Raw genomic sequence first — 72,089 nt, 5'->3', positions numbered from 1 at the left:
ATACCCCTTTACCGAAAAACTGAAAACTGACCCTGAACCCTAAAAATACCCCTTTACCCAAAAACCCAAAACTTAAATTTAATTTCCAAAACTAATTACTTTTATTTACAAAGTAAATTTTATTTAATGGTCAATTATTAATCAATTAACAAATTTAATTAATTAACATATTTAATTAGTTATTATTAAATTACTCCCCACCCTATCCCCCTATAAACTTGCCCTGCCTTGCCTTGTGCAGTATCCCTAGCTTGCTCTTGTTCAGGAAAAACCTGAAAACCTGGCTTTTTAATTTGTAGGCTGCTTCTTCTCTTACTTCTTTTCTGCTTGTTGATTGTTATGTTTTTTATCTGCTGAGTTGTCTTTGAAAGCGCCGGGACACTCTTGTTGAGTAGCCGTGCGCTATATAAATACAATTTTAACATAACATAACATAACATAAACTCACAACCCACTACAGAAATTAATTTACTAATTATTATTTATTTATTCTTTAAATATTTATAATTACCAATTATATTTTAATTATTTACCAAATAATAATTAATTAACAATTATTATTAATTTACATATTTAATTAATTAAATTTAAATTACTTCCCACCCTATTCCCCTATAAACCCACAACCCGCTACAGAAAATATTTTACGAAAATGTAATTATTGATCAATTAATCAATTATTATTAATTACCAATTATATTTTAATTAATTAACAATTAATTAATTAACAATTACTATTATATTACAGATTTAATTAATTATATTTAAATTACTTCCCACCCTATTCCCCTATAAACCCACAACCCGCTACAGAAAATATTTTACGAAAATGTAATTATTGAGCAATTAATCAATTATTATTAATTACCAATTATATTGTTATTAATTAACAATTAATAATTAATTAACAATTACTATTATATTACAGATTTAATTAATTATATTTAAATCACTTCCCACCCTATTCCCCTATAAACCCACAACCCGCTACAGAAAATATTTTACGAAAATGTAATTATTGATCAATTAATCAATTATTATTAATTACCAATTATATTTTAATTAATTAACAATTAATAATTAACAATTACTATTATATTACAGATTTAATTAATTATATTTAAATTACTTCCCACCCTATTCCCCTATAAACCCACAACCCGCTACAGATTTATATTACACAATTATTACAAATTATAAAACACTTACCTTATTTTCGATATTTTTGTTGTCTATATTCTATCTAGTCGATATTATGTCTAGTCTATATTTTTGATTCGATATTTTGGCTATTAATATCGATAGTAATCGATATTTTTGTAGTCTATATTATGTCTGGTCGATATTTTGTCTAGTCTATATTTTTACCTCGATATTATGTCCAGTCGATATTTTTGAGGTCGATATTATGTCTGTTCACCAATCCGGCGTTGCAGCACACCCGGGAGGCACTCAGCCCCTCGGGTGGGAACCCTATGATGAAGCATGTCACCGACTAGGTTGGTGAGTGAGGGGTCTTTTAAAACACATATGTGACTCCTTTTGTCTTCTTTACACCAATCATTTGGAATAACTCTTTCATTGTTTATTTATCGTTGACTAAGGGGACCAAGAGTGGCTCCACTATAACTCTCTTTCTCTCTCTGTGTTCTTATTACAATATCAGAGTTCACCAAAATGCCTGCCTTCTCAGTGAAGTTCCTCTCCCTCTTGAATGGGATGGTCTTCCTCTTCTGTGGCGTAGAAGCAGCCTGGGTACAAAATCCAGGGCGGCAGAAGAAGAACAGGGCATGACCCAGTGTGTAGCTTATTTTTTTGTGCTTTAGGTTCTTATTGCTACCTGCTGTTTGTGAGTGCAGTCAGGTGTGCGCATCTTTCTATATCCCCATTCAGAATAGGACGAGGCATATGTGTATATGGGGTATCATTCTGTTATTGTGACATACGTTGTGGTAGACACAATGTTTCAATGTAATGTGATGTATACTATTCTTACATGTGTAGTTTGGTCCTTATGATTTACATAGTTGTTAGAGGGGGTAATCTCAATGTACATCTTAATTTAACACGTACATCAACATATATGCACAAACACACAGTAGTTGATGTACTTCTAGGTATGTTTACATTTACAAGTGGAGATTTCCTTATGCATCAGGCTCTGTATATTTCCTGGACCATCACATAGAGGTTCAACAATATGCAAACTAATGTTGCACAGCCTCAAAGGAGCAATGGTCAAATTGAACTGCTAGGCTTTATTTAAGGTCAAAGTCCTTCTTTCTTATTCTGGTCACCTGTGATATTTGTCATAATATAGTTCTTCACTGGGTCAAACCAAACACTCCAAGGCTGTGCAAACCATTGCTATATCAGGGGCCATATTATTCATACGGTGCACTTTACCTGTTTGCGCCATGATGCACGTTTCAAAAGGTGTGCTGGGCGCAAACAGGGACAGTGAGCTGTATAACAAAGAATGTGCTGCACCAAGAGCAGCCATGAACTTGCATTTGAGTGAAATGTGGAGCGACTGCTTTACAGCCGCTTCGTATTTCACAGCGCTGATGGCAACCTGCGTGCATTACAGAGATGCTGTGCGCCTGGAGGGAGAGTATCCATAGGGCCCCCTCCCTTCTCTCCAGGGGGCTGCCTTTAGGAGGTGCATTGAAAGTGCACCACCATTTTGTGGCACACTTTCTGTGCTCCTCCTTAGGACATGTTTACCTGTGTGCCTGCCTCCATAAAATGATGCAAGCACAAAGGCAAACTAATTCCCTCATTTACATGGTACCACGCCCCCATGCACATGAGGGAACTCCCCCTCATGACAGCACTGGTGCTTCATGTGCACCAGCATTATCAGTATTTCAGAATTGGACGCACAAGAGTCTGCAGCCTCTTTTGTAATACCATTGTGCCCCGGGCGCTCATGAAGCAGACGCCCACGCTCATTGTACACAATGTAGGATACGGCCGCTGGTTGTTAATAAAACATATTTGTAAAGATCACCAACAATTATCAAGTTAATCATGCCAATTCTGAGTAGTTTGCAGTAAATGTTTTATACTACAAAACGCTCAATTGCTGCTATTAGGGCAGAAGTCAACTTTCTCCAGGAGGTACAAGAACTATGAGAGGGCATTCTGGTTGTTGGGTTAACCATTCAAGAGGTATGTCTGGGATTTTTATTGGACTCACACCTAACCACTAAAAAATCCACCGTCTGCAAAGCGAAGATCTATATTTTTTTAAACTCACCCTACTAAAGTTTATAAAACATACCTTCCCAAAAAACAACTTTCAGAAAATTATAGTAGCCTTTCTTCCATTCTGCATAGATTATGGCAAAGCTGCTGGGCAAAGTAAAAAAAAACACTGTTGCCTTCTTAGAAGGATCCAAATGCAGCATCAGTGTTAATCACTTCCCCAAACTATTGATATGTATCTGATTTAACAGCTGAATGTTCAAATCAGATATGGGGTACCAGGGTGTTAGAGCATTGTTGTCAGATAAACAAACTAAAAAGCCACAGGTTTTAAATATACTTTTAATGGGGAACTAATTAACTACTTCCATACTTTATGGTCTCTGGAGGGAGTGATTTCGCAGAGTCTGTTTACAATTGGGGTTGCCTGTCGTCTTTTTCCTTTTCTTTTCAAAAGATCTTTAGTTTTATTTGAAAGATTTTAGCTCAGGGGTCATCCAACCAGCTTTCTGACATTGATGGGTGGTTGTGGTGGTGTTCATTGGAATGATGGTGTCAAGGAGCACTAGCAACCAATGCTGAAACTGTAATACTTAAATCAATGGGTTGTTAGATAAGGAAAAGATAGTATAGTGTAGAAAGTGTGAAGGTTCAGGTTTTCCTTGGTCTAGCTGTGGTTTTATGGATTGTGCCAGTATGCTCGGTTCAAGAAGGTGAGATGGGCAAATTGAACTGAATTATAACGTATTCAGCCCAGGTAACATGATCGTTTTTGGTCAATTTGATGAGATTATAAGAGGTAAATATTGAGTTACGTCTATGCTTAGCTGCGTGATTGGGATCAGAGACTAATTGAGCGAGATTCAGTGATTCCAGGTTGGTTAGTAGGCATTTGGCTATGGAAAAATTAGGTTTGGCAAACCAGGTATTGAATAAGCACATTTATAAAGCACCTGGTTACACTAGGCCAGTGTCCCCCCGCGCTGTTCCACAAGCAAGCAGAGGTTGAGATGCTGTAGAGTCATATCGGGGTCTAGGTCTTGGAACAGTGCAAGATAAAAAAAATTAAAAAAAAGAAAGTGCAAGATTGTAGAGTCTGAGTCCATAAATAACAAGAGATGAGGCTATGAAGGATGGGGAAAAGAACACAGCACAATCAAAACTTCACTTTCCAAAGCAGTATAATCTGCGATGTAGTTTATTGATAATTTTATGTATCATGGCAACGCCTCCCTCACTTTTCTTGAATTTGCTTTTTCTCATGAGAATTTTGTAGCCTGAAGGTATGGCTTGTGCTTAGCAGTATGCAGGGAAGAACATGAGTAGGTTTTGATGAGAATAGGGGGTTTACAAGTATGAGTTGGTTGGGGGGAATATAAAGTAGGAATGTGGTCATTCACTGAGTCAAGTAGGCTGAATAGTGACATTTTAGGATTGGGAGGAAGGGAAGAAGCAGAAGGAGGTTGAGAGAGGGAAAATTGCTATGGTTGGTACTTGAGAGATTTCGGGCGCCGCGGATGGATGAATAGGTCCTAGGAGGAACCAGACCGAACTACTCGGTCTCTTTCTCTGCCAGGCGACCCATGAGGCTTTTTACATTGAAATAACAGAAAAAGCTTGAGGGAATCCCCCTCTAACAGCTACAGCGCCTTAGCGTGCGCGACACATAGAGAAAATAACAACACTCACTTAATATAGTTTATTATTATTTGCACTTTTCACCCCTTTTTGGTCCTGAGGAAAGCCAGCTTACAACAAAGGCACTGGCAGAAACATGTAGACCACACTGGACGCTGGAGGTCATTGTAACTCTCCCTTAAAACGTCCTATTGCCTTTTTAACCTGCTAACAGAGGCCCAGTTCATTAAATATTGCTAATACCCTCGGGTGCTGGGACCTCCTGGATAGCATTTTAATTTCTCACCTTCACACCCCTTCACTGCACACTCAGCAACATACCAGCTCCGCAGTCACCTGGCGTTGAAGCACACCCGGGGCACATTCGGTGCCACTGTGGTGGGCCCGATGATGAAGCATGCCACCGACTAGGTCGGTGGGTGAGGGCTTTCAAAGGAAAACAGTGTTTTTCCCACATATTGTCACTGCTGACGTACCAGAGTCTCCCTAATATTTCCCTTAAACTAGCTAGCCTTTATTGATTCATATATGGTACTTGAGAGAGACAGACACGGTATGTCGTGTCAGGAGTTGAAGGGTGAGAGGCTTCTTGAGCAAGTAGAGTTGAGATGAAGAACATAATGGGTAGATGAAGGAAAAGGGGACAGAGGTGAAAACAAAGAGGAGGATTAGATTAGATTCTACAAGAAGCTCCAGATTTATGCCTGGTAGGCGCATGAGGTATTGCTTATGGCGCCATCATGTGGCACTAGCACACTGCCACCTCTTGCCGAACCCATAAGTGCTGCTTTTTGTGGCTTTTGAAAAAGCATTCAATATTGTAGATTTGGGGTATCTGAACATGGTGCTTTAAAGGAAGGGCTTTGGACCCCGGTTCTGGAGCCTGGTTCGGGTTATCTATTCCAACCCAACTGCCATAGTGCAGATCAACGGAGTGTACTTTGATGAATCCCCATACGACGAGGAGCCTGTCACGGTTGTCCCTTGTCCCCCCTCCTTTTCGCTTTAGCTATTGAACCCCATGAGAGACTCATACGTTGTGATGCCCAGGTTCGGGGGTGGGAATGGGCCCAGAGACATGAAGACCGCATTGCCCTGTTTGCGGACGATGTTCTTCTATATTTGGCACACCCGGCCTCCAGTGGCCCCTGATGCCTTCAGATTTTAATACTCTTTGCGGATACCTCGGGACTAAATGTCAATCCGGCTGAATCGGTTTTGGTCCCACTGACTCCCTTGCAAGCCTGTATAGACTGGCAGGCGACCATCCCCATACGCTGCCTCAGCTTTCGTTGCTTGGGTATTCGGGTGGCACTGAATCCGCAATTGATGTGGGCCCTCAATATTGCCCCTATCGTTCGCAAGGTTAAGGAGGACCTTAGAAGGTGGCAAACACTCTCATTAAATGTTATGGGGAAAATAGCATTACATAAAATGATTATATTATCACGATTCTTTTATCTCCTACAAAATTTCCCCCATATGATTTCTTGCCTTTGGTTTCGGGAGATGGACTTGGTGGCGATTGTCTTCCTATTGTACTACTCACAGCCATGGTTGGCGTTTGGGACCTGCCAACATGCCTCTTATGACGGTGGCTTGGGTATGTGTAACCTATACTTGTACTTCCGGACATCTCATTTATTGACCATCAATGATTGGCTTAATTCTGGATGGTCTGACCTGGCTTATGAACTGGAGCTTAACAGGCTAGGTTTTCCTCGAATCCTAGCAATGTTATACGGAGACAAGGTTCCCTCCACTATCCCTGAAGTGACCTGGCTGGTGTTTGGAGGGTGGAGGGCAGCCCATTGGCATGTGGGATGGTGGTCCAAACTAAGACCACAAACTTCCCTATGGCATGGCACATGGTTGTGGGAGATGGCTTTCTCGGAAGCGTTTAGCCGCTGGGAAGCCATTGGTATTGCATTCCTGGGGGACGTCTGGAAAGGTTGCCATATGCCTTCCTTTCAAGAGCCCCAATAAGCATACTCCTTGTCTGGAACACAATGTCGTAAATACTTGCAATTACGACATGCTCTGTGGGTGCTAATCCCTCCAGGCACTTTAGCCCTGGAATTCGGCCCATTAGAAGCAGGGATCGTGATGGGAACACTAGGCAAAGGAGGAGTATACCAAATATATCGCACACTGATTAGTAATGCCCCAGACACTTTACCAACAATGAAAACATGCTGGGCAGTTTGGCTTGGCCCCCTGGCAGATACAGATTAGAGAGATGCCTTGATGGTCCCCAAGGTACTTGCCATGTTGTCACGGCTACGCTTGATATATCAACCTCTTATATGCATTGTGCGTATCTCTCCCCTGACAGGTTGCATTATTATTATTTATTATTAGACGGTCTTATATAGCGCGTAGTTATCCTGGGGCATCCCAGCGCTTGCATAAGGCAAGATTACTTCCCAGTCCCTCATGCTCTTGTTGCTCCATGCTCCCACTGATTTTTTTCATATGACAAGGTCTTGTTTTAACATACAATGGTACTGGAGAAGGGTGGTCACCGAACTCTGTGTGGTCCTGGGTCTGGAGATAGAACTCTCCCCGCTATTGATACTACTAGGGGTACTTGAGGGTGTTGGGGAGACCTGAGCAGATCGGGCACTACTGGCGACGGAACTACTGGTGACCAAACGGGATATACCGACTCATTGGACCTTTTCCATGCCTTCAAAGCTGTCACAATGGAGGAGGGGGTGGATTGGTGTGCTCAGTAAGAAAAGCTAGTGTATGAAGCACAGGGATGTCTGGCTAAACACCCTAAAATATGGAATAAATAGTTTGAAGGGGGATGGGCCCAATATGAGGCTAGTGTTAATACTGGTGTATGTGTTCACTCATAAATAAATATTGTCGTTGCTCTGATTATGATGGTTTCTACCCCTATCAGCGACCTTGCATTGGTTTCAATGTGACCTGTTGTATCAGCACGAAAAACAATAAAAACATGTTTATAAAAAAACATGTCTTAAGGGTGAGAATCAAAGAGTTTACAGATTAAATTAGTATGAATGCTAGGAGGATGGAACACAAGAGGGTGCAGGGAAGTCATAGGCGAGAAGGGAAGAGGGAAGCAGAAGAGGATGTGGCCTGACGGGATAAGGTGGTCGATCTCAAATTTGGGGAACCAGGTTCGAGTCTCGGCAATGATGCTCAACATCCTGTGATTCTGGGCAAATCACGTAATCTTCCTGTGCCTAACAAAAATAAATGTGTCCATCTGTAACGAAACTGTTGCTCATGTAAAGCGTTCTGATACCTTCGGGTCAAGTTTGCGATATATGAAACTCTGGGGGAAAAAACAGCAGCGTTGGAAGGAGTATGATTGTTTGAAAGCAAGTGACTATCAGCATGAGAGTGAAAGATTATGGAAAGGGAAGGATTAAATTATAACCGGTAATCGAAGATGAAAGTGAAGGGGCAAAAGAGGGGGTGAAGAGTGGTGGAGAAAAGGTATGAGCCAGAATAGAGAGGATCTACTATAACAGGGAGGATTTAAGAGCAAGAGGTGGATGTAAGGAGTTGAGTAAAAGTCGGTAGAAAAGCTTCTCACTGGCATGGCATAATGAATGAGAATGTTGTTAGGTGCTTCTAGCATGGTTTTGTTTGGATGATGGAGGTATAATCGGGAGCATAGTGAGCTCAGCTGTGAGAATCAGAAGAGTTGCTGATTGTAGTTGCATCCAAAGGGGGTGATGCAGATGATATACTCTATAGCACTTTAACACCTGTGGGTCAATAAAGCACTTCATAAATAATATAATGATGCTGTAGGGTGTGCAGCTGTTGTTTCAGTAAGGAATTTTGGACATGGTGCGAACGATTCACATCCTACCAGGCATGAGGATGAATCAGTAATTTGAAGCATGTAGGATATGGGTACTCACAAACATTTCCCCAGGGGCCAAAAAGAACTGAAGTGCGAGAGTTGTGGTAATGAAAGGAGGGCGTTTGGGAATGTGAAACAGATGCATGGTGTGGACAACAAACAGAACCATGTGACTTCTGTCTGCCATCAACGCTCTATTCACATACACCAAGAATTAAAGTCAAAGTATTAACTTCTAATGTAAAACGTGAGAGGAAAAGAGATACGTCTCTGTTGGCTGAATTGCAAAATGTGAAACTAGAAACCTTTATTTATTACTGTTCACAGCTTTCTGAGTGTTCCTAATCTGTCAAGTGAACAGCAGCCCAGAGCTGCTTGTCACCAGGGGGCTGCAATTATCCTTGATGTAGGAACTTTGATAGGGGTCAGTTCCTACTTTGTCTAATCCATGTGGCATTTAATTCTGGACTATGATGTGAGCTATCTAAATACTAAGTAGCCTCTGGGGTAAAAGAGGCACAGCACATCAGACATTAGAAGCAGTGATACCAAAATTTAAAATGTAAAATGTTATATTTCGAGATCTGGTGTACATCCTAGAAACCAACTGCCCGGGTCCAAAAATTCAGGAATTCCGGCGTTCCAAGTACTTGGTTACAGTTTACAGAACCATACATCTTGGAATCCTAATCTACTTGGTCCCACCCTGAAAACGTCTCAAAACCAAAAGCTCAGTCTACACAACTACACATAAAACTAATTTCGTGTCTGCGTCCCTACACGTAGAAAACTAATGCACACATCGAGGTCCACCCCTCACAACTAGGAATTACAACACTAGAACAGTTAGTAGAAAAACATTGCATCTCGAACTGTCATTTTAATATCTCCTGTCCAGTAAGAACATGGCGCAACCAAAGTAGCTGGACAGAAAAATGGGAATGTGGCAAGAAATAAAGAAAGATAAGGGTCACAATGGGGTAAAATCTGCAAATGTAAATGAAAGCAATGCAGAACTACACATCTACACAGTGCAGAAGGATGTAGCACTAGGTCTTCTCAAACTGGGGTCCTTACCTGTAGATTGCTGTACTGGGACATCATAATGCCAACTGCCTTTACAAAGAAAGACGGTGACTACTGCCTGCAGTCCTTATCTCTACTGTACATAAATACAGTGCAAGCACAATATATACTTGGGGCCCATAGCTGTTATGCTGTCAAGTTAGTTTGTGTTGTAATTTGCAGCGTTGTGATGCTTTTCCTGCTCTACTGAGCAGCTGTGTTGGGAGCTAGAGAGAGTGGGCTAGCAGAGAGGATGCTGCTCCTGGTGGGACCATCAACTGAGAAACCTGTAACTTAATTCCAACCACCAAAGGCAACATCTGCTATTATGTGATGGTTAAGCACATGGTCAGCAACAACACTAATGCAGGATCAGAAATTGCTACCAACCATCTGCAAACTGTTGCCAGAGCATGTTTAACATACAGGATAAGACTGACAAAAAGAGCTAAGCCACAAAAGTGTTTTATTTATTTGTATTACCCAGCACAGTGTCAGTTGAAGGTCTGTCCACATTATAAATCAAAACAGTATGCTATAATGAGTAGTACAAAGGAATAAAAGCAAAACATAGCTAGGCCAATGGTCACGCATATGGCCAGAATAATTAAATGAAAACATGATCTGACAACTATTCCATGCCAAGTGACGCACTAGTGCGAACTGCATGATTTGGAGGAAGAATGAACAACAGAGGCGTAATGGCAGTCTGCCTGCATGCTCAGATGCCTGATTTCATAAATTATTTTGGAAACGTCTTTGGTCCATGATGCAAGTTATTGAGGAACCAAAGAACCAGAGTTGGTTCCTCAAGAAGCTCTAACAGTGTCCTATAGTAAGTGAGTACACCATGGATCTTCTCTAAAAGAAATTATATGCCACATATTTCTTCTTGTAAACATTAGACCATGAACTCATAGAAATGACCACCACCAATCTTAAGCTGACTTGTGTCCTGAAGTGTCAGTCGAGGTAGCCTGCTTGACTGCCAGCTAAACTTAAAATTGAAGGAGATGTCAAATGAAAAAAAACCTTGCCCTCCCACCCAATCTTAGATCTTCAATAATCACCAACAATAGGGGTTCCAGAATGTTCCTTTGTTTAATGATGTCAGGTTGGGTTGGAAACCTATTACAATATCATTCACTGGATAGCCCCTATGGGCCTCTAATCATTATTACTGAACAATTCACTAGTTACATTTAAAAATCTTCAGAGTCCAGGAGCCTGACTCAGTGACTATTTCTATGTTAGTTGAAAAGCTAGATCTCGATATGAAGAGAGGTGGGAACAAGACATTAAAATGCCTTTACCAATACCGACTGGGATAAGACATTGATATACCATAAAAGAGTGTCCAGCAATGCACAGTTTAGCCTCACTCAGTTTAAAATATTACATACGCCTGTCTCACCCCAACCACACTGCAAAAGATATATCCGACTTTATCCGACTAGATTAGGGAACAACCCACGCTGTCACCAGGAAAGAGCAAATTTCCTGCACTTGGTGCGGACCTGCCCGGTGGTTGTAGACTATTGTAGACAGGTGATTTCTGCCTTAACAGAAGTGTTACCAAGAGCAGTGAAATACTTGTTAGCACACTGCATAATTGGCTTACACTGCAGACAGAAGAAGGAAAAAGCCTGATATAAATTCATGGCCTCTTTGGTGCTGTTGGCAAAGTGGTGCAAAGTGATCCATTGATCACAGCCGTAGGACCCCTCCCTAGACTTATGGAAGAGAGATGCTAAAGAGCGGCTATTAGCTGAGGAGACGAGAAACTGCCATATAATATACAAGAGTGGCGGGATTTGTTGGATAGCCTGTTGGGAATTGATAATGACTTAGATTCTGCAAAGTTAGAACCATTTTCTGCAATGATTCCCGTGAAAGACCTGTTAAAGACCATAATGATTTAATGATCTTTATGTGAAGCTGCACTTATGATGCACGCGTTGCTCTGTTTGTGTTGTGCCAGTCCTGTGGTTTTGTTATACAAAATATTAAACCAATAAAATATGTTTTTTAAAAACCCAGAGACCTTTATTTGGCAGGTTTCCACACGTCTTGCGCTTTCTTTATCAAGTGAGACAGGGCTTGTCTTTATCAGGGCAAGCATCCATGGCAAAGGTCAACCCAAATAGCTCTGTCACTCACAAGAGGGCCAACTTGAGACAGGGAATGGTTCAGGGCCATTTTTGTGTTCAGGGTACCTGGCCACATCCAAATCATCCCACTGCAATGTTGATTGACCCTTTCCGCAATGAGTTATATATGAATATATATATATTTTAAGGCATGTACTGCTGTGATAAATCTTTGTCAGTTCCTTTTCGATGCAGAATTCTAAAAATTTGTTTTATGCTATTTAGACTGTAAACCCCTTAACAACCAGGCAAGAACGTCTCAGCCTCATACACCACTCTTTACCTCCTCTAACGCAAGCCCATTCCTGGACCACACCATAAATGTAGGCGCCATGCAGTAAACCAATCACATTGTGACTACCAGAGCATCCTTCAAGCATGGTATTTAGCCTTTTCCACTTAGATCAGACTACCAATCCACAGCTGACCAGCTACAACCTACAAAGAAACTACAAACATTTTGTGAGCTTTTTAGCCAGTTTCCTGAAGATAGTAAGCATTTGCAAACATGATTGTCTGTCTTGCATCTCTTCACTTCACTCCATTTTAAGTACAGCCAAAACGTTGAAGCAGCATTTTTGAAGCATCCCTCCAGACGTCTTGCAACAGTCAAGCTCTGTCAATGTAGTCCACTCTATAAACTCACAGTATATCATCAATGGGTACCAAGGATACTAGATATATACCAATGTGTCTATCACTCCTGCAACAGAAACATTGTAGGCTCATTCATCTGAAACTGCTCAGTGCCTCACCAGGGGTATGAGGCGCTATACAAATGCCGCAATTAAACACAAAATTAGGGCTAAACAAAATTAACTAAACTTAAAAGAGCTACATCTAACTATGATGTCCTATCATTGATGAGGAGGTTATAGCTAAAATATCTTTGATTAAATCAGGTTCTCTTCTTAATCCCTTGTCCCATTAGGGCACCTTTTCTTTCTCTTCCTGGATCACCATCATTTGTATTAATTGTTTAAAAATTAGGGTCGGTTAAGGCCTTTTGTAAAACTGGGCTAGTTATGCAACTTCTGAAAAAGGAAACACTGGATCTAAAGTATCTCATCATCCTATTTCTCTTCTTCTATTTTTTGCTAAAATCTTGGAAATCTGGGTCAATGTGCAGTTAGCCTCTTATTGCGAGGAAAATGGTGTGTTCAATAAGCACCAATCAGGTTTACGATCCTGTTTTGGCATGAAACCGTGTTCACAGCTGCTACTAATCATATACGAATGATTTTAGATGCTGGCAATTCGGCAGCACTCATAATTCTTGACTTGTGTGCCGTGTTCAACATGGTCTAAAATGTTATTTTACTGAAAAGGCTTGGCACTATTGGTCTGAGAGACAAGCCACTCACATTGTTCGAATCTTTTTTGAAGAATAGAACGCAGGCAAATGGTATTGTTTCGTTCAATCTTTAAAGATAACACTTATGGTAACATGCATCTTAAAAAGCATAGGACCGAGGGCAGACCCTCGGTCCTACGCTTTTTAAGATCTATGTGACAACTCAAGCAGACCTGATTGCCTCTTCTGGATTTCAATTTCATGGTTATGCCGATGATACTCAAATTATCATCTGCATGGGTGGTGATATCTCACAGCTTCAGGAGAAATTCAGGGGCTGCATGATTAAGATGGCCAGTTGGATGAATGATAATTATCTCTTCTTTATTTCAGATTAGACTGAAGTCCTGATTTTGGGAATCCCTCCATTTCGTTCCGTATGTGGTGGCCTTCTTTGAGCAAATGCCCTGTACCGTAACCTCAGCTTGGATTCTAGGAGTTTTATTTGACAGCAGACTCTTATTTGAGTTACACATTAATAAGTTGGTGTCCATGTGCTTTCTGCTTTTGGGAAAACTCAGGAAGATTACTCAGTTTATTTCTCAACATTCCAGGCAGATGCGGGTCTAAACCTTGTGCTTAATTTGGGTCGATGGTTTCCGGTGCTTGGCACCAGCACTAAATTGTCAACACCAGCACTTATGACAGTCTGCCACTTGGTGGCACTGTTTGTGTAGTTTAGTTTTGAAAAGAACAGCAGTTGCTTATTAATTCAATATACATTACAAAAGACAAATACCTACCGTCCATACCGTCTTGTAGCTTTGGGGGCCTGGAATAGTCTGAATTATCACACTTGTAGAAGTGTGATGGTTAGTAGTTGAATAGGTACTATCATTGGCAGCACTGGCTGGGGCAATAGGTGGTGCCAGCGGCAGTGACCTCCTTAGGAGGGTCTTTAAGGGGATGGTGAGTGTGCTTCCAACATTTCGTTGTATCATCAGGCTGAATCCTTACTCATATAGATTGAGTGTGTCCCTCTTACACTAAACCACGTGAAGACTGATATAGCCTTGGAGTCTTTTTTGGACCCCCCCTCTTTTTTAGAACCTCCTTAGGAGGGCCCTGGCACTTATTTTTCTTTCTTGCAAATTAGGCACTGCTAAGTAGACTGAACTGGACTGCAATGCCCTATATATTGGGATTGCTGAGTACCTCATTAGCAGGTTACAACTCACACATAATTCAGTAGCCAGGCAGATTTTTAGGAAGAGAAGGTTTGACAGTGTCATCCCCCCTCCTTAGAGAGCTTCACTGGCTACCTTTTAAGATGCGATGCCAGTTTGAAGCCCTCGATATGGCCCACAAAGCTCACTAGCCAGCAACCTGAGCTTTATACATTTCTGATAAGTTTAAAAGATACTGTCCTTCTAGGTTGCTTCACTTGTCCTGTGCTGGTCTAAGCAAAATACCAAAGTTTCTCAGGGCACACTTAGGGTGTAAGGCTTTCTCTGTGGTCACCACTCAGGCCTGGAACAGACTGCCTGTAGATCTCCGCCTAGAGCCTGATCTATAAAAAAATTGCATGTCATTGAAATCCTATTTATTTATCTAATCTAGACTTCTACCTTATTTTCTTGTTGGCATGCAGAAGGTACTATGTGGCTCGTGCTAGGGCACGTTTAATCACAAACGTAATACATCAATAAAATAAATGAATAAATAAATATGATAAAATGGGGATGCTGCCTTCCACCTAAACTTGGGAACTACCCAGAGTTCTCTCCTTCTTTTTTTGTATAATTTATGCGTCACTCTATGCCTGCAAGGGTATTGTTTTGACTTATACTGGGTGCTCCCTTGTGTCTGGACAAAGCTAAACCTCTCTGAGGAGCTGTAATGACACCGAAACACGTGTCTGGGGTTGCTTTTACTCATTTCAGGTTGGCTTGGATGGCATTTTACCAATCCAAAGCTGTAGTATTGTGCCTGGAGTGGTAAATGGCTTTTGTCATTTTACAGCTCAGCGTGGATAGCACTGTGCTAATCCTATGTTTAAAGACTTTGCTGTACAAATGGCAAAGACTTTGTCCATTTCTATTTCGGTGTAGATAGCGCTGTGCTAATCCTATGCTTAAAAACTTTGATAGAAAAGCAGACATTTGAGGTGAGCAAATTTAGAGTGTCGCTGGTGTTGAGGGTGCTCTATACTGGAGCTGCCTTCCACCTAAACTTGGGAACTACCCAGAGTTCTCTCCTTCTTTTTTGCACACACACACACACACACACACACACACACATATATATATATGTGAAAGGATTAGGGTTATACATAGCATCTTTTTTATTTGTCATCGTCCCATTAACTATTTGATAGAGTTTAAAGAATGACTGAATAGAAGAGATATTAATCTGAGATTTACGATTAAATCTATACTAATATAATAAAGAGAGAGCCCAAACCTTTGAGGCGGGTAAGCTCAAGAACTACAGCACCAATCGGAACACCCAATACAGCATTGCAAACTACAGTATCAGCAGATGGTCATAGGCTATACAGCAGCCCAACATATACATTAGAAGGGGAAAAGAACGTTTTGTGAAAAGTAGTCCGTTGTGGGAGTGTGCGTTGTGGGATTCGGCAAAATGTTATGTTATGTTATGTTATTAAAATTTCTAGAGCGCACAGCTGCCCCAGCAAAGGGGCGTCCTGGCGCTTTGACAGATGCTATAACATAACACACTAAAAAGATTAGCCAGAAACTGGAAAGAGGAAAGTTTTAATAGCCTGCCTGAAGGCGAACATATCCTCAAGAGCTCGAATGTGAACTGGTAGCGAGTTCCATAGGCCAGCCGCTAGAACCCTAAAAGAACGGCCACCCATCCTGCTCAACCTGAAGCGTGGACAGACAGCCAGATGAAGACCCTCCGATCTTAAAGATCTCGACGGCACATAGGGCGTAAGTAGAGTAACAAGTGCCGGTGGCGAAGAAGTTTTCAAAATTTTGAAGGCCAGACACAGCGCCTTGAACATGATTCGCTGTCTGACCGGGAGCCAATGCAAGGCCGTGATGGTACCCGACACTGAACAGTGTCTGGGAAGGCCCACAATGGCTCGTGCCGCGGCGTTTTGTACTCTTTGGAGCCTAGAGGCCTCCGCTTGATTCACCCCTAACAACAGTGAGCTACCGTAGTCCAGCCTAGATAGTATTGAGGCCTGAACTACAAGCTGTCTGGTAGGGGGATCAAAGTACTTCAAGACTGGCCTAATACCACGCAGTATTCCGTAACATGTGGCAGCCACCTTCATGGTGTGGTCCCTGAAGGAGAGCGCAGAGTCCACCCAAACTCCTAGATTTCTCACTCCAGCCACTGGAATAGGTGTGACACCAAGCTCTGACGGCCACCACTGATTACCCCATAGCTCAGCGTGCTTCCCAAGAACCAATACCTCCGTTTTGGTGGCATTCAACTGGAGGCAGTTGGTGCGAAGCCAGCTGGCTACTGCCAAGAGACCCGCACGGAATCTCGGAGCTGCTACCTCGGGGTCTCCGCTAAGTGTCACCGCTAGCTGTGTGTCGTCCGCATATGAGGCCATCGTAAGACCCCACTGTTTGACGACACCAGCCAACGGTTTCACATAGAGGTTAAATATAGTCGGGCTCAATGAAGATCCCTGTGGAACCCCCGTCTTCAGGGGGTAAGTGGTGGATTGGCCAGGTGGTATAGCCACTTTAAAAGTACGATCAGCCAGAAAGGACCGAAACCATTGGAGAGCGACATCCGTCACTCCCGCCTCCTGTAAGCGCTGGATAAGTATTTGGTGGGACACAGTGTCGAAAGCAGCGCTTAAATCTAATAATATAAGCGCTGCAGTATGACCTAAGTCAAGTACCTGGCGAAGATGTTCCAAGATGTAAAGTAGTGCCGTCTCGGTACTGTGTCCTGACCGAAATCCGTTCTGGCTGGGGTCCAAGATCTGGTTGCAAGCCAGATGCTCAGACAGAACCGAGTTGACATGCGCTTCTGTTACCTTGGTAATCCACGGCAACAGGGAGATAGGTCGGTAATTTTCTGGCAGTCGGGGGTCAGAATTTGCTTTTTTTAATATGGGGGTAACCACTGCCTGCTTCCAGGCCGCGGGTACAGTTCCAGAAGACAGGGACATATTAATGAGATCCAGTATGGGGTTACGACACAGCGGGGAAAGTGTATTAATGAAGGCAGGCTTCAACGGGTCCGCCGGGGAACCTGATTTGACCTTGAGGCTGAGTCTGTCAAAGGCCTCAACCGACAATTCAGGTAAGATAGCCAGGGGCTCATGATCCAATGTATCAGAGACAGTGGCTTCTCGATCCTGGTGGAGTGTGTCGAACCCGTGATATATTTTTTCCACTTTCTCCACAAAAAAAGAGGCCAATTTATCACAGTGTGAGTCTGTGCAAATCGCCTCTGATGAGGATCTATTTTTCATTAGGTCCTTCAGTACCTTGAAAATCAGTTTTGAGCGGTTGGTACTGGTGGCAAATTCCTGGGCATAAAATGCAGCTCTAGCTCTGCATATAGCTCTGTGGTAAAGTTTCAACTCAGTGAAATACCGGATTTTCAGAGCCGGGTCATATGATCGTCTCCATTCCCTCTCTGTCTTACGGCAGGATCTTTTCAATTCTGCCAGAGACTCGTTATACCAGGGGCTAGGTGCTTTTGTCCGGCCTTTCGCCCATCGTAAAGGTATCAGAGAGTCCAAGGCGTCAGTTATCCACAGGCAAAACTGTTGGTAGCCTTGTTCCACATTGGTGAGATTGTTTAGAGGTTTCCGCTCTAATATACCGTAGAACTCTTCCAGCGTAAGTTTGTACCACGGCCTTTTAAGGGTTAGCCTTTCCCTGGATATAAACGGCTTGTCATGGACCGGGCAAAGTGCCTCTACAAGTAGATGATCAGTCCACCCTATCCTCCTTGGATCTGACACCCTTAACCCATCAAGTGTGGAAAAGAAGGGGTCAAGGATATGGCCTCCGACGTGGGTTGGACGGGTGACAAGCTGAGTAAGTTGGAGAGCTTCCAAGTCGGCCAACAGGGAGCTAACGGTAGTGGATGACCCATTATCAAAATGGATGTTAAGGTCACCCAGGATGTTAAAATTGGCACAGCCCAATGCTATAGGACTGACCATATCGGCCAATGCGGATCTAAATACCGAGTCATTGCCGGGGGGGCGGTAGACCAGCAGCCCACTGAAGGTGAACTGATGGGAGAAGGCGACTTTAAAAATAGCGCTTTCACATGCGGGTAGTCCTGATGGCTTCCATTCTGCTGGGAAGCAGGATTTGACAGCCATAGCAATGCCACCACCTCTTGTGGTCCTATTAGAGGTGAAGATGGTGTAGTTCTGGGGGAATGCCAAGTTCAATATGGCAGAGTCAGAGTCCTGAAGCCAGGTTTCTGTCATTAAGAAAAAGAGAAACGTTCTGTGTGGGACTTGCGTTCCAATACGAGTGGGCGTGTCTTTTAGCATTGTTGTGGGCGTTGGACGTTGACGCGATGTTGTGCATCTAAGTGGCGTAGGCTGGAGCGGCCAAACTCGTTCGGGGATGGAGTGAACACACACGTTCGCATATTGCAGGGGCGTAGGCTGGAGCGGCCAAACACGCTGGAGCAGCCAAACACGTTTGGGGATGGAGCGAACACCGGAAAAACATGTTCGCGGCTGGAGCGTGTTAAGGTACAGTGGCGTCGGCTACAGCATGCCCGGACAACGTCGGGACGGGCTGCTAGTATAATAATAAATGTATTGAATATGCATGTAAGTGTTAATAATGGTGGAGAAAAAAGAGAAACCACACTGCGTGTAAGAGGAAAGGAGAGAATGAGAAGACTAAAATTGTAATCAGGCCAAGCCTGTGTAGTCTCCATGTCTAAAATAATGGCCATTGTTTGGTCTATTTTTAGATTGGACAATAAAAGTATTATAGAGTGATAAAGTATTCAATTACAGGCCCCCATTGGAAAAAATTCAGAAGAACATCAGATGTAATTGGCATACAAATCAGATCCTGGGGAGAAAGTGAAAGAATGGATGACTGCAGGATCCTTAGTGGATAGAATTCATCACTTCTAGAGTCAATAATGATAAAACAATTGTGTGGCTTATTTTTAGTTTGAATTTTATACTGCATGGCCTGGACATATAAGAAAATATGAACAATAAGGTATGCGATTAAATTGTTGAATGTGACGGATTTAGGAAAGACATAGTAATACTAATAGAGAATGATAAGATATCACTGATAGAGATCTGTACATTAAGGTGCTTCATGCCACTGGATAGAATACTAGAAGGTGGCATGGATCATTTCTACATGATGAAATTGAATAACTCTTGGGACAGTTTAATGTGATATATATATATATATATATATATATATATATATATATATATATATATATATATATATATACAAGGAATGATTATGAAAAACTGATTATGTTGTGATATGGTACAGAAAATATGAGAATGTATATTGATGCCAAATTGATATATTTTTGCAGACACACCTGTCACAGTCTCAAAAATGGATATCCCAGTCATAGTCTCTATTATCTTGATGAAGGTTTTAACAATGAGATTACCGAAACTATGACATCATAGTCAATAACTACAACATGACTGCCAGAAGAGGAGTGTTAAACAAATTAATGTATAGGATTTATGGTTGTTAAAAATAGAGACTTTAAGAGCCTAACATTGGATCCCATTGCAAACAACTTAAATAAAGATATATGAATGAGAGTAAGTGTGGGTCAGTTTTTAAGTAAGAGGAGAGATCGTCAAACAACCCAATAAATCTTAAATATCCACACGGGCCAGTGGTCCTTTGCTAAATATTGCCCACTCATTTGAGGAAATGCCGTAGGTGTCAATTTGACACTGCAGACCTGATTCCTATGATCTGGGTATGCACAAAAGTTCAGTGTTTCTGAGCAGAGTAGTAGAGGTGGTATGTTAATTTTAAAACGAATCTCATAGGATACAAAGTATTGCATATTGTGCCAACACCCAAATAATAAGTGTAGGTGGATACACTATCACATTGTGGCACCTTCCTGACTATGGCAAAGAAGTGCATTGTGATTTATAGGCTGCAGGACAGGGGGCCGGTATTTGATATGTTGTCTAACCATTTACAAGAATGACTATTGGCTGAGGAGAGACGTAAGGCCACTATTTATCCTGATTTAAATTTAGAAGCTGACCTCATCAATGGGAGAGAAATGTTTGGTAAACTGTGGGATCAGTTAGATGCAGAGAATACTGCCTATTTGGTCACCACGTATGCTTTTTTAGGTGAAACAGCTAGACAAGTTGCATACGTGAGTAGTGGTGCTACATGCATAGATGCCATATCATCAGAACTCGAGATTTGACTACAACTGAAATGTATCTATGGCCTCCTTATGTGATATTTCATCAAAATACCAATGGAAATATCTTTCAAAAATACTTTTGCATGCGGGTCTACCACAGTGATGATAACCTGATAACACATATGTGTCTCCTCTATGTAGATGTGCCTCATTCAGGGGTACACTGCCATTTTTGGCCCTGGGTAGGGTATTATAGTGAGCCAGTTCATGATATAAAGTTCAGTGTCATAACCTGCTCCTTTCACATAGGGAAATAAATGAACTACACACACTAAGGGGCTCATTAGGATGGCGGACGGACGCAACCCTAGAGTAGGAGGGACCGTCAGCATGGGCTGCGTCGGTCCCTCCGTGCAAATTAGGATGTGACCGCCACCCTGGCGGTCACATCCTGGATATTTAACATTGCGGCGGGTGCAGCTTCAAGCTGCACCCGCCGCAATGTTAAAAAAGCATACATTGCATATGTATGCAGCAAGCAGCAGGCACCGCCCGGTGCCTGCCGCTTGCTGCATACATATGCAGGGGGGTACCGTAGGTACCCCCCATGTGCACCCCCCACCCCCCCTTCACCCAGGGGGCCCGCAACGGGCCCCGCAGTGAAGCACCGTATGCTTTTACACGGCGGAATATCCGCCGTGTAAAAGCATTTCTTTCTGTGCATCCTAATATGGTGGACGGTGTCTGAGAGACACCGTCACCATATTACAGCTTTTCCGCCGCGGTTGTAAGCCAACCGCGGCGGAAAAGCTGCGGACGGAAACCAGGACCCACCAGCCATCCTAATGTGGCGGTGGGTCTTTGGTGGGTCCGCTGCGGTTTTTCCGCATCCTCCGGGCCAGCGGTGGCTTCCGCCGGCCCGGAGGATGCGGAAAAACCGCAATCCTAATGAGCCCCTTAGTATGCTATATCGTCTGTTGATACATGGATAGAGCAGGAATACAGTATACCTGTTGTATAAATCATTTATGGGAGCCCTCCATGCCGAAGAAACAAAAAGAATTCTGGAATTTAAAAATTTTCAGGGAACTGGGTAACCCAGAATAGATGGCAGTATCAGAGCACACTAAAAAAGTATCATGACATTTTAGTTTTAAAATTATTCTATCTTTCCAAGGAAGGGTGATCCCCTTCACGCAACTCCAAGACCTATATGAAATGGCACCCATGGAATGATTCCTCTATCATTAGATCAAGCACGCCCTAGAGGTGACAATTTCCCCTGACACTAGTCTCCCTGAGGTCTCACCTCTAGAAGACAGATTATTGACAGAAGGCATGGACACGAAAGCCATATCCATGACATATCGTAAAATTGTTAATAATCTACCCGATCCCAAACAAAAGCTTCGAGATAAATGGCAAGAGGAGGTGGGTGACCTAGTTGATACCGATTGGCAGGAGGCCTTAGCATCCCCTAGAGAAGTAGCGATCACATCTAGATCACGCCTTGTACAGCTTAAGGTCCTCCATAGGATTTACTATACTATAACTACCCGTTACAAGATAGGGAAGACTGACAGCCAACTCTGCCTGCGACAGTGTGGGGCGCCAAGCACTTTTTTCCATACAATCTGGGATTGTCCCGAAATAGTGCCATATTGGAAATCAGTTATGTTCGCCATCACGAGAGTGAGCGGGAGCGCAGTCCCACCAGAGCCCAAACGCTGCCTTCTGAATATATGGGAGGCAATTGACCTTAACTCCACGGCACAGATTTGGGCGACACTAGGAACAACACTGGCCAAGTCTGTGTACTATAGCGATGATGTAAGACACTCGGAATGACACTAGCCAAGAGAAACATTGCTAAACACTGGGACGCACTCACCACCCCCACAGTCACGGAATGGTGCAAAGATAAGGATATGGCTATAGTGGCAGAAAAAACTGCATATACACACAGAGGTTGCCCCAAAAAATGGGAGCGCCTGTGGAGCGGATGGAACACCTATAGGGGGGTATAATCCACAAAAGCTTAAACGGACTAGGTTCTGCATACCTGAAGAATAAATATATACCCTACACCCTTGTACGTTCCCTTAGGTCAAGCAACCAATTCCTATTAGTTGTGCCCCGCGCAAAGAAGGCCAGACACGGAGGCAGAGCTCTTTCTGTGGCCGGTCCATCGCTATGGAACAAGCTCCCTCTAGCTCTCAGACAGTGCTCAGAACATCTGCTGTTCAGAAAGAAACTCAAAACCTTTCTGTTCCAAAACTAATTTTCCTTCTGGTCTCTCTCTCTGATTGTGCTTTGCTGTGTTTTCTTGGGCGCAGAGATACTCCTCCGGGAGTCGATTCAAGCGCGATACAAACCCGCAAATAAATAAATAAATAAATATGTATGATGCCAGTAATAAACCGTGAAATAGAAAACAGCAGGATCTGGGTACCAACTCATATACTTATGTGGACTCAAGAAAATGAAACATGCTGTGTACTATAGCGATGATGTAAGATGACATGATTTGTACTGTATGAATACCTCCTGAGCTATATTTAAATTGATGCTACGATCACTCAATGTTAATAAATAAAAAAGTTTTGAAAAAACAAATAATTATTCAACATTTTGGTCATGTCTCCTCCTCCAATCTACACCAAACTAATCTATTCAACCAAGCACTTTGGAAAGATGTACGAGTGCGCAGACATCTTGTGCCCCAATATAAAACTTCTGGTTTTGAAATGCCATAAAATCAAGGAAAACTGGAACAAGACAGTATCCATAATTTTAGAAATTACAGGGACAATCTTTCAAATCCAACTAGAAGCATTCTTCTTAGGCCAACTACCTGGATCAAGGAAACATATATCGATTAGCAGAGATGCCAACCAGGCATATGCCCTTGGTAACAGAAGGTTCGCCAGACTTGAAAGCGACCTATTGTACCTTATATATCAATATGGGTAAGACATAGGACCTAATTTAGAGCTTGGCAGACGGGTTACTCTGTCACAACGGTGACGGATATTCCGTCCACCGAAATATATATCCCATAGGACATAGTGGGATTTATATTTTGCGGACTGAATATTCGTCCCCGTTGTGACGGAGTAACCCGACTGCCAAGATCTAAATTAGGTCCCTAGTAAGATGAGCAGAAGCAGGAAATGCCGCCCTTATTAAGTTGCAATGAGAACATGGAGGCTCTGTGACTAGCAAATCTTGGGCTAACACTTAGCACCAGGATTCCCATTTTAGGTAACTCCATGCTGTCTAAATACCTTTCAATCACTCATTCAGAGACGGGAGGGAAAAGGGCTGTATTTCTTCTGTTTTGCCAATGGTGCCACTGAATAAAAACCCACCATGGTAGCTCTTACTAGGGAAGTGCCACCTGGAGCCTCCATCAGGCTTATTCCCCAGAAAGGTCCTTGGCTCCCGATGAGACGGGATATATTATTTTAGCTGAATCCTTACAGTGCAAGGCAGTACGTTTGGAGGTGGTTAATAAAACCGAAGCTAAACCATCTGGAACTCATATTAATGGCATTGTTGGTACGGATGTTATCCCCTGATGCTAACACACAGTCCACAGGTAAGCCTGAATTTATGTATGAACCACTGATGAACATCAATGGTCTGTAAGAAATGTCTGAGGTGCTAAAAGGACTATTAGAAAGAAAGTCACACAGGTGCTGGCTTTGCATAAAATCTGCAGACAGAATATATGGTGTAGTCAACTCAAGAAAGATTTCAAAGACATCCTTTTGGAGTGTAGAGTATATTTACTATTCTACTTAAATGACACTTGAGAGGTCTAGTTCACTTAAAGTATGCTACAGTGATAAGGTTAGATGCTCCAACAGGGTTTGTGATTCTAAGAGGCCTATTGAAGAAATTAGAAATGCTGTCCTAACTGTTTGCTTGTTCAAAACAAATGGATTCAAAGCTATATGTTTTGTTTAAGGTAGAAGTTTGCAAAATATGCTCGTTATGTAAAGAAGTTTTTTTTAATATAAAATAAAAATTAAATGGCGTTCATGACATGTATTAGACAGGATGACTTTTCACTCACAAGCATAAACCTAGCAGAATGCAGCAATTTCTATATTGCATTTCCTTTCCTACCGTGGCTCAAGGTACTGAAGTGGCCATATCCCCATGTTGTATATAGTATAACAACATCAATTGTGGAGTGAAAACAGAAAGGTACACATATGATACAAGTGTAAGGTGTTCAAGCCTCTGCACCTATGTAGGCAGTGAGTTATATATAACACGCTTCATGATTGGGGCAGAAAGGTTAGAGCTGGGTTAACAAGTTTATAATTATATGGGATGCTATGTGCACAATGTTGGAGTGGGAAATCTTTCATTTTTCAGACAGCTATGTAATTCATTGTCAAATAAATGATGGTGTCTTTGTCCGTCATTATCTATCTCAAGTGTGATTATTCATGAGGGACAGTTCAGTAGGGTATCATAAAATGATGAGATCTCCCTGAGGAATCTGATGAGGGGCCCGTGAGTCTCCCATATCTGACAGGTATCCATTGGCCTTGGGCTGAATGAGGCACCTAGATAGTTTGAGGGCCTTGTGAAGGAATGCGGGTCACCCGTGCCGGAAGGGCTGCGGGAGGCTGCATACGGCCCTGGCACTGTTGAGGCATACTAGTGTACCATTAGTAATTTATACTAGAGTTTCCATACTAAGGGCCAGATTTACTAAACTTTGATGCGACACAAAGCAGCAAGGTAAGTTCTATGCTGAGTTGCATCAAATGGAGAGAGCAGAAATGCACCATAACTACAAACTACTAGCAGCTCTCTTGCACTTCTGGTGCACTTCTGGCTGCTTAGCTCTAATGCAGGCAACCTTGCACCACGACGCAACATTGCCTGCAAAGGGATATCTTCTCGCACAAAAACTATTCTAAGAGGCTTATTTCTCTTTACATGTATGCTCCAGAATGCAGCACATATACAAAGAGGAAGTAACAAGCAGAAATAAAGATAGTGCAAGTCGTTAAGCCAGTTTCGGGTACATGCACCATTTTGACGCAAACCCATGTTTACTGACTTTAGTAAATATGGGTTTGAGTAAAAAACATGAATGTATGCATGGGAACACCCATGATCCATCCATGGCACGCCTCACTGATGCATGATATCTGAAGGCAAGGCTATGCACTGCCTTGAATTACATTTGGGATAAAATCCCACACAAATCCAAAAAAGTGGTGCAACCTATATGCACAGTCTTAGTACATTTTGGCCTAGATACATAGGCAATGGATTTACATGGAAGTTAGAAGAAGGGCTCAGGTTGACTTCTTCTTAGAATGCTGAGTGTGACTCCATTTTCGTGTATTTGTTGCAGAGCATCATATAGTGTGCATACAGAAGGATAAATGGCAAAACTCAACACAAAAAACTTGCAAACATCAACCAGATTGATGTTGGCATGCACTTGCTTTAAGTAACTAGTCATGCCTAATGGAAAAGCATTTGAAAATATTTAAGGACCTAAAGATGGCCTTGGTTTGTTCACAGTGGAATTGAGCATGTGTCTGCAGAACTGCTGCATTTGGAAGAATACTTGTTGACCTGCATCATTTGACCCTCCTTAAATTTGGGAATTCTAACCTACTGAGAAGCATTGCCATGTAATCTATATATATAACAAGACGTGAGCGAAACCGAAACCTGTCGTGGGGCGGGACTTTCATCTTCTGAAGCCCGCGCCCACGGAGTGGCTGGCCCAGAGAGGAGCAGTGGTGACGCGGGTCTCCCATGCCCAAGGTAGAGCCCCGCGGAGGCTGAAGAGACCGGAGTGGCGCCGATGCGGTGAGTGGGGTTAGTTGTACAGGGGGGGTGTCTCTGTATGTGTGCGTGTGTGCGCTCGTGTGTGTGTGGGGGCGGCAGGGGTGGGTTTCTCTGTATGTGTGCATGGGGGTGGCGGTGGCGGGGGGGTGTCTCTGTATGTGTGCGTGTGTGCGCTTGTGTGTGTGTGGGGGCGGGGGCGGCGGCGGCGGGGTGGTGTGTGTCTCTGTGTGTGTGCGCTCGTGTGTGCGCGTGCATGTAGGTGCGCTCGTGGGGGTGTGTGTCTCTGTGTGTGTGTGTGTGCGCATGCGTGAGCGAAAGCAGGGGGAGGTGTGCCTGTGTGTGTTGCAGGCTTGCAAGGGAGACAGGAGATGGTGAACACGCGCGCGACCTGATCTGATTACGGCAGGCTGCGCGTGCCCATCTCTTGTCTCCTCTTGCCTCGTTGTAAGCAAGCGGACGGCTATAGGTCTCGCTGCGACATCGCTTAGCGATGCGTCGCAGGGCGAGACCTAAAAACGAATGTTTGTCTGTCTGTCTGTCTGTCTGTCTGTTTGTCCTTTATGCATTACTACACCATTCATCCGATCGCCATGAAACTTTGGGAAGTTGTTAAGTACACTCCCGCAAAGGTTTCTGGCATATGCATTACTACACCATTCATCCGATCGCCATGAAACTTTGGGAAGTTGTTGAGTACACTCCCGCGAAGGTTTCTGGCATAAACATTTTTTAAATATCGGCCCCCCAGGGCCCTCATAATCTTTCACATACTGATGTACGCACCAGACGGAAAAACAACAAATTGTGTATCCACAAGCACTGCAATAAATAAATAGAATTAAAACACCATTCATCCGATCGCCATGAAACTTTGGGAAGTTGTTGAGTACACTCCCGCAAAGGTTTCTGCCATAAATTTCTTTTAAATATCGGCCCCCCAGGGCCCTCATAATCTTTCGAATACTGATGGGTGCACAAGACGGAAAAACAAAAAATCGTGTATCCACAAGCACTCGAATAAATAAATAGAATTAAAACGACACTTTGAAATGTTTTCCATATTAAAATGAATACGTTTCAATAAAAATGACACAATGTAAATTGAATGTTATCATGACGAGTTTCCTTGAATTTCCTTTCTTCGGAGATCGCAGCAACGCGCGACGGGTAAGCTAGTATAAAATAAATGTCTTGATTTTTCTATCTTAGCCTTGCAAAGTGGTTTTGCGTTCCTTCTGGGAGGTACTCTATTTGTTAATAGTGGTACCCGGGTGGGCTCTGCGGTAGCTGATTTTAATGTTGCTGCACAGAAAGATGAAGGAGGAGCCAATTAGTCTAGCACTTGTTTGTCAACTGGATCCCGAAGCCTTCAGTGGAAACTAGGGATTAGGTTTATGAAGCATTTTTGACTTCACAAAAGGTCCGATTCGCTCATTCGTGCCGATTTGCGACCTCAAAAAGCCTTTTTTGTATGCATGAAACACAAATTGTGATTCTGTAAAATGTTACCGAATCACACTTTGTGTTTGCGATCAAATACCAAATCAGCATTTAGAAAGGGCAAGTTTAGGGTGTCCCCTCCAAATACCAATTCGGTATGTCATGTGTTAATGACAAGTGACTGAAATCCAGTTTCAAAACAATAATATTTTACCACCTCCTCAAAGGGTGACTGGTGAGGGGGTTGATTCAGGCCAGCTATGTAAGTGAGAACAGAGCCATAAGCTACTTAAATGATGACAAGGCAAAGTGTATACCATAACATTTTCATGATTTATATTCGAGTTAGATGTTAATTGGATTCAGGAAGGTTGCCAGGCTGCTATTAATGTGTAGTCAACACCATCCATTCAAATGGAAACATAGACTAAAGGTCACGGCTGATTATATCTTGCCTAAATTAAATGATCAAATGTAATTCAAACTGAAAGCCTTGGCAGACCATGTGCTCCCAGGGGGCATACATCATGGCTGAACACAGCCTAATACCGATATGTACACTTATAATCAAGCAGAAGATGGTTTCATTCTTATATACAATATTTTTGTATCACCGACTTGTTGAAAAGCAATTTCTAAATACTGGCATGATTAAGAGAAGAAGAAAACAAGGTATTCAAATTTCTCAATGATAATTGTTGTCAACTCCAAATGCAAGTCAGCGGACATCCACAATTAGGCCACACGTTATGGAGATTACAGTTGGTATCTCACCTATTTTGTACCTTATTGGCAAATATGTTACAAAGCTGCATTTGCATTTTTGCGGCCGAAATCCATACAACAAAGAGTTTCCAGATCCTCACAATATGTCCCCAGTCTTCCTATTTAACTTACTGAAATTGCAATCTGTAAAATAAAAAGACAAATAAAGAGCAGGTGGGAGATGCTATTCACCACACAAAAGGGCCTGAGGAGATTTAAAGACCCATTGAAAAAGTCATATAACACGAAAGGCCCCTGGGTCTGATAAAACATGTTGACCATCACCACACTATGACAGGTTTAATCCACTCCTGCTATAGGTTTTCCTAACCCTGAGATGCCTCAATAACGTTTTTGGTATCCTTTGGAGTTAGTTTTAACTCACATTCACCTTCACAAATCTTTGCACTACCTCCACCACACCATGCTCATCCAATGGTTTTATTATACCACTACTCTCACACTTAAAACATCCCTGAGCTCCTCTCTCTCAGTGAGGGGATTTATGCCCATGTTGTGATCAGGTTCGCATTGCGAGGAGGTTACCCTATGATGAAGCATGCCACCTTCGGGTGGGCGAGGGTAACCGTCATATCAAAGGGACACTCCTGCACCCCTCTGTTATCTTTTATCAGACCCAGAGGCCTTTTTGTGTTATATGGGAGAGGCTATTCACCATCTTGTCTTCAATACATTTTAGAGTTATCCATCATATTATTTAGGTAGATCATAACTGCATTTCAAGAACAGAGACCTACTTTGTGGGTGTAGAATCTCAAACAGAAATGTGCCCCAAGAAACAGGACGGAAGCCTCCCGAATTTGGCAAAATTCAGCCCAATCACCCTCCTATCCCACCAAGTTACTGAAACCAAGAGCATCCATAAGAGCAGGAGGGGGTGGAAATATTCTCTGTTATGAGATTTTCAGGAAATAATGCACTGACATCAGAGTTTTTGCACCAAATCCCACATGTTATGACCCAGTGTTTTCATCTGCCGAAGCCTCCATGTGAAATACCATATCCCATGATACTTAAGGGTCCAGGAGACAGAGTCCTGTACCATGTCTGAAAAAGCAAGAGCCATGTCTAGTCCCTGGAAACCTAATTAAAACATTTATGAAGGAGTAGTTTGCATCACATATTGCCTGCACTTTGAGTGTGTGCGTTTTCTGTCCATGTCTATTTGTACCATGTAAGCAGGTGGTACACATGTGGTATGTGTGCACATCTGGCCCGATTGGCTGTAGCTTAGAAGTTAGCCTTTGCCAGATGCATATATACGTCCTGGTTTAGTGGCAATAAAGTGAACATGTTTAACACACAAAACAATGGTGTGGATCTTGCCTGGAAAAGATAAGATCCCAGGCTCAAATAGTCATCTTTTAAATCGCTTGAAGTTCATTTAAATCGCAATATTCCGAGTACAAGTGGCGAAAATAGTTCAAAAGACTTGTGAGCACTCAACTACAACTGCTAGACAATGTATATAAAAAGCCATACAAAATGCTTTCTCGACACTAATCAACAGTCTGACAATATGTTAGGAGTCTACTTAAACCTAACAGACTGCACGCAGAAGATTGAAACTCTGAGCAGAATCAAGGAGGGTTTCAATGTTTGTTTATAGGTTCCTACTATCATGGCTAACATAAATTGCCCAGTTTTATATGGAGTATAACACTTTTTGCCTAGCTTGTTTTTATGCACTCTCAATCTTGGCTAACAAATAACCAAAGAGAATGGGGATGAAGAGGTGTTCTCTGGAATACAGTATTTGGTAAAGTGGGCAAGCGAAGGCTTTAACTCTGGCCTCCAGAAGCCAAAGTTGACAACGTTGCAATTAGATTACATATTCTCAGTAAACAGAGTCCTCCAAAAAGCTACCTTTTTATAGAATCTCCTCTGCTATTCCCTCACAATGTGATAGTCAAGCTAGAGGAAGAATGCCAAAGAAGTTGGTGGTGTGAGAATTAACAAAGATTTATTTTCAAGCTATTACAAAATCACCCTTTAGGTAGTGGGTATAACACCACAACATGACTTGTTGGAGTTGGTTGTTCATTTCCTAATGATGTCTGTTCCATGTTCTGGGAATCACATGAGATATTTCTATTTCAAATCTATTAAACACTTGGGGGCAGATTTATGAGGCTCCTGCGCCTCCTTGCGCCGCAATTGCGTCACGTAATGTGACGCAACGGCGGCGCAAACAATGCGCCCTATTTACAACGTGACGCATCTAGGAGATGCGTCACGTTGGAAACCCCTGCGCCATAAGGAGGCGTTCCTGCACAGGGGGGGGGCGTTCCTGCGCAGGAACGCCTCCTAAAAGTGGCTGAGTGAAATCTATGAGATTTCACTCAGTCACTTTCTATGTCAATTCCTTACGCCTGCTTGAAGCAGGCGTAAGGGTGACGCAGCATGCATTGGATAGGTGGCTCCTGTGCATTGCAGGAGTCATGTCGCACTTGCGACATGACTCCTGCAATGCGCCGCCCGTGCGCCGAGAGATGCGTCACGCATCCTCACTGCCTTGCACCATGGTGCGCCGCATCATAAATGCGGCGCACCATGGGTGGCGGAGCAGTGGCGCACTGTGGCGCATGTTAACTGGCGCATCCCTGGGGATGCGCCAGTTAACATAAATCTGCCCCTTGACACTTTTTGGTGTCAGCAATGATCAATGGAGAGACAGGAAATAGCACTTCACTCACAACTGAGACCCTTTACATGATTGATGTACATAAATCAAATGTATGACCTTTGGCTGCATCAAGATCTGGTCCCCACCTTCTCTGCCCATTCACTGCTCATTAAAAGCAGCATTGCAGATTCACACTAGGAGGGGGTAGTGCTGGCATTGTTGCATTTGAGACTGCAGTGGGATATTTGTATAAGGTCCATGGGCCTTGAGGCCGAACTAGGACACCAGAAGCTGAGCCTGGCGTTTGATAGTGATACATGGATATAAGAGGCTGGTGAGTTAACTTTTTCTTGGCAAAATTCTAGGGTTTCAAGAATATGACAAGCTGATATTGCTTGTCAAAAGCATCTTTTTCGGAAAATTAATAGTAGTTGTTTCGAGCCAAAATAGTTGTATATACTAACATTCAAAACCGGTATCTGCAGACTTAAAGGGTTACAAAATAACAGTTTTAGGTTTGGGACCAGAAGGGTATGTCCATAAAAATGACTTGCTCGTGTTTGCTCAATACTTCTCCTTATGTTGTGAAAAACTCACTCAAACTTTGTCGTTATGTGTTCTTTTGTGGAAGAGGAGTATAATTTCGACTGGACTACAAATCGAATACCTTGTACACAACATTCATGCAAATATAAATGTATGTATTTATGTGCAATGTTGTCCTCTCAAGAATCCTTTCTATTTCTTCACAGGGAACCTTAGTAATATACACAACCCGATTATTAAGTAAGAGTACAGACAATTGTAATAATGGTCAAGAAATATTCCAAAAGTTAACTTTCATCAACACACAACTTCGGGGTACTTCTCTGTAATCCAAATGTCCATAAGCACAATCCTTTAGGAAGCAATATGTACAGACAATGGGAATTTGAGATCTGTGATGTGTGGTCCTGGTTGCAGCAACATTGTATTATGATTGCCTAGCAAAAGATAAGGACAGTTATACCTATTTTCTTAGGTGTTAGGATGACCGCCTGCACCCTGGGCAGTATTTGTGGACCTAGAGAATTGCTGAACAATTTCTCCTTCTCCTTCTGTCTGAGCAGTCAAGGAGGTCATGGCATAACCTGCCTTATTTATTGCTGGCTAGCACTTCAGCAGAGAGCTTGGCAGAAAGAGCTTATATCAGCCAGAATTAGAGAATACCCCAATTGTAAAGAAGTTTCCAAGGGACAAATCATTCAATTTCTTCTCTTTTTAATGCAAGTTATGTACTGTACACTTTATTTGGCACAGAATATGAACTTGGATGCTCCACAAGTCTTCCATCACCTCTAGACAGTAATGAGGCTAGGGTGATATGTTAGAAGGAAAACAAAATATACCCTACTCTGAGACTTAAAACTATGATACAATCATGTATGTATGTTGTATTTGTATAACGCAAACCTTGTAATGAGGCAGCGGAGCTGTGTATGGAGATAGCGCGCGGAACCACTAGCTCAATTTACCATACTCACCTGGGCCCATAAAACATTCACACTTTGAACTAGTAGTCCTTCTTTTGTACTATTAACCACCTATCAGTATTTTGAGTCCTTTTAGGACTTATATCTCCAAACCATGACTTACCAATCCTTGTCACCTTTGCTATAAGTTCTAGGGATCAAAAAGGGTGCTAGAATAAATAAACAGTATTTAAACAAGTTTACCTTTTCTGTAATAACCACAGACTCTGGAAACGTTTTAAATGCTTTATCTATGCAAGTTTAGGTGAGTCTTCATCCAAATTATAGAGACCATACATTTCATAAGTAAAAATATGATTAATAAGATAATAAATTTGCAAGAAATCACAGTAACACCTTTAGACATTGGTACCTGGGAAGGGTGAGAAAGGGAAATAGCACAAGGACATACCACATGGATTATATTTACCTAGAATGGTGCAAGGACCAATCCTGGCCACGGGCTGGGGCAAAAGACAAGGCTCCCGACTAATCAGGTGCCCACAGGACAAGACAGGTGCAGTTCAGGACAGGTGACCTTCGCTAAGTGTAACGCCAGCCTCACACCCCTCTCTAGCAAATTTGGGTACCCCCAACTGGGTAATCGATAATTTCCCCACCAACACCTCGATTCTTTTGACAGAGTGCTCCGCTAGCACCTCTGCTTGCGATCTCCTATAGCATGCGTTGGGTCAGTGACAGGTCAGCTACTCGGACAAGTCGGACAATTTCTCTATCTAAACCTACCTTTGTTATACCATTACCAGGGCAAAGTACCACCCCTAAATGTTGCAAACCTTTGTGTTCCCCTTCAGTGATTGGTTAGAAAGACGAGGAGTGGTCATCACACCATACTAAGATGAGATCATTCTTCATTGACTTGTATTGAAGTTCCCGCCCATAATTTATTTTCTCACAATTTTATTCCACCCAGCAATATTGATATACAATTTGAATACATTGTATTTGATACAGTTCGTTTGCTTCCTCTCTTGAGGTCAAATGTGCAGGTGCCCAGGAACATCGTGGGTAAGAAGAGTGTTGGAAGCCATTCAATGACAATAGCTTCATGATTTTTTGAGATTCTCTGCGTAGGCGCAGCTTTTTCAATATGGAGTTTTGTGTCACTTTCAGGCCCAAATACGAGCTGATAATAAAATCAAAGAGAAACACATTAGAATACAAAAATAAATGAATGCACTGTATACCACTTATTTCTACTTCAGCCCCGCTACGTTATTTATACTATAGCATTAATAGTTAAGCAGAACGAACAAAGTTTAGTACAAGCAGCAGCATATGCATCAGCATGAGAAAGCATGAAGCGGCCATCTTGGCACTAGTGTGCAGAAGCAAGAAGTTCCCACCAAAAGCACGGATGTATGACGTTACAACGCATGCATTTACATCGCATGCCTTTACAACGTAAGTATTACAACGCAGTCCATTACAACGCATAGTGCTTTTGGGCGCTGGATAGTGAATAGTTTAATTTACTATTCCAACTCCAGTCCCCGTGGGCACTAGGGAAGGTTATTGGATAGTAAATTAACCTATTCCCTATCCTAGAGCGCCCCCCAGAGCAATGCGTTGTAATAGTTTGCGTTGTAAAAGTTGCGTCGTAATGGTAGTGCGTTGTAAAAGTTTCGTTGTAAAGGCTGTTAACCCAAAAGCACAGATACGCCACACCACGTAGATGTGACAGAAGCATGTGCAGAAGAGTTCCCGCATTTTCGGCGGCCATTTTAAGACACTCGGGTTATGGTTAGTAAAAGCACATAGGTAAGCTTCCCCTAGATACTAAATATGTTGTGTATTTTAAATATTAATATACAAAACATGTTGATTAATTCATTAGAGGTTACTTCGAGAGGACTGAGTCCAAGCAAGTTTCTGTATATATGAAACCTTGCTCCATCAGTTCCCTCTTTAATGATATTTTATATCATCACTAATTACAGAACTAGATGCCAACTTTAGCACTCTCCCAGTTCTATTTCTTCAATTACTTTGGGAGTTCTTTTTTCACTTTTATTGTAGAAGACTTTAATTATTTTGTATATATCCCCCTTCAACTCTTCCATTTGATTTTCATCTATCTTTCGTTTCTTCTTTTTCTCATTCACTGTATATCCTTTTCTGTTTCTGCAGCATTTGCACCAAATCATTATCACCAATATTATTAGTGATATTCCCATTATTGGCATCAGTACTTTACTTACAATACTTCTACCTACATTAGAAATCCAGTTAACAACAGAGGAGAGACCATCAGTTAGTCTCTTCCATGCACTATCAACTTCCAGTGGTTTCAGTTCTTCCTCCAAATGAGTAATGTTTCTTACATACCTTACAATTTCAACAGTTTTATCAGGTATGTAAGTGCAACAATGGTGCGCTTTCAACATTCTACAGACTCCGCCCTTTTTGCTAATAATATATCGAGAACAAGTCAATTTTGTAAAACCATTGATCTGATCGCAACCAATTCAGTATTGATCAATAAGACTCCTCCAGCAGTGTCAGTTGATAAGCGATCCACCACTTTAGACAATTTACAAATTCTTTGAGTATTCAGAACTACTCCCACTGAAGGTATTAATGCACTAAATATATCACCTACAATTTCTGAAAAACTAGCTCTTTTATATCGTGTTAGTTCATTTTCGTTTTCAATGCTTTCAGTGATTCTTTTTACATGGTATACTTTCGGTATACTATTCCGAAATAGCAACTCCCATATCAATGATCAGGCAGCTTAAAGTAAGCATTGTTTCCACAAATATAATAGACTCCAGGAAATACTGGATCAGTTCCCCCTTTTAGTCCCCAACCCCCAATTATGAGGAAATTGTGTTCACATTCACTGGAACCGATGAATACATTGTTATACTCAGTTTTTTCTCTATGGAGACAGATTTTCCCCTTCTGTTCAAAGTCCAGAGTTTTGGTAGCATGAGTCTTGCCAGTTGCCATACATTCTTCCCTTTCAGCACATTTGGGTATCTAGGGTTTCGTTTCAGTGGCCTTTCTTTGGAAATCCTGTCTCCTTTTCTCTACTAAATATAGAAATATTTTCTCTTCTTCATGTAATCTACAGGTTAAATCGTCTTTATGTGCTTCAGCTATATCTATTGTTTTATTGCTAGAAAATATTCTGTGAATATGAACTGTGCATCTCTACTACTAAGGACAGGATTAATTTTTCTACGTATAGGAATTTCAGGAAAAATGACATCTAAGTTAGAATAGAAATACTGTAACCTTCCGGTTCTATAAAACAAACTAGTTAATATACTACAGGAAATACCATAGGTCAATGGTAAATGGTGGGAAGTAACTCCTTCAGCTACTGATGTCGGTAATTTCATACAGACATAACAAGCACTAATGTGCATTGTCTCTACGTAATGTACTAATAGATTAGCAAATACATTCATTTCTGTTTCATTTCTATTTTTACTTTGATGTAATTCTATCTCATCTGGTGCTTCTAAGTCTACTCTAACTTGTTTGTGGTGTGCTACCTTTCCGTGTACACTAGTGTCATTCTGTTTAGCAGCCATCAAATAAGGTATTGCTATTGTCAATCCTAACCATACTATGAGCACTATCAGTACACTACATACACATATTCTACAGTATGTCTTTATACAATGTCTTTTCGAGTTTCCAGTAACTCTAGCATCAGCCATTTTTGGCTAAGGAGACTTATCCCCTCTGTAAACCTTTACACAGAATATAACTGTGAATTTATTTCAAGTAGGTCTCACTTCTTCGAAGGACTGATCAGTAATTAATTCTTCATCACTTTCATCACTGATTTCCAGATTCTCGAAATCTTCAAGGATGATGTAAGTCCATTCAGGACCTTTAAATTTATTGTTCAGTCTTTTCAATCGTGGACTTCTTCTTCTTTGAGTGCTTGTTGACGGTTCAGTTAGACTTGTCACTTCGTCTACTTGTTCAGGTTCTTCGTGTATTGTGACTAGGCAATATTTCAGTCTCTGAAAACACCAGGCTATTTATCGCCTTTTCTGAGTCTTTTAGCTGGCACTGTGCTTTCAGTTTCTTCAGATGTTCTTTTGTTTTCTTTGAGTTGTGGCACAAATTGATTTTCGTCAACTTCAGGTATCCTCTCTATCTGACCTTGTCCAGGGCTTATTACTGTTGACGTTTCTGCCTGGATGGATTCTTCTAGACTAATCTGACCTGGTTCAGGATATTGCTTTGTTGGGCCTGGAATTTTATCTTCGTCCTGAACCCGTTTGGCTAATCCTGTCTGGTCCTGCACAGGTCTTGCAGTTTCTTGATCGTCTTCGGCCTGTGCGTTATTTCTAGTAACGATCTGCCCCTCCTCAGACAGAGGAGTTCTGGGGGGTGTTTTGTTGGTCTGAGTATATTGCTTTTTCCTTATCTGGTCCTCCTCATGATTACCATTAGCTTTTATTTCTGTAATCTGAGTACGTTCTTCTATTCCTGTCTCGTCCTCACTATCAGTCTGACTATCTAAATACTTTTTGGCTTCTTGTTCTTATTCTTATTTCAGATATGTCAACTACTGGAATCCATTCATCCTAACTGGTGCTTGGTTGGTCTTCGTCAACTACATCAGGATCAACTTCTTGAGACCCTTTAGCTGTGCAACCTTCAGCCTCAACTTCGTCAGGTTCTGTTACCCTTTTGGTATGACTGGCGTGGATCCAGTTTGGAATTCCCTTGTACTTTACAGCTGTGGTGGTAACCAGCATCACTTGATGTAGCTCTCCCCACCTTGGTGCTAGGCAAGATTCACAAGTGTGATTTTTTATCACTACCCAATCTCCAGGGTTCAAATCATGCGCTGGAGTTGAATGTCTTGCTTCAGCATCTTCCCCAACCTGGTGAAAGATAGAACGCACTAGGTCAGCCAACTCTTTGCAGTACTCCAACACTAAATCATCAGATATAGTTAACAGCTGATGTCCTGGCACACATGCCTGCCTCATTGCCCTTCCCATGAGTATTTCATGGGGACTCAAGCCTGTTTTCTTGTCTGGAATGCTTCTGAGTCCCAACTGGACAAGAGGTGCAGCATCAGGCCATTCCAATCGGGTAGATTCACACATCTTTCCCAATCTTGCTTTGATTGTGCCATTCAGTTGTTCTACCCCTCCAGAAGCCTCTGGGCGGTATGCACAGTGCAGCTTTTGATCAATTTTGAATGCTTCACAAATTAGTTCAATTATTTCATTATTAAAATGTTTCCCTCGGTCTGATTCAATCGTCACTGGAAACCTGAACCGAGGAATGAGCTCTCTTAAAAAGAGCTTGGCCACAGTCAAGCTGTCATTCCTCCGGGTAGGGTATGCTTCTACCCATTTGGAAAATAAACAAACAATGACTAAAACATATTTTAGTCCTCGACATGCAGGTAATTGAATGAAGTCAATTTGTAGTCTGATAAATGGGCCTTCAGCTTTCCCAATTTTCCCGGGACAAAGCACAGTTTTCTTACCAGGGTTCATTCGTTGACATGTGAAGCATCTCTGGCAAAGACTCTCTGCTATGTTCCTGAACTTCACATTAAACCAATCCTGTCTGAACAACCTAATCATGGCATCTCTACCTATGTGTGTAACCCCATGGTACATTCTGGCCATTGGTGCAAGTATACAGTCAGGTAACACTGGTCTCCCATCTAGGTAAACTATCACCCCATCTTCAGGTCTCGTCTGACACCCTATTTTCTGCCAGCCTTCCTTTTCTTTTGGCTCTGCTTCATTTTGTAAATCTTTCACTTCTTCCCATATGTTCACTCCTCTCAACAGCATAAGTTGGCAGCTGATTCCACATGCTTCGATTTTCTTGTTTACTGCCATTTTATATCTGGCACAATGTTGGGCTGCTTGGTCAGCATTTCGATTACCAGTTGTCACTTTGTCATTTCCAGATTGGTGAGCAGCACACTTGACCACGGCCAATTCTTTACACAATTGAATTGCTTCAAGTAATTCATTTAGAAATGATCCATTTTTAATAGGAGATCCTGAAGAAGTCATGAACTCCCTTTGCATCCATAGCTGGCCAAAGTCATGCACAACCCCATAACCATACTGGCTATCAGTGTAAATGGTTACTCTCCAATTTTTCCCAAATTTGCATGCTTTTATTAAAGCAATCAATTTGGCTACTTGTGCAGACTTGGCTCCTGGTAAGTAGGATGCTTTGACTATACCAGATAATGTGCACACAGCATAAGCAGCGCTTAGTCCTCCTTCCTCATGGCGCATACATGAGCCATCTACAAATAGCTCATGTTCTAGGTCTTTTAAATGTTCTTCATGTATGTCTGCGCAAGGTTTAGTACTAAATTCAGTAAGGTCGATACAATCATGTTTGACTTCCTCTCTTACTTCCTCAAAGTGGGAATCTGGCAATAAGGTTGCTGGATTTAGAATAGTGCCCCTCGCTATTATCACGTTCTCTGAACCAATGATAATTCTTTTATTTAGTCATCTGACTAGAAGTTAAATGCTGAGTACGTGTTCTGATTAACAGAATCACGACTGAATGTGAGACATACACTGTTACAGGGTGTCCCATAATAATGGATTCACTTTGCTCAAGACTCATACAAGTTGCCGCTACCGCTTTTAGACAACCTGGCAGTGCTGATGCCACTGGGTCCAATGTGGCAGAAAAATATGGCACAGGTCGTCACATTAACCCATGGGTCTGGGTTAGGACTGAGAGAGCACAATTGTCTCTTGTGTCACAAAATAGTGCAAACTCTTTTGAATAATCAGGCATCCTTAATGCGGGAGCTTCAGACAGACTGTTAAGTAATTTTAAGAAAGCAGTCATGCTTTCATCATCCCATTCGACTGGGTCTTTTGCTCGCGTCTTTGTCATCTGAATCAAAGGTTTTGCTAGTACTGCAAATCCCACAATCCACTGCCTGCAGTAACCTACAACTCCAAGGAACATTCTGATTTCTTTATGAGTTTGAGGTAGTTTCATGTTTTGTATTATTTTGATCCTTTCAGATGTCACTCTTCTGACCCCTCTTTCTATCTGGTGTCCCAGATACTTGACTATGGTTGTACAGTATTGCAATTTCTCTGGGGACAACTTATGTCACCTTTGCTAAATGATTCACTAATGCAATAGAATCAATCATGCAGTCATTTCAGGTTCTCGATGCCAATAATAGGTCATCGATATACTGCACCAGAACAGATTGTCCGGGCAGCACCAGTGATTCTAGGTACTTTATCAGAATTTGATCAAAAATGGATGGACTTTCTGTGTACCCTTGTGGAACATGATTCCAGACATAAACATGCTCGTCAAATTTGAACGAAAATAAAAACTTGCTATCTGGATGTAGTGGAATGGAAAAGAAGGCATGGCATAAATCAATTACAGTGAACCATCCTGCTCCTTATGGTATTTGATACAGAATTACTGCTGGATTCGGTACTACTGGGCAACATGGGACGACAATTTTATTAATTTTATGGAGGTCTTGGACCCTGTACTTTTCGTTTGGTTTCTTTATGCCAATTATAGGTGAATTGCAAGGGCTGCTCATTATTTCTTCTAAAATGCCTTGTTCAACCAAACCCTCTATTTCTTTTGCAACTCCTGCCTTTATTTCGGGACTCATTTTGTACTGTCGAATATTTGGGTAAACTGCACCTTCTTTCACTGTCACTTTTATGGGATCGACATCTGCCATCAACCCTACTTCTTTTCCATAAAAATCCCACACATCAGGATTTACAAAGGTTTTTAGTTCTCCTGGTAAGTCTTCTAGGAACATCTTTTTTAACTTCTGTTTCTTGTCTGGCTAGCATAATTTTGTACACTCCATCTTCATCTGGAGTCTGAATTTCAACACCATTTGCTGTGCAAAAGATTGTACAATTCATTATGCACAGTGGATCCCTTCCTAGCAAGTTTACAGGGCTAGAATCGCACACTACGAATTTGTGCATTTCTTTAAAATTACCAATACAGACTTCCATTGGTTCTGTGACAGGGGTCCTAATTTGTTTATTAGAAATGCCCACTACTTGGATTGCTTCTCCCGAGAGGGGTAGGTTTGGGATGTCTGCTGTTCTCACAGTAGAATGGGTAGCACCAGTGTCCAACAAAAAGGTAACATAATTTCCCTCCAATTTTCCTCAATGTAAGGACCTGACTGATCTACCGGTAAGGATGCGCCAAGTACGCATTCCTCTTCCCCCCCTCTCAGGCACCGTCAGTAGTCTTCTGATTCGAAAAACGTGTCCTGTAAAAGAAACTGTGGTGTTACCGTATTTCTCTTACCACTTCCCTCCCGAAATCTGGTGCCCACGCTGTATTTTGGTTGACTCACAAAATCTGGCATAGGGGCTTGAGGTAACTGATTCTGTATTACCTGTTGCAGCTCTCTCATTGACACCTCATCCTGCGTCTGTGGATTTAAATTTTGGTGTTGGACATTATTATTCTGTATTAACTTACATTCGTTTCTCCAATGCCCCAATTTTCTGCACCCATGACAGGGAAACTTTTTCTTTGCCTCTTCTTTACTCATTTTCCCTCTGGGTTTACCTCCACTTCCTTCACCTTGGCCTTCCCCTTTTTTTCTAATTAGTTGCTTGCTGATTTAACTGAAGTTCCTGGTCTTCTGCCATTTTTACTTGCGCCCACATTACCTTTTCTTCTAGTTTCTTTCGCTAATTATCAATTTCATCCTCACAATATTTTGCATACTTGAGAATCTCGTCGACAGGCTTCGCTTGCCAACACAGTTTATGTTCTTTAATCGTTTGGGAGATTTGGGGTTTTAGTCAAGACACAAAACGATATATAAAATGTGTCTGTCCTTATTATCAATGTTCTCTAAACCACTGTACTGTTTAAATACCTGCAATAGGCGTACATAATATGCATGTACAGATTCATCTTTATCTTTGAGTGGTTCTGTCTATTTTAGTCCAATCTGTTTCCTTTGGAGGAATCTTTCCCTTTAAATAGGTTATTACCTGATTATACCTCTTCATTATGTCTTCTGACGGGGCTCCTGTTTTAGGATCTCTGGGGTATTCATCATTTGGCCAATATACTGTAATTTTACATTCAGTCCACAAATCAGCTGGAACAACAATGTCAAACAACCCATCTAAATCCTTTAACAGTACTTTCGACACTTTCACAAATCGTTCAACCTGTCGGTACCATTCTACAGGTTTTTCTCTAAGCTTTGGGAAATCATTAGTAAATGATATAATATCCTGTCGGGACCATGGGACATGTACATAACCTCCTCCTGGCACTTCTCTTATCGGACACAATCTTTCAATTTTCTCTGTTTCTTTTAGTAAATACTCAGATGTAGTTTTATTTGCCTGTGCCTCTTCCTTTTTCTTTGTCCATCTAGCTTTCCTTTTGTCTAGATCTCCCCATTTTTGTAACAACGACAGCAATTCCTTTATCTGCAATTTACGTCCTGACACGTTCATATTTTCCAAATCCTTGTCAGAAAATTCAGATCTATACGGTTTCTGTAATACTTTTGATTTGCCAATGTCAATTCCCATCTCAGAAGCCAAATTTATTAACTTTTCATGGTATATATTCGTATTTCGAGTAATACTTCTGCATATAAACAATAATTCATCTTCATTAAAGGAATGTACTCTTTCCAATCCTACATTTCCTGCTACCATTTCTTCCAATTCTACTCTTAATTTAAATATGTCCTATACTTTTGGCGGTGATTTTGGCTTTTCTATATCTCAGGTCCATCTTTCTAGCTCATCAGGGCTTACTACAGTTGCATTTATCGTTCCTGTAGATGTTTCGATCTGTACTTCCTTTGAGCATCTGGGAGTAATTTTTCTGATTGAGTCATTCACTGGTTCTCGTATAGGTAAATCCATTAAAGAAATTACTGACTTGCATTCACTTGCTTGATCATCAACTATTAGGTTTTCCTTCCTGGGCTGTACTATAGGTGTAGTTAGAATGGGAGTTTTAGGACTAGTTTGCTTGTCTCCATATAAAGGAACTACAGGACCTATAGTTACTGGTATTGCCAGGGCTTCAGGACTTATTTATTTAGTGTTTTATAGAGCGCAAACCAGACCCGTGAGGGTATCAGAGCGCTTTACAGTAGAATCAGGAGAATATATAACAAGGGGGAAGGAGAGTCAAGGAATAAAGGAACAGTATATGGTAAAACACAACAATCATAAAAATCGACTACTATACGGGATAGGAGCAAAAGCGATGCGATGAACTAGAAAAGCAGTCTCATCACCCAGAGGGTAGTTCGAAGTGCAGGGTGGGTAACATAAGGAAGGCAGCCACGGAAAAGAGCAATGATGATAGGTAAAGGCAGGTTGAGGGGTAATTGTAGTGTGAGCTTTAGGAGATGAATTTGCCCATTAGGAACGATTTGGTCTCTTATTTGAAGTGGGCAACAGACGGTATCCTTCTAATGGCGGGTGGGAGTGAGTTCCATATTCTTGGAGCGGCCCCAGAGAAAGCCCGAATGTATGTTCTTTTTTTCTTGAAGCGTGCGGGTGGAGCAAAAGGGCACTGGCAGACCGGGAGTTTCTGCTTCCTCCAGATAATACAAGTTTCTGTGTGAGAAAAGCAGGGGACTTGGAATAGAGGGCCTTGTGTGTGATGCATGCCAGTTTGAATTGGATTCTGGCCTCAAGAGGAAGCCAGTTTAGAGCTTTAAGGTGGGGCGAGATGTGGTCAAACTTCTTGGAGCCAGTTAGGAGTCTGGCGGCGGCCTTGAGGCAGGCTTTCAAGGGTGCCAGAGAGGTCTTGGGTAGGCCTGCGAGAGTGGAGCAACCATATTCTAGTCGAGAGATCAGGAGGGTCGAGGAAAGGTTTCAAGTTTCGTAGGTAGTTCAGGTGAAATCTGGCAGTTTTGGCCATCATGTTGACATGGCCCCGCATGTTCAGGTTGCCGTCTAAGGTAATTCCCAGGGATTTAGCAGAGTCAACGATGGTAGGGGAGCAGTTTAGCGGTGTGATAGCCTTGGTCCAAGCTTGAATGTCTGTATTGGCGTTAGGTGGTGAGGTTAAGAGAAACTCTGTTTTTTTGGCGTTGAGTTTGAGCTGGTTGGATGTGAGCCAGTAAATAGTTAGATTTAAGGCCTCGTTCAGGGAACGGATATCCTCAGGAGAAGAGATATTGATGTAGAGCTGTGTGTCATCGGTATTCATGTGGTGGGATATATTGGCAGTGCGCAGCACCTCTGAGAGCGGTTCGAGGTACAGATTGAAAAGGGTAGGGGATAAGGTTGATCCTTGGGGGGCTCCAACTGTGATCGGAGAGGGGGCGGATAGGTTGCTGTTGATCAGGATTCTCTGCAAGCGGTTCTGGAGCAAGGATCGGAACCAGGCCAGAACCGTGCCATCCAGGCCCATCCTAAGATTGAGGCGATCCAGGAGAATTTTGTGGTTAACCGTGTCAAAAGCCGAGGATAGGTCGAGGAGGATCAAGAGACAGGTTTTGCCTTGGTCAAGGGCTTGAAGGGCATCATCGACAATGTGGAGGAGTGTGGTTTCCGTGCTGTGCCCAGGTCTGAATTGATCCCTGTAGGAGAGAGGAGTTGATTATGGTATTCCAGGATGGGATGATAGCCTGAGAAGCAGAGGCAAGGCAATTTGAAGGGAGAGGGTCGTTGAAGTGATTGTTGGGGCTTAGGGAGAAAAGAGTTTTAGAGATCGAGTGTTCATCATAGACTTTGAAGTTGGACCATGAAGCTTGGTTTTTGGGGGAAGACTGCGGGGGCAGCGCTGAGTGGGGATGTGGAACAGGCGGGGTTTGGGAATTGGTAGCAGATATGAGTTCCTTTCCTAGGGAAGAGATTTTATCGCAGAAGAAGGAGGAGAATTGTTTGCATGTGATTGTAGAAATAGGGGTTTCGTTGGATGATTTGGCAAGTTTATTTGATTGGTGTTTGACCAGCTTGAATAATTTGCAAGGTCTATTCTTCGCGCTATCCAGTTCAGCTCTGAAGAATTATTTTTTAGAATTAATGATTTTTTTGTTGGAGGCGTTTCTGGCCTGTCGGAGAAGTTTAAGATGGTCGGCGGTAGGGTGCTTTTTCCAGCTCTGTTCTGTTTGTCGGAGAGACCTCCTCTCATTGTTAAGGGATCCGTTGAACCAAGGGTTCCTGTCTTTGATCTGTGTCGTTTCAGCTTTAGCGGGGCAAGGTCATACATTATATTGGATATCGTTGAGGAATAGTGTTTAGTGAGGTTGTCGACCAAGGTAATATGGGGGGGAGGAGGGAGGTCAGTTGCACAGCGAGCAGCCAATTTCTCGTGATCCAGGTTCTTGGTGTCCCTGATCCATCTTTTGGGGATCACCGGTTGCGGTGTCCATGAATTGTGGGTGCCAGGAAGGCAGAAGGTGATAGCGTGGTGGTCAGACCAGTCGCAGGGATCAATGGAAATGAGTTTGACTGCAGATTCCTTGGCGATGATCCAGTCTAAAGTGGCCCCTTTTGAGTGAGTAGGGAGGGAGCAGGCTTGGGTAAGGGCTTGGTCGGCCAAGAAGTCTCTGATGGCGTTGACCTGCGGGTCCTTGGGGTCGTTCCAGTGCAAGTTGAAGTCGCCAAGAAAAATTTAATTGCCGTTCTGAGAGGCCTTGGCTGTGATGATTTCCATGAGGTTGTCAATGAAGGTGTCATTCTTGCCAGGAGGGTGGTAAAAGATGTGCAGTCTGCACTGAAGGGAGGTGTTGTTGCAGACAGATAGGGCAAGATATTCGCAGGAGTCAGTCGGTTTGGCCAGAAGTTCAGTGATAAGGAGGTTGGAGCGGTAGATGCAGGCAATGCCGCCCCCTTTTTTTTAGATTGCCTGTCCAACCTTACGATGAAATAGTTGGGCGGGACTAGAAGGTCTAGGCAGGGCGAGGAGGATTCGTTGAGCCAGGATTCTGTCAGGATTGCTACATCTGTATTTAGGTTCAGGATGAGATTGGTGACATCAGCGGCATGCTTTACTGCAAAGCGGCAGTTGATAAGGAGACCAGATAGAGAGGGTACGGTATGAGAAACGGGATTAGGGCCGGAAGTTGGGACTGGTGCTAGGTTACTGTTGACTATTCCTCTGTTTCTTCCTGATAAGGTGGCGGAGTTTTCATTAGCAAATCATCTAAATAATCATCACCCGAATCACCCCCACTAGTCATTAAACATTTTGTTTTGTCAGTACTTTTACTTCCAGTCGGTTCTTCTGTGGTAAAGACAGGATATAATCCTTCCACTAACATAGACTGTCTCCATTGTTTCATTTGTTTATCTTGAGTATCTTTTGGAAATCTGGGATAAAATCTACTAAAACTTCTGTCACCTCGAGATCTATCTCGCTCAAAAGCCTCTGTCTCCCACTCTTCTAGGGCTTCATATTGCGTTAATCTTGGTTTTGGATCTAATTAATTCCTGCGAGTTCGCAAATTATGCAATACCCTACCATTAAATGTACCATGTTCTGGAAAAGCTAATATGCCATCATCTTTGGTATACTCTATCCAATTTTCTAACCACACACAAGTGTGGTAGCCTCTCTCTACCATCATGCATGATGCGGGTGTTTTTGGTGATGGAATAATAATTCCTTCTCTTGTTTGCACTGGTTTGTCTTTTTTAAGGTAATTCTTGATTTTCTGCATAAAGCACATTTTTCGTTTTTCTCGGTACATGTTATATGGTCTTCTTCTAATACTTTGTTCTCGGGCAAAACCTAAATATCTTCTTCCTGGACGATTTCCTACAATTGCAGGATCTAAAAGCCACATATACCGCTATTTAAATTTCTACGAAATTTCAGTAAATTTAATTCATATAATTTGTTTACTTTGCAGGAATATTTCTGAAATACCAGCGCGTCTCTTATTTTCAATGACCAATGAGGTTTTGACTTACAAGCAGCGTTAACCAATGATTGCGCGGCGTTTCTGTGACGAGAGTCTTACTCTCTGCACTCACCCTTCCTTTCCAACTTTCTCACGGTTACACACCCGCTGTTTCTACCAATCCCAGCGCGGCTCTCTATGACGTCAGTGCAGTACCCACGACTGACTCCCTCCTTTGCAAGGTAATATAACAATTCAATTCTTTTTTAATTTAAATGCACATGATATTACTAAACAACACAGAAACATTCGCTACTGTGCCTGATTTACTTTTTCCGTCTACCCTTCATACACTGCGAGTAAAACATCCTTCCGCTTACTCTTCACTTAAGCCAAAAAGAACCTATTACTCCATCAGAATTACCCTTTCTAGGTTTCACCAGCGAACTCCTTTGCTATCAAACGCTCTCACTTTTATACCAGAAAATAATCCCTAACTAGTGCATCAAGTTTTATCTAACTTTCTGCACCTATTCCATCAAGGCCAGTAACCTCACTGCAGTGTGGCTTCCATTTACCACCCGCTAGGAATTTCCAAACTACAAATAACAATACACACGGGTTTTGGTTAATACATGAAAATCAATAAAATCAATAATCAATAATTGATACACAACTAATTACAGATTTTTAACTAAACCCTAACCATAGCTCTGCTGCCAGAAAAGTATACTGATAGTGCGCAGGACCACTAGCTCAATTTAGCATACTCACCTGGGCCCGAAAACATTCACACTTTGAACTATTAATCCTGCTTTTTTACTATTACCCGCTTATCAGTATTTTGAGCCCTTTTAGGACTTATATCTCCAAACCATGACTTACCAATCCTTGTCACCTTTGCTATAAGTCCTAGGGATCGAAAAGGGTGTTAGAATAAATAAACAGTATTTAAACAAGTTTACCTTTCCTGTAACAACCACAGACTCAGGAAAAGTTTTAAATGATTTATCTATGCAAGTTTAGGTGAGTCTTCATCCAAATTACCATACATTTCATAAGTAAAAATATGATTAATAAGAAATAACATTTGCAAGAAATCACACTAACACCTTTAGACATTGGTGCCTGGGAAGGGTGAGAAAGGGAAATAGCACAAGGACATAAGACATGGATTATATTGACCTAGAATGGTGCAAGGACCAATTCTGGCCACAGGCTGGGGCAAAAGACAAGGCTCCCGACTAATCAGGTGCCCATGGGACAAGACGGGTGCAGTTCAGGACATGTGACAGGACAGGTGACCTTTGCTAAGTGTAACGCCTATGTCACATCCCTCTCTAGCAAATGTGGGTACCCTGACTGGGTAATCGATAATTTCCCCACCAACACCTCGATTCTTCTGACAAAATGCTCCGCCAGCACCTCTGCTCTCGATCTCCTATAGCATGCATTGGGTCAGTGACAGGTCAGCTACTCAGACAAGTCGGACAATTACTCTATCTAAACCTACCTTAGTTATTCCATTTCCAGGGCAATGTACCACCCCTAAATGTTGCAAATCTGTGTTCCCCTTTAGTGATTGGTTAGAAAGACGAAGAGAGGTCATCACACCATACTAAAATGAGATAATTCTTCATTGACTGATATTGATCAAGTTCCCGCCCATAATTTATTTTCTCACGATTTTATTCCACCCAGCAATATTGATATACAATTTGAATACATTGTATTTGATACAGTTCCTTTGCTTCCTCTTGTTCAATGACAATAGCTTCATGATTTTCAGAGATTTTCTGCGCAGGCGCAGCTTTTTCAATATGGAGTTTTGTGTCACTTTCAGGCCCAAATACGAGCTGATAATAAAATCAAAGAGAAACACATTACAATACAAAAATAAATGAATGCACTGTATACCACTTATTTCTACTTCAGCCCCGCTACGTTATTTATACTATAGCATTAATAGTTAAGCAGAACGAACAAAGTTTAGTACAAGCAGCAGCATATGCATCAGTATGAGTAAGCATGAAGCGGCCATCTTGGCACTAGTGCGCAGAAGCAAGAAGTTCCCACCAACAGCACAGATATGTCACACCACGTAGATGTGGCAGGCGCATGCGCAGAAGAGTTCCTGCGTTTTCGGCGGCCATTTTAAGACACTCGGGTTATGGTTAGTAAAAGCACATAGGTAAGCTTCCCCTAGATACTAAATATGTTGTGTATTGCAAATATTAATAGACAAACATGTTGATTAATTAATTAGAGGTTACTTCGAGAGGACTGAGTCCAAGCAAGTTTCTGTACATATGAAATCTTGCTCCATCAATGGTGTACAATGATGGATGTTGACCGCTAGGAAAGAGTCTGTGGTGACACATCTCAGTGACTAAAGAAAATGTTCATCCATCACTGTGGCAGAGATGGAATATTGATAAGAACCTATTGGGATTGTCCATAGTACTTCCTGCTTATTGAAGTGCACGGAATATGCACTTGAGCGAAGGGAATGGGATAATACTTGGGGACCAGCAGGAAGGCTGTAGGTTCACAGTCACCTAGGAGTTGAATGAACGATTCCATTTGTCAGCATTCGGCGCAGACCAGAAGTCTGTACTGTCTTCAAAGGCTCCTTGGCATGATCCACAGGTACTTGAGAGGTTGCACTGCAGTAGATCCCCATTTCCGTTGTGCATCAGGCATTCTCTATGAGTTCATGAAACTGCACTGCACCCCAAAAGACAGAGCCCCAGTTCAAAGAGTCTCACTGGATTGCGCTTGTGTGCAAGATGTATAAGGACTTTTTCAAGGGTTTAATATCCTCCTATTAGTGACTTGCAGGAGGTCCACATCTCACATGAAAGGTGGGCACCCATCTCGGAGGGCATATCTATAAAAGATGATTTCTCCTTATCTGCATTTCCCATTGCGAATGGCTATCAATAACTCAATCAGGATTCAAAAAGGGGGTCATTTGTCAAACACAGTATTACACTGTCACCCGCCTGGTATGTTAGTCATAAACCAAACCACATGGTAGCTTCTGGTTCTCATTGGTGCTCCTTGGTGTAGTATCTCAACTCATATTTCTAGGAAATCAATTAAGTAAAATGTAAGTGTACTCTATATTATTACACATTTGTAGCTGAGCTCGTTGGTTCATGGTTCTGGTTTACCTATCCATTGTTTAGTCCCATGTGTAAACTAGTGATCTCAAGTTCAGCCCTCTTCCCATCGCCATCCTCCATTAACCAGAGCTGGTCCACAGTGGACTTGCACGACATTGCTATTAATCGCTTTGCTATTATGAAAGCTAGATCAATAAACATGTTGCCTGCCCTTTATATTTGGAGGAGAGGAAACATCTGAATATATTGGGCAAGCAACTTAGGGGATCATTGCGATGCCAGGCGGACCTGAGTCCACCCGCCATTGTTGGGGTGTTTGGGACCGCCTGACAAACAAGAGGCGGTCCCGCCACTGCATACTGGTGACACATCCAGGGCATTTAACATTGCGGACGGTGCTGCTGGCTGCAGCACTGTATGCAATGTCAAAATATCATGCTGTGCATTTCCCTGCGCTTCGTGGGAGGCACCACATGGTGCCTGCCATGAAGCAGGGAAATGGTACCCCCCCCCAGTGCACAGCTACCTCCCCCGACACAAGGGTGGCCTGCCACAGGCCCCCAAATCCGTTTCCGCCTGTCTTTTCATGGTGGGATAACCCTCGCGAAAAGACAGGTGGAAAGGGATATCATAATCCCGCAATGCTGCTCTATGTTTTGGTTTCGTAAGGTGGGTGGAAAAGGACCGACTCGCAGAACCGTGGTGGACGGGTTTGTGTCCGCCACGATTCCCTGAGGATTCCCCCCGCCATCATAATCAGGCAGTGGAAAATGCTGTCAGATGGCGGAGGGCCTGCCACCCCACGGCTGGCAGGGGTGAAGAACTGTAATCTTCATTCTCAGGGAATACTTAATAATAAAAAAGAACTTGGCACAGAAGCTGAAAATATGAAAAGACATCTTTATTAAATTTAATAAGTGAGGCCACGTCACACAGAAGCCGTAGCAACTGAATGAGGTAGTCTGAAGAATACAGAAAACAGAGTCCTTTTATATGTTATGGGTTACAAACTTCAGCATACAAGTAAGGGGCAGTCCTAGCTTTTGCAAGCATGCAAAATGCCTAACATTCCTTCTTACACAAGCCGGACAAACCCATAATAAAAGGACCACAACCCATATCATAAACAGACCATAAAAGAAGGAACAGAAATAGATAAGAAACAGGATAAGGGGTGTGTGTGTGCATACCAAACTCTACAATGTCCTGTGCTTTGATCCTCAATCTTGATCAGCTAAAGGGCAGGAACTGGTTTAACAAGGTCAGCTTCAGGCAACAGGGTCAGTTAACTCAGGTGAAACAGGAGTCAGCATGAACTCGAGCTAAGGTCTACATGTCTTAAAAGACTAGTTCAGCCACAATCATGGCCTATGTGAGGGCAACCACAAAATGGCTGCCATACACAAAATGGAACCCTCGGGTTCAGGATTCACAGAACCTCAGACCCTCCTTTTGCCCTTACATAGGCAATCACTCAGTCTGTATCTGAATAGATTTCAATATTATCCGTTATTCCCTTCACTAAGGCATTATTACTCGAGTTATCTTTCATGGAACACAAGGGATAGACTTCGTTGGCATAAATAAACATCGTCTGATATGCCCATACAGACCCATTGTAACTAAATGGCAGAACCAAAATAGGGAATACCTCTATCTGTAGTATGTGGCATAAGACCACACACCCAACAATTAGTGGTGTTCATTACTAACTGGTGTTGATGCAGAAGCTGTACAAAGGAATTATTAGTAAATTCTGGCCTCCTAACCAGTTCATGTTCAGGTAAAGTATGGAAAGAATGCAAAGAAGTAGTAGTAGGAAGAGACATAGGTTGGGAGGTGGGTACAGATGTCAACTGGGTAGCAAAAACAATCCCAACCATCAGAGACAACATCATGCTTAAAAACACTAGAAAACACGTTTTAAGAACATATAGACAACAGGAGAAAGTAATGACCACTATTACAAACAAAATTTATCGTTTTTCACAACCCTAAGCAGAAAGCAAATCCTAAAATTATCTAGTAACATTTTTATGGTTCCTATGCATTTCAGTAACTCATTATATGTTCAGGTGAAACAGTGGTGATCCTTATTAATGCTCTCAGATGAAAAGGGATACTCTTCCACAGAGAATGGACTTTATTCCGCTTTTACTAAACAGAATACTACTTTAAAACAATGCCAGCAAAACAGCAAAAAAATTAGTCTCCTAACACCCATTTTATGCGATCGCACGGGAAATACCCAGAGTCCATCCAAGCCTTTCCGGCAGGCTTCTATTGTTCATCAAAATCCTCTTCTGTTGTTTTCTTCCGCATGGGCCTCTTCATTCAGGCCTTTCATGAAAATGGTCCTTCTCAGTATCCGTTGGAGTGCCCTCCTGGCAAACACTTGCAGCTTATTTGAAAGTCTCAATGTCTCAAGGTAGTGCACAAATATCTCTTCTCTGCGACAGGCACTACAGATAGTGTGCTCTCCATTGATCAAGGGCACAGATCATCTCATGCAGACCCAAGTACTATTAATTAGGAAAGAGCAACAGGCTTTCATACTCAGCAACACTTTCAGACTCCAACACTCGCTTTTCAGTGTCAGAGGATGCTCGGGCTGCTCTTCCATTTAATCATAGGTACCACAATGTAGTGCCTTTTGCCGGTCTTGGATCCTCCGGTGCACTGCACTTCCGTTGGAGCAAAGGAAAAGGGGGTGTGTGGCCAAAACTCAGGCCAAGGGGCTCAATGGACTGCCTACTGTCAGAGGTTACCAGCTCATGACAGGTGAAAAACTAAAGCCTCGAAGCAACAAGGATCCTTCTCTTTTGCTCTTTTGCACTGAAAACTCTGGTTCTGTGGCAAAACCAGCTCCTCCTTCTCGCTCTCTTGATGTTCAACGCCTTCTGATGAAGCAAGCACAGTACTTTGGCGATATTATTGATGGCACGCTGGCGATCGCTGTCTGGGGGCTGGGACTTTTCATCTGTTAGCTGTCGCTAATGGGATTGTGGGTGAGTTCCGCAGGTTATTATGACTTAATCCCGCAGAACCTAGTGACGTAGGAAATTACATAGTTGTTATTTTCTTTCAATTTAGTACAAAAACAGTTCATTTAACAAAGGGACTGCAAACAGGTGGCCTGCAATCTTCAAAGGAGTGGCTATACGCCATGGAACTATTGTGATCTAAAATACACTGTCATTCTCATAGAATACAAAGACAAAGGCAATAAGCAAAACAGTGCCTCTAATCTCTTCAATTGAGTTTCCATGTGAGAGCATATCCTCTACTATCTAAGGGTAGATAATGTGGAAACAAAAGACAAGAACTAGAGAGTCCTGGTATTTCCATGCTTTGGAACACATCTAATCCACCAAAAATTAAAGCAGCAAAAAAAAAGGAACTAAAAACCAAATTAGAATAGGCATTGAATTTGTCATATTCAAAAAAACGTAAGGTGTCTCCTATTGAGGTGGAAAACTTATCTTACTATAGTATTGAGTCAGTTAACCAGTCCATCACTACCATGACGGTCAGACTGGAAAACATCAGAGTAGGCCTAAAGAAAATTCTTTAAAAAAAATCCGGTCATACAAAAGGGAATTATACATAATATGGGGTTCCTAGTACATTATTGCAATCTGGAAGTGTGAACCTAATACAATAATAACAAAAAGAAGGATAACTGGGGAAAGGAATATGGAAAAGGGAAAATGGGACTAGGACACAGCTAAAATCCCCAATTACTAGGCACGATGCAACATCAATCAGTGGACAAATTAAGCCTTGTTTCCTTTATGGTACAAAGCCATACACTATTCAGGAAGCAGAACAAAACTGACTAATGTAATATAAAAATTAGGTCACCATGCACAAAAGTCACAGATCTATAATTTACCCTTACGTCCAATTCAGGATACATAATTTTAGGGCTGCCTGTTCCTTACAGGAAAGGGGGCAGTAACGTGACTGTAGGTGAAACCTTGTTTCCTGTATATCTTTTTTATTTTTGTTCAAATACCATTATAGCCAAATTTGACATGCACTGGTGAAGTGTTGTCTGTCTTGCTCACAGGATGAAAAAAATATATCATATCTGTGAAATTTAGCGCAAATGCACCCAGCTGTTGTACAGGATACACATCGTCATGTATATCCCTTCACAACACAGGTAAACTTGTAATAGTATCATAAGCAGCAACATAAAACAAAAAACATACAAAAAAACCGCACAAAACGGACATGTCAAGCCATCAGATATACTTGCTGTGGTGTGTATCACTTACAACGCAACTTTTACGTCGTAATGCTGTTACAACGCAGCTATTACAACGCAGGATCCATTACAACGCATGGCATTACAACGCATGGCATTACATCGCAGATGCTATTACAACGCATACCATTACATCGTAAGTATTGGTAAGTATATAATTTATTTTAATTTTATTTAATATTATATAAATGATTTAATTAATATTAATTATAAATAAAAATAAATAAAAATATTTATTTATGTTTTTAAATATTATAAATTAAATTTATTATTTTAAGTAATTTTTTAAATAAATATGAGTATAGGAGTATATGTATAGGTGTTTGGGGGTACAGGTTGTTTTTAGGTTTCAGGGTAGGGTTTGGGTTTTGGGGTACAGGGGTGTTTTTAGGTTTCAGGGTAGGGTTTGGTTTTTGGGGTACAGGGGTGTTTTTAGGTTTCAGGGTAGGGTTTGGGTTTTGGGGTACAGGGGTGTTTTTAGGTTTCAGGGTAGGGTTTGGGTTTTGGGGTACAGGGGTGTTTTTAGGTTTCAGGGTAGGGTTTGGGTTTTGGGGTACAGGGGTGTTTTTAGGTTTCAGGGTAGGGTTTGGTTTTTGGGGTACAGGGGTGTTTTTAGGTTTCAGGGCAGGGTTTGGGTTTTGGGGTACAGGGGTGTTTTTAGGTTTCAGGGCAGGGTTTGGTTTTTGGGGTACAGGGGTGTTTTTAGGTTTCAGGGCAGGGTTTGGGTTTTGGGGTACAGGGGTGTTTTTAGGTTTCAGGGCAGGGTTTGGGTTTTGGGGTACAGGGGTGTTTTTAGGTTTCAGGGCAGGGTTTGGGTTTTGGGGTACAGGGGTGTTTTTAGGTTTTAGGGCAGGGTTTGGGTTTTGGGGTACAGGGGTGTTTTTAGGTTTCAGGGCAGGGTTTGGCTTTAGGGATAATTAAATTATATTTACCATTTTAAAATTAATTGAAATATATTTAATAAATTAAATTAATTATTTTACATTAATTACATTTTTTAATTAAATTAATTAAATTAAATAATTTAATATTATTAATTTAATTTAATTTCATTATAAAAAATATATACATTAAACTAATTACTTTTTTTAATTAAATTAAATACAATTTTTATTATATTTACATTTATTAAATAGATATTATTTTATTAAATTAAATTAATGACAATTTTTAAATGTCTTTTAATTAAATTATTTAAAAAAATTTAATTACAATAAACTAAATAACATTTTTAAAAAAAAGTCAACTTACCTATACTTACGATGTAATGCCATGCGTTGTAATAGCATCTGCGATGTAATGCCATGCATTGTAATGACATCCGTTGTAATGGATCCCGCGTTGTAAAATCTGCGTTGTAACGGAATGCATTGTAATACAACGCGTTGTACTGACACCAATCCACTTGCTGTATATCAAGCACAAAAAGCATAGACAAAACAATTGCATATATAAATGAGCGGTGACGCATAACACCGTGTCAGGTTTAAAATCCGTACCCTCCTTTTTGACAGTAGATCACCAATTAGTGGATATCTGCTGTTAAATACAACTTTCAGACACACAGAACCAGCAAGAACAATTCATGATAGAACCAAATACACAAACATGAAAAACGCATGGACATTTCTTTCCAAAGGAGTACGCAAAAACACATCTCATTTCAACCAACCAAACTCACGTGTCTTGTCAGCCTTAAAATCACCCAGAGCAATCCATGGATGATCTGTGAGCAGAAGTAAAAAAAAAATACACAACACACAAAAGAGAGACATTTTCATAACAAACAGACATCAATTATAACTTTTAATCAGAAGACAAAACATAATACATATGAACAGACACAAAAATAAATGTCCATTACTTAACTGTTACCATCTTGTCAGTCACCTTGCAACATGAAGCCCGTTTAACTTTCCAAAAGTAAAATTCTTTCACTGACTCTCCATGTTAGCCTTGCGCCACAATTCGTTCTCACTTGGGCATGTAGCCTTCAAAATTTGAATAAAGAGCTTCCTCTTATTTTCTGTCTAAAACTTAATGCAATGCCTCATTTTCTGTCAAATAAAAGCAACTAGCGGACATCATTTTATAGAGCAGAAATACAAATGTATCATTTCTGCAGAGCATTTAGCATGATGTGGGGACTTTCAAAGAAACCTTTTAGATAACACCTCAGCGGGACTCGAGCCAGCCTCTGCAGCTGTCCTAGCCCCCAGCTTCTGCTCACTAAGAAGTTTGTCAAAGACAAAAGGCCTTCCGGATTCCTCCTAACCTGCAATAATTCACTCTATTTAAAACACATGTTATATATATGTTACTCCTGTTAGGGGCTATAATTTATTTCTATACTTATATTATTAAAACATTTACTGTGAATAATTCGCAGAACATAAACACACATAACAGTTTTTAGAACAAATGCTTGTTTGCAATGGTACTCATTTCATCAACCTTAAATAGATGAAGGTCTCAGTTAGGTCCAGCCAAAGTTAAACACCTTCAACCCTGATATTAAACTCAAACCTCTGCACAAGGCACATTGGCTCACTGAGCCATTAAACGCAACCCCAAATGGGAACAACCGGCAAATTTGTGATTTATACCTAAATGTATGCATTTACTGAAGCCTAAAGCACTTTAAAGCTATTTTAAATAGCAAAAATACCCAAATTCGACTTTGATGTTTGGGGCACTTAAAAATAAATATCCTATACTTGTGATACATATTAATCATCCTCAGAATGTTCTTTACAAATTACAGAGATTTTTAATCAGACATATCCCATGTAAATCTTTAGAAAAATGAGTTTTGTACGCCTGCGCTAAGTGAAATTCCATATGCTAATGTTCTCATTATGCGGTATAGCACAACTTAAATTAAATTTTAATGCTAGGATGTCATAGTATGAGCATTAAGCTTTATGAATAGTAAAAAACGAATTTTGTAGCACTTATTTTTAATAATTATTTTTCATAATTAATAATTTTTTTAATAAACCCAATTATTTTTGATAATTCCACATATAAGAGCAAGCTGCATCCCTTGCCTATCAGTTTTAGACGCATTCATGTATAAGACCAAGCACAGACGCCTAACTTGAAACATGACAAAATGTTTGCGCCATTTTTTCTTTCTAAAAAGGACAATTTTATTTAGCAACAGACCCAAGAATATGCTTACAAAATATTGCTTAAAAGACTGAAAACATCAAGAAAAACCACGAACAGACATTGAGCTCATTTCAGACATAAACAGAAAGGGGTTAAACACTCAGGACACACAATACAGCACGCTTTAGCCATGCATCTCGTGAATAGCGCCATCGCTATTCACTTACAGAAGTTTGCACTAATGTGAAAACCACATAGACATTTAAACACACATTTAACCCACAAACCAATACTCAGAACAAAAACAAAGGACAGCCCACAGACTGTACTTAAACCAAACCATTTGTAAATACTAGTTGTAAGTCATATTTACAAGAAACGCTTCTCAATTGTGTTTCAAAAGACTGCAAAAACAGCCCAACAGACTGATGTATGTCCAAGAAGTGAAAATACACTCAATTCACTAGCTTTGGCTACCAGAACACCAAACAAAATCGTTCTGCATATCTTCATTCATAAAACTGCGCAGAACAAAGGATCCTTGTTTTGTATTATGTCATATTTTAATTCCCTGGGGATACAAAATCACCAAGGAAGAAATATGTTTGTAAATCTAAACCTATTTAGATATTCCCTTTAGGGGGGCCGGCTAATTTACTTCACATCACACTATGGTACCTTCCAAAAAAGCAACACATGTTTCCATGTGAGCTTACAAACAGGCATGCCAAAAATACTGCGGAATACGCAAGTATTATAATCAAAGTGGTGCTTAAGGTACTTTTCGTACGTGCACCATTCAACTAAACCAAATGGAGAAATATCTCCTCATTACCTGCCTACACAAATTGCAATTCGCATATCCAAACCTATACAAATCCAAAAGTTGGCCAACACAAATTCCAAAGTTCCAAAGCTACATTCCCAAATTTGCTAAGACCAGGCACCTTATAGCTCACTAATCTAGCTTCAAACTTCAAGGGGTTATCAAAAACGGTATACTCGCAAATGTACAAGCCCCTCGGCTTTGGTAATTGCAATGACCAAATCAAAAACCCAAAGAACCAAAAACTAAGGACTCAAAGAACCAAAAACTAAGGACTCAAAGAACCAAAAACTAAGGACTCAAAGAACCAAAGAACAAAGGACCGGGAGTGACCCACTTATACTTAACTCTTACTTTTACTAATCAAAAGGTTATCCAAATTCTAACTGTCAAGTTCTACATGACCTAACGGTCTTTTTTAGAATGCTCACGCCTTAAAGGTTCTCAGTCAGGAGTGACATCATGTGGAGGATCAAAATCGGGAAGATCAGAAATATACTGGGCTGCAGAATCAAAGAATCTCCAGAATCCCTGTGCACAGAGTACCTCCTTAGTAGAATCCTGTTCTGTCCTCCTCAGTAGATTTCAGTCCTCTGACAAGATCACTCCCACAGAAAGTCACTTCTCTGATGAAGCCCCACGTTGGGCGCCATTTGAAGAACTGTAATCTTGATTCTCTGGGAATACTTACTAATAAAAAAGAACTTGGCACAGAAGCTGAAAATATGAAAAGACATCTTTATTAAATTTAATAAGTGAGGCCACGTCACACAGAAGCCGTAGCAACTGAATGAGGTAGTCTGAAGAATACAGAAAACAAGTCAGTCAAGTCAAGTCAAAGAATTTATATAGCGCGCTACATACCCAGAGGGTCTCAAGGCGCTTGAGGAGGGGTGGGGAATTACTTGTCAAATATCCACGTTTTAAGTTGCTTTCTGAATGCTAGGTGGTTCTGGGTAAGGCGAAGGTAAGTGGGAAGTGAATTCCAGGTTTTAGCTGCGAGGTAGGAGAAGGATCTACCTCCCATGGTGGTTTTGTTGATGCGGGGTACAGTGGCAAGGGCCTGGTTGGCTGATCGTAGCTGGCGGGAGGGGGTGTAGAAGGACAGTCGTGTGTTGAGGCATTCTGGTCCGATTTCGTAGAGTGCTTTGTGTGCGTGGGTTAGGAGCCGGAAAGTGATCCTCTTATTGAGGGGAAGCCAGTGGAGGTTTTTCAGGTGATCAGAGATATGTTCTTTACGCGGGATGTCTAATATGAGCCTGGCTGAGGCGTTTTGGATTCGTTGGAGTTTTTTCTGGAGTTTAGCTGTAGTACCGGCGTAGAGGGTGTTTCCATAGTCCAGTCGGCTCGTGACCAGAGCGTGGGTGACCGTTTTCCTAGTTTCGGTGGGGATCCAACGAAATGTTTTTTTGAGCGTGCGAAGAATGTTGAAGCAAGATGAAGAGACGGCGTTGACTTGTCTGTTCATCGAAAGTGAGGAATCCAGGATGACGCCCAGGTTCCGTGCGTGGTCTGTCGGGATGGGAGCTTTTCCAAGGGCTTGTGGCCACCAAGAGTCGTCCCATGCGGAGGGGGAGGTACCTAAGATAAGGACTTCTGTTTTATCTGAGTTCAGTTTTAGACGGCTGTGTTTCATCCATTCGGCTACTTCTTTCATTCCTTCATGCAGGTTGGTTTTGGCGGTGTTCGGGTCTTTGGTGAGTGAGAGGATCAGTTGAGTGTCATCAGCGTAGGAGATGATGTTGAGGTTGTGTTGGCGTGCGATGGTCGCGAGGGGGCTCATGTATACGTTGAAGAGGGTAGGGCTGAGTGAGGATCCTTGTGGTACGCCGCAGATGACTTCAGTGGCCTCTGACTTGAATGGTGGGAGGCGGACTCTCTGAGTTCTTCCGGTGAGGAACGAGGTGATCCATTCCAGTGCTTTTCTTTGGATTCCGATGTTTCTGAGGCATTGTAGAAGGGTGCTATGGCAGACTGTGTCGAAGGCTGCGGAGAGGTCGAGGAGGATGAGGGCGACTGTGTCTCCATTGTCCAGTAGAGTTCGAATGTCGTCTGTTGCTGCGATGAGGGCGGTTTCAGTGCTGTGTTTTGCTCGGAAGCCGGACTGTGAGGAGTCGAGGGATTTGTTGGCTTCGAGGAAGGCGGCGAACTGGTTGTTGACTGCTTTCTCGATGACTTTGGCCGGGAATGGAAGGAGCGAGATGGGGCGGTAGTTTTTGAGTTCGGTGGGGTCCGCTGTGGGTTTTTTCAGAAGGGCGCTAAGTTCTGCGTGTTTCCAGCTTTCCGGGAAGGTGGCGGATTTGAAGGAGCAGTTGATGACGTCACGGAGGTGCGGTGCTATGATGGAGTCTGCTTTGTTGAAGATGTGGTGAGGACAAGGGTCTGTGGGGGATCCTGAGTGGATGGAGTTCATCAGGCGGATGGTGTCCTCAGTGGAGATAGGGTTCCAGTCATTAAGGGTGTTCGAGGGGGGTGCAGGTCCGGTAGATGGTTGGGAGGGTTGGTCTCCGGGTTGGTTGTCGAAGCTGTTGTGGATGTCTGCAATTTTGTTGTGGAAGAATGAGGCTAGTGAGTCGCAGAGTGCTTGAGAGGGGGTGATGTCGTTAGAGTTGGCCGAGGGATTGGTAAATTCCTTGACGATGTTGAAAAGTTCCTTGCTGTTGTGGGCGTTGTTATCTAGTCGTTCCTTGAAGGCGGTTTTCTTGGCCTTTCGGATCAGTTGGTGGTGTATGCGGGTGGCGTTTTTGAAGGCGTCCTTAGTGCTGGTGGTTGGGTCTTTTTTCCAGGCCTTCTCGAGGGAGCGACAGAGTTTCTTGGATTTCTTAAGGTCATCGTTGAACCAGGAGGCCTTCTTGCTGCCTAGTTTGATTTGTCGTTTTTTCAGTGGTGCTAGGATGTCGGCGCTGTTGGATAACCATTGGGTGAGGTTGGTGGCTGCTTGGTCTGGGTTTGAGGAGTGGGCGGGGGGCTTTTGAAGAAGCGATGAGGAGATCTGGTCGATGGTGATTTTGTTCCAGTTTCTTTGCAGAGTGGGTTGGGGGTGGTTGTTGGATGTGGGCTTGTTGTAGGTGAAGTGAACGCAGTTGTGGTCAGTCCAAAGGAGAGCTGTGGTGTGGCTGAAGGAAACATGCTTGCTGGAGGTGAAGATAGGGTCGAGTGTGTGACCTGCGATGTGGGTGGGGGTAGTGACAAGTTGTTTAAGTCTGAGGTTTGCGAGGTTGTCCAAAAGGGTGGTGGTGTTGCGGTCGTTGTTCTTTTCAAGGTGAAAGTTGAGGTCTCCCAGAAGGATGTAGTCCTCGGAGGGGAGCGCGTGTGGAGTGATGAAGTCCGTGATGTCTTCACTAAATTGTGCGCGGGGTCCTGGTGGCCTGTAAAGGAGGGTGCCTCTGAGTGTGGTCTTGGGGTCGATGTGGATCTGGAAGTGAAGGTGTTCAGAGTTGGCGAGATTGACGTCTGAGCTGGTTGAGATGCGGATGGATTTCTTATGGACGATATATGTTTAGGGTCCTTTTATATGTTTAGGGTTACAAACTTCAGCATACAAGTAAGGGGCAGTCCTAGCTTTTGCAAGCATGCAAAATGCCTAACATTCCTTCTTACACAAGCCGGACAAACCCATAATAAAAGGACCACAACCCATATCATAAACAGACCATAAAAGAAGGAACAGAAACAGATAAGAAACAGGATAAGGGGTGTGTGTGTGCATACCAAACTCTACAATGTCCTGTGCTTTGATCCTCAATCTTGATCAGCTAAAGGGCAGGAACTGGTTTAACAAGGTCAGCTTCAGGCAACAGGGTCAGTTCACTCAGGTCAAACAGGAGTCAGCATGAACTCGAGCTAAGGTCTACATGTCTTAAAAGACTAGTTCAGCCACAATCATGGCCTATGTGAGGGCAACCACAAAATGGCTGCCATACACAAAATGGAACCCACGGGTTCAGGATTCACAGAACCTCAGGGGCGATCCCTCCGCTATCGCAATGAGCCCCTCAGTATTAAACACCACTCTCTATCAGTCACCTCCAAACCGATGTGCACTGTCCATTTATCCCTAAGCCTACCTGAAAGCCCCCTGTTCCTGTATTCTAACTTTAGTAACTATGCATAATGATAGAGCGCAGGCTCACCTGCTCGGGATTTCACCATACTCACCTGGGCCCATAAAACATACACACTTTGAACAGGTAAACCTACGCTAAATCAGGATTTTTAACCTTTTAGGACCTATACCTTGACTTACCGATCCTAGTCACCGGTACCTAGAGTCCTAAGGGATCAAGGGAGTTAGCAAGAAAATAGGTAGTGAATAACATTTCCTGTATAAAATAACCACAGACTCGGGTAAGATTTAAACACTTTATCTATGTAAATTCTTAAATGTCAGAGTCCATACCAATTTGATTAAAGCTCATTCAATCTGAAAGAATATAACCAAAGCAAGATGATGTGAACATATTATAAGACCTTCTTTAAGCATTGAAACATAGGAAGGGTAAGAAAAGGGAAACAGCACAATGACATACCCACATGTATTTTATATTTACCTCGAATGCTGTGAAGACCAACCCTTGCCCACGGACTGGGATAAAAGACAGGACTTCTTGTAGTTCAGATGCCAGTAAGACAGCAAGGTGTAGTTCAGGACCAGTGATGACCAAATTAGGATGGATTCATGTTGGAACCAGGTACCCTCAGCAAAGTGCAACGCCAGCGTTACACCCCTCACTGCGGCTAACAGTTGGACCCCGATTGGGTTATCGAATCTCCTTCCCAGAACCCCGATTGGGTTATCGATTCTTCTGACAGAGTGCTCCGCCAGCACCTCTGCTCTCGATCGCCTATTGAGTGCGTTGGGTCAGTGAAAGGTCAGCTATTCGGACAAGTCGGACAATCTAACTAGCTAAGCCTACCTTATTTATACCATTTTCCAGGGCAGTGTACCACCCCCCAATGTTGCAAATGTGTGTATTCACTCAATTTGATTGGTCAAAGGACGAGGAGAAGTCATCACACCATACCAGTTATGAGTTCACTTGATTCAATAATGCAAATTATCTTCCCGCCCATAACTTTAATTTTCCCATGCATTTTGTTCCACCCAACAAGGAATTTTCTGATAGTAAATACAATGTAAAACAAATTATCAACATGTCTTCCTCTCGTAAGGTCACGGGGAGAGTTTCCCAGGCGCATCCTCAGGCAAGACTGTCGTTGTCATGAATTCAATGCCATGACTTGTGGACTCTTGAAAACGCAGCACATGCGCAGTCACGGGACCCAAGATGTAGCAACATTCTACTTGATTGGGCCAAACACGAGCTAATAGCAAAATCAAAGAAGAACAGTTTTAGAACAAAGAATAAATGAATGCACTGTATACCACTTATCTCTACTCTATTCCCATTACTTTATTTTAACTACAGCGTTAGGATTTAGGCAGAACGAACAACTTAGTAAAAGCTGCAATGCAAGCGTTAGCACATGAAAACATAAAGCAGCCATTTTTAGTTCTAATGCGCAGAAGCAAAGTTTTCCCACCAAGCTAAGAATACGTCATGTCACGTGAGTGTGACAGACGCATGCCCAGTAAATTTCCCGCTTTGGGGTGGCCATTTTAAGGCATTCGAGTTACTGTTAGTAAAAGAACATATGTAAACTTCCCCTAGATACTAGAAATTTCGTGTTTTGCATTGTTAATAAGACAAAACATGTTTATTAGTGCATTACAGTTTATTTCGAAAGGGCTGAGTACAAGCAAGTTTCTTTACGAGTGAAACCTTGCTCCATCAATAACAAACAGCCTTTTACCGAAGGATGTGAAGTATGCCATCTTTCCTCATCTGTCATACACAGCTCTATTCTTCCTATATTTCGATTTCCTTCCATGCTTAAGAGAAGCCACAGGTTTGGCGCAACACTTGGAGCACAGCTCGGAACCTGACGACAACACTCATACCCTCCCACATAGGCCACTCTATAAACTCTCTTTGTACACAGGAAGCAGAGTAGCCTCTTACTCCTCGAGCCAGAAGCACTTTGAGGCCATGCCAGGCACTATGAAAACGCTACAATGAAATGTCTTTTATTAGGGACTTGCTTAATACTTTCTGCGAGATTTCTTTGGAGCTATTATGCATTCACAACTACGTCTGACGTCACAGGGCCAGCAGCCAAGCTGAAAGGCAGGACACAGAGCATAATAAACACTTCAGTTTTAAAAAACACAAATGAAACCTTGCTTTTTTCTTCTCCTGCTCTGTTTTCCTTGATGAAGAGTGATAAGCAGCAAGGGGATATTTGCGTCAATACATTTAATTCATGCATGCCTTAGGTAAATGTAGAAAAGTTGTAATCTCTCTCCATGTTTCTACACATTCCGAGTTGCCGTGCTTTAAAAAAATCTGTTTGTGTAAAGTCATTGCAATATATTTTTGCTGCAAATATGTAACTTCTTTATTTGTGTGTTTAATTTTGCACTAGAGTTTCTTCTGTTAGTCTTCATATCTGCAAACATGCTATCTCTTCCATATGAAAGAGGAATGCACCAAGGATTTAAGTGATTTGTGGGAAAGTTGATAATGAGACCATGTATTATAAGAAATAAAGTTCCCCCTACCATACATTATAAGGATACTGCAAGTCACCTTGGAGTTCCGAGACCCTATAAAAAAAATTCAACCATTAGCCCCGTTCCTCTATATGGTCACTGAACTCCTCAGGGAGTTGCACTATCCTTATCATGTACAGCAGGGGGTACTTTATCACATATTTCTCCATTGCACTGGGAACAGATTATACTCTAGAATATGTTGATGCAATACAACGTTAAAGAAGCAGGTGCAAATTGACATCTTAATGCATTATCTTCTATAGATAGTGAAACTGTACAAACAGCCCAAGAACCATGGTCTCGTTCCAGGTCTTCTGAGACAGAAATTACACAACTAATCACCCGGGGTAGCACAGAGTGAGCTTGGGGCAACAGTTTACGCCCTCTGGAGCCCCTTAATTGATTTATTTTATAATACAGTGGTATACAAACTGGGAACTCCCAAAAGTGTGACAATCAGCGTGGTGATGCGATAATTGAGGCGGGGTGGAAAACACACTGGACACAAGTGAAAGAGATAGACAGAGATGTAATAGGTTCAGGAACACGTATGTTCAAAATATTTAAAGGGGAGGATCCACCACAGAAGATGGTTCTTCACAAAAACTGTTTACCAATTATAGGAATTGCTTTCAAGGCCCGGTTCACCTCCCAAGGTTGCAGAACCTGAAGTAGATCATGATGGCTCCCAGTCAATGAGAGATACACAGAACAAAGGCAGCATGTGTGACAGAGTCCTGCAATCAGCAAACTTTGATGTCACAATACTCCCTGTAACCTTATACTCGCCCATCGGAGATACTGAATGGGTAATGACACAAGTTGATTCTAAGGCAGCTGCAGTGCATGCAGGGGCGTAGCTTGGTCGGTAAGATTTGGGGGCGGGAGGAAAGCTTCAGATTTCCCAACAATCATGCTGGAGTATCTGTTGGAAACACATTATATGAGAAGAAGGGGCCTACGTTCGAAGTGCTTAAAACACAATATTTTTCAAACTAACCAAAACTTTTTAAGACCTTCGAAACAGACAAGAGAGAGTGTGTGTGCTTTTGTCTGTGTGCATGTGAAAATCCCATGTAAAAAAACCACAGACACTTCACCATACCCAACTAAAAGCACTTGCACCCAGCTATTTACTACAGAATACATTTTTTAGGGGCGTGCATGCGCAGTTTCCTTAGAGACAGCGGTGAAGAGGAGGAGAGCAGCTCCGGGACGCCGCAGCCAAGGTAAGTGTTTTTTATTTGCTTTAAAAGTCATTTTATTTCAGTTTTAAGCAATTGTTAAATGGGGGGGGGTGTGAGGCGGGTGGCGTAGCGGAGCTCCACGCAGTTTGTTCTCAACTCCGTGGCCTCCGCGTAGCCCAGCTACGCCCACTACGCCCGGGGTAACTCTGGACCCTCTTGTTGTTTGTGCTTGCTTTATTTACACACCCCTGCCCTCCTCCTGCTGTCAGTGTTCACTATGTATACTACCCCTGCACTCCCCCTGCAGCCTCTGTTGTGTTTTCCACCGCCACCCTCCTCCTTCTGTCCGTATCAGGGGATGTCTGTTAGTTGCTGTCATTGTTCTTTGTTTTTACTGTTAGCTTCCATATATAAAGGTGAATAGGAGGGGCAGTTAGTCTCCAAGACCCTTGTTTTCACTGTCACCATTCAGGGGACGGACCTGTGTCGCTGATGGTACGTGTGCAGCTTTACTATTGGTAGCAATCGCGGGTGCACTGATGCAGACGTGGGTATGTTGTGTGTATGCCTTCTTGTCTTTATATGGAGGGTCAGCGTGGGGTGTCCACGTCTGAGACCTTAATCGTTGACTTGAGTCAGGTAAAGTTTTACTTCCAAACATCTCAGAAATGTTTACTCACAAACTTTCTCTGCTGCACCATGCCTCTCACACTCCCACCCTACCAGTGGCATCCAGAACAATTTGTTCTGCCGCTGAGTGGTCTTTAAACATTCTTGGTCTATCTCTTGCTGGTATTTCTACAGGAAACATTAATACATGCACACACAAAAAAACATTGGCAAAACCAATAGGTTTAGCCTATGTGACATCTAATGGTTTTGTCAATGTTTTTTTAGACATGTTGCACAGCAGTGCGGGCTGCTGTGCAACATGACTTAAAGAAAAAAAAGCACTCTGGCACAGTCAATGCTGGCCGCTTCACAGCACTTTTTAAAAAACTTTAAGTCACAGCACTGCTGTGTAATATGGCTAAAAAAACATTGACATAGCCAATACATGTCACATAGATGAAACCTATTGTCTTGCCAATTCTTGTTTATTTTCTCCTTCAAGACATTGGTAGTTGCTCTTTCATCATCAGGTGGTCGTCAGGACTCCCCATGATTGGGCTACAGTCATTTCCTGTCTTACACAAGCTGCTCCTCCTGGATAGGGGCTATGTGGTAGAGGGCTGCTTATACTTGTAGTTTCATTTAGTTGTGGTGTAACTGTAATTTCCTTTACTGATTCAATAAAAAAAATACAATTGTTTAAAAAATAGTATGTTACATGGTTTCGAAAACATAAGGGGCAATGTAGGTACCCGGGAGAAGCGAAGGCAAAAGCAGGTGTCATTTGCATCTTCATGCAAATGGTACAAGCCACAGGAACTGGGGATTAGTATTAGGTTAAGGGACAAGGGAGGCGGCGGCACTAAGCAACAAGGTGTTTACGGACAGGTGGGGCAAAAGCTCAGCCTCTTGCTGACTCCATCACCATGTGGGCAGTAAGGGAAATTTAGACTGCAAGATTAATGTATAGCTCACGTGAGTATTTTATAGAGAATAATTAAGATGAAGGTTAGGCTTTGTATAATTAGCGATATTGAAGGCAGCTGTAATAGATAGTCCCTCACAGAGACAAATTATTAGGGGAGAGGTTCAGAGTGGCGATTGAGGATTTGATCACTTTTTAAACCTAATGAGAGTAATCATGTCCCTACCTGTTTTTCTGTGCATTCGATCATTTAATGATAGGGCGAAGTATTGGGTTTAAAAAGTGATCAAATTTGTATAGGATTTAAAAATAAGCTGTTTTGTTTGGCTTTATTTGTTGGATATGAATTTGTGGTTTAAATACAAGCCTTACACATGAGTTTATTTACTTACAGCCTTGAGGAAGGAGTGAATCACCGAAACATGTGTTGGGTGTGCTTGTAATGATCTTTTGAGAACTATTATAAAGTGTTCAATTTGAAGAATCTGACATCATTCAAATAAAGATTTTATTTTGATTGGAGTAAATTTGAAATGGGACTATTCATTTTGGGATTAGCCTCCTTAAGAATTCTATTAATGTGTGAGCAGTAGAAAACAACACGAGGGGGGATCAGCAGTCTTAGTCTTACCAAAGGGTGCATACTCTGATTAAAATTGACAGGTTGATAGCATGGCTGCAACTTTATCTCGATAGGGAAGCAGCACTGAACATGAACTGCGGATTTAAAAAAGGTTTTTGTTTAGGTTACCATGGCCCTAGAGACAGAGACAGGAAGACAATTTGAAATTGGCAAAAGAAGTGAAGCATAGCATTGAAGGTGAAAAAAGAAATAGTGGAAGAGAGATTTGCAGGTCAATTTTGTGACTGGCCTTTGCCAGATTTGATGATATCCCCTCTAGGAGTGATTCCTAAAAAAATTCAACGGGAAATAGACTGATCCATTACTTATCTTAACCAGAAGGGACATCAGAAAATGGTTCAATAACAAAAGAAGATTTAAGTGTTAAATATGTTTCAGTGAATGATGCAATGAAGGCATTCATAAATAGGGGCGAAGGAGCAGGTGATATAAAGAGTGCTTTTCGTTTATTGCCAGTGAAACCTGCGAAGATCCTAGTATTGGGCATTCAGTCTGATGGTGCAATTAATGTAGATAGTGTTGTCAATGGAATGTGCAATATATTGTTCTTTGTTTTAGACATTCATTCAATGGGTCTTTTCATGGATGAGTGGTCACGAAGGAGTTTCTCATTGTTTGGATGCTATTTTTTTGTAGGAGGGATTCAGGAGAATCATCTAAGTCTTTGCTGGTTTTTGGAGAGCGAGCTATGGAGTTAGGAGTATATTTAACTCCTGAAAAGACAGAGGATTCAACAGGGCCGGTCTGGCTACCGGGCAGTTGTGTGTGCTGCCGAGCTGGGGGCTCCTTTCTCTGTGGTGGGGGCTTATTTCTTTGATGGGGACCTGCGTGCGCATTGAAATCAAAAAAGCAAAATGGATTTCGTTTTTCACATGCAGGTCCCTATCAACGAAATCAGCCCCCAGCTCAGCAGCACCCACAACTGCCCGGTAGCCAGTCCGGCCCTGGGATTCAAGCACAGCGTTGAATTTTCTGGGAATAGAGCTGGACACAGTGAATGTGATTGCCAGGCTGCCAGGAAAAACAGTGGAAGAGGTAAAAGAATTTCTGGAAGTGGTGATTGTACTGAGAAGTTTGGAGTTGAGGGAGGTGCAAAAGTGTTTGGGCAACTGAATTTTGCATGTCTGGTGGTCAGAGCAAGAAGAACATGAACATTCTGCAGGATGTTGGGTCTAGCCGGGACTGTGGCAGTATTACCACATCATTGATTAAAATGTTCCATGGCTTCATTCTTGGATGAATATGTTGGAGTATCTATGTTTGTCATGAAGAGAAAAGTTTGTTAGGTGCAATATTTTTCACACACACAAAGGCAACAGGTTTGGGTCTTTTCTGGAATGGATGATGGTGAGAGTTGACCAGAACATTTGCTGCAGCAGGAGGAGTATAGCTTTTTGGAACTCTTTCCTTTGCTTATGGAGTTGGTAGTGTGGGAGAGAACTTATCAGACAGTACATTGATGTTTAACATTGATAACATGACGGTGGCTGAGCTGGTGAACAAGCAGAAAACCACAAGCCTTCAAAGTGTTACGTCTGCTAAGACAATTTTTGCTACAATGCATACAACTGAATAATGTTTTTAATGCAAAACATGTGCCAGGAGCAACCAATAATATTGCTGATGCTCTATTTTCTTCTGCAGTGACAGTGGTTTTGCTGGCCCAGAAGCAGAAGAAGTGAAGTCACATTTACCACATGACATTTGGGCATGGGGTGAGTAAGCGTTGTTGAACTAGGGGAAAAATTAATTGCAGAGTTCGCCAAGAGGAGCTATCTACAGGCTTGGCAAGAATTTAGACAGTTTGGCAATACAAAATGATTGTAAGACAAGTGAGGTTCGAAAGCAAGGGAGAAAGACTTAGTTTTGTTTTGAGTTTGATAGGCATGGGCCTTTCAAAAACTACTATTGCGGAGAAGTTAGTGAGTATTCCTTTCCATGGTAAATTATACTGGGGATATGACGCAGCAGAAGGAGTAGTAGTCAGGAGAGTCCTGGCCTGTTGGGACAGAGGAAATATGTCAAGGCCTAGCTTGAGAGAACCTGTGACGGAGAGGAAAATGTATTTGGTTGAGCTGAGAAGGCAGAATTAAGGCTTGTCCAATACGAGAGTAAGAAAGGTTTTTGATATGGACCAGGTAGAGATATGATGATATTTTTTGGTATGAAGATGGGTCTAGGATAATAGCTTTCCATTTTTTTCCGTAATGAGTATTGCTTTGATGGATTAGCAGCCCAAGTATGGGACACATTCTTTTTGAATTGGCGCAGTTTCTGAAGTTGCGAAGTTGTCTTTCATTCGAAGTGAGATAAGAATAGGGAGATGGAAATCAGAATGCTGTGAAAAATATGTGAGGAAATCAAGAACAATTGTGATGCATCTTGTTGAATGGTTGTCTTACATGTCGTTTTTCTTTTACTACAGGTTGTGTTAAGGGCCCTTCGGTGAGTAAAATGAATACCTATTTACTGAGACAGTTATATGAATGATGCGCAGCAAAATATGCAGAACAGGAGATATATGGTTGCTCGCTTGGACTGCCAAGTAGCAGGCCTGATGTCACATGGTGGGCTAGGAGTGACATGCGTTGGGGCAGTTTATTATCTTTTCTTGTAGAACTATTAGTAAGGAGGAGATGTCCAGATATGTTACTCATACATTTAGGTGAAAATTACTTGGTTCAGCTGTCAGGCTAAACAGTAATAAAATAGTAATAAAATAGATGATAGACGATTTTCAATCGTTGACAAGGAAGTGGTTTGTAAAATGTCTGATATGGACATCATTTGTGCCAAGAACATGCTGTAGAAGGGCTGTTATACATGCAGCTAAGGACAAGGCAAGGAGAAAGTTGAATTGAGCCCTAAGTGTTTTTTTTTGCATGTCTCTCAGAATGTATGTATTGTTACATGGGAACATCAGGGAAGGGTACCTATTTGGGGATGATAGTGATCATTTATCCACGTTTAGTAATGCATATTATTTGCTAAAAATTAGTGACGATACTGGAGGGACGGGGAGTATTGACTGAAAAGCAGATTCCAGATTACCTCATACTAAGACCATGTGTAGTAGAAATTGTAACATGCACCGAGGAAGCGGAGGATGCCGCCCGGCCTACGGGATGTGGGCTGAATGGCTGTTTGTACTAATCAGGTGCGGAGTTGAATAGAGGAAAAATTTGTACTGACAAGATCCAGTAATGATATGTATACTGTGTATCTGTTCTGCAATAAAAAACGTTTAACAAAAAAAAAATATTTGCTAAAAATTAGAGAGCTATTATAAGCCATATTATGGAAAAGTGGTTGTGAGGTAAATATTAGTTGAAAGATGTTCAATTAGGGCCTTTGGTGGTAGTTTTGGGAATGTAGAGTCAGGTGAGTTTATATCCACTCCTTAGGGTGTGCACTAGGGAGTGAAAGACAAAGTCAGGGGCTTTTGATCGATCGTGATAAGGAGAACTGGCGAGGGGATATTTGGTGGGGTGTGAGAAAGAGAGATTGGGGAATTCAAGGGAAGGAATGTGAATGAAGAACAAAGAATGATGTTTCAGGATAGGGGGTAGTTGTTTTGGGGAAGGTTTACCTTTGGGGCAGTTGAGGGTGGGAGTGGTCAGAAATGTTGATGTATTAGTGAGGTTGCTATGAAAGGATTTTTACTAAGATTGAATTTACAGAACTACAAACCTGTCTTAATAAAGTGGCCTTTTATGCTATTAAAGGTTTGAGGTGGAGTGTTTATTGCATAAAGCTTCTTTTGAGTCATGATTCTTCCCAGTACTTAACACTGGTAATAAAAACTGATAGAGCATTTTTATTAATTAGAAAAAAATGTTTATTTACATGTGTTTAAGTGAGCACAACTATGCTGCACATTGAATATACTGGGCCTTCGCCAGTTTGCACTGACACCTATTTTACAGTAGCTGAAGAAAATGTGCTTTTTAAAATTGCATAAATACGTTTTCTACATGTATGTTTCTCTTCTGTGTTTTGCCTTTTCATAAAATAGTTGAAATGGGATTCATTTCATCGTGTTGTTTTCTTGTACTGAATACATTTTATTTATCTGTGTGTCTTAGGAGAAAGCCATGTCCAGTTCTTGTATGTTGCATTATTCAGGACCATCTGCTG

This window comes from Lissotriton helveticus, chromosome 4_1 (genome assembly GCF_964261635.1).
Source record: "Lissotriton helveticus chromosome 4_1, aLisHel1.1, whole genome shotgun sequence".
Taxonomy (NCBI): Eukaryota; Metazoa; Chordata; class Amphibia; order Caudata; family Salamandridae; genus Lissotriton; species Lissotriton helveticus.
Note: the sequence above shows the minus strand (reverse complement) of the source record.